This window comes from Theropithecus gelada, chromosome 11 (assembly GCF_003255815.1).
Source record: "Theropithecus gelada isolate Dixy chromosome 11, Tgel_1.0, whole genome shotgun sequence".
Lineage (NCBI taxonomy): Eukaryota > Metazoa > Chordata > Mammalia > Primates > Cercopithecidae > Theropithecus > Theropithecus gelada.
Window position 1 is genome coordinate 92,029,082 of NC_037679.1, and position 72,089 is coordinate 92,101,170.

Below are 72,089 nucleotides of genomic sequence, written 5' to 3' on the forward strand. Positions count from 1 at the left end.
GCCCGGCTAGTTTTTTGTATTTTTTAGTAGAGACAGGGTTTCACCGTGTTCGCCAGGATGGTCTCGATCTCCTGACCTCGTGATCCGCCCGTCTCGGCCTCCCAAAGTGCTGGGATTACAGGCTTGAGCCACCGCGCCCGGCCTCTTTATACACTCTTAACCTGTCTCTTCTCATTCCTTAGTCGCCACCGGACTTTGGGTACCCTACAGGTGATGCTGAGGCTGGTCCCCAACGGCATCTGCAGGGAGCAAGAGGCGGAGACCAGAGTAGCTCGCGCTGGCGTTGGCTCCCGAGTTCTTTACGTCTCCCTGTCATTAAGAGAATCAAGGAAAGACTCAGGCCAGGGAGGGGAGACAGGTCCCAGTGTCAGCAGGGACAGTTAACAACCATAGTCCCTCTTGGAAAGATTGGCTAGACTGTGGATTCTGACCCCAGCCGTGGTTAACGGCAGAGCAAGGACACTGAGGCAGGAGGAATTCCTAGAAAAGGCGGGAAAGGAGAGGCATAGCGCGGGGCTTCGCCCATTCACAGGAAGTGGAGATAAAGGTCAGAGGCTCTGAGGGGACTCTCTCTAGTCCGCAGTGTGAAGGGCTTGTGGCTAGAGCAGATTTCTTGAGAACAAACATCCTGGAAGAGCCCAGAGATTGGCATCCAAGACGCAGCTCCTCCTCAGACGCCCAGGAGCTCCTTCAGGCTCGCGGCACAGAGCTCAGGGGTTCCACCGTCTAGGAGGCCCAGAGAGGAGCCCTGACTATAAAGAGACCCCATAGTTACTGGCACCCAAACCTGAGGTCCCTGAAATCAGGGTCCCCCCGCCCTCCTGGAAGCTTCAAATTAGTTCGAACCCTTTTTGAGTGAATGCGGAGGGACCTCCTCCAGCTGCTTCTCCGGCAAAGGGAATGTCTTGTCCAGAGTCCAAAAGCAGCCACCTGGCCTCCCGCTTCAGAATCCTGAGTACCTAATCCCCCTGCTCTCACATTCACACCAAACCTCTCACTCCACACACATGGATACACAAGTGCACGCACACACAGACATGCGAACACACAGACGCACAGATGCACACATACAGACACGCACACACAGACATGCGCACACACTCACAGACGCACATACAGATGCACACGTACAGACAGGCACACACAGACATGCACACTAAGATATGCGCACACACAGATGCACAGATGCACACGTAGAGGCACACACAGACATGCACAGACGTGCACACACAGACGCACAGATGCACACATACAGACGTGCACACAGACATGCGTGCACACAGACGCACGTGTACACACACACATGCACACAGGTGCACACACAAATGCACACATACACACAGGCATGCACACATACTCAGGCACACTGATACACATGTACATCACACACTCAAGACACACAGATACAGGTACACACAGACACGTACACACAAAGACATGCACAGACACACTGATACACACGTACATCACATACAGACGTACACACAGACACAATGATACGTACATCACACACACAGACACACTGATATGTACATCACACACACAGACATACACACAGACACTGATACACACGTACATCATGCATACTCTCAGACATGTACACACAGACACACTGACAGGTACACACACACACACACAGATGCGCACAGTGATACACACGTATACACAGACACGTACAGTCATGCACACATACACTCAGACACAATGATACACATACATCACACAGACGTACATACAGACGCAATGATATGTACATCACACATACACTCAGACGCACACACAGATACACATGTACAGACACGCAGACATGCACACTCAGACACACTGATACATAAATCACACAGGCATGTACACACAGACACAATGATACACATGTACATCACACATACACTCAGAGGCACACACACAGATACACGTACACACAGACACGCAAACAGATGCACACACACTCGGATGCAGTGATACACATGTACATCACACACAGACATGTACACACAGACATAATGATACACACGTACATCACACACTCAGATGCACACACACGTACACACAGACATGCACACTTAGACACACTGATACGTAAATCACAGACATGTACACACAGACACAATGATATGTACATCACGCATACACTCAGACACACACACACAGATACACACATACACACAGACACACTCAGACGCACTGATACACACGTACATCAGACTCACAGATATGTACACACAGACACACTGATACGTACATCATATATACACACACTCAAGACACGTAGACACGTACATCACACACTAATACGTACATCACAAACGTACATACACACTGACATGTACATCACATACACAGACACGTAAACACACTGATACACGTGTACATCAGACACGCACAGACACTGATACACACGTACATCACACACAAACATGTACACACAGACACACTGATACATACATCACAGACACACAGACACGAGCGCACACACTGATACGTATATCACACACTCACAGACACGTACGCACACACAGATACGTACGTCACACAGACGTACACACACACTGATACACATGTACATCACACATACACAGACATGTACACAGATACACTGACGCACATGTACATCACACGTACACACAGATACACATGTACACACACAGACGTACACACACAGATACGTACATCACATACACACAGATATGCATGCATATCACACATGCATATATGTACACACACCGATATGTACATCACACTCACACACAGACATGTACAGAGATATGTACCTCACACATATACACACTCAGACATGCACACAGACACGTCCATATATCATATATACAGACATGTACACACACACTGATGTACACATACATCACAGATACACTCAGACACGTACACACACTGACACAATGATGCACATGTACATCATACACACAGACGTACACACACACACTCAGACATATCACAGACACACAGACACAGATACACACACTGATGCACACATACATCCCACATAACACAGACATGCACAACTCACTGACATACACATACATCACACATGCACACACACTGATACGTACATGACACACACATACAACACACATGACACATGCACAGAAAAGCACACACACTCACACATTGATACACCACACAGGCACGTACACACACACACTGATACATACATCACACGTGCACACACTCATACACACACTCATACACATACACCACACATACAAATACACACATACATCACACACATATACTCACAAACATCACACACACACATTCATACGTACATCACACAATACACATTCCCACACACAGACCTCACAGTTTCACACACGTACATATACCACATACACACATGTTCACACACACATCACACACACATTCATGCATGCATCACACACAGTCTCATTTACCCGCTAGGAAAGCAGCATTTGCTGAATTCTTATTACACACCAGGCACCGCTCTGCACCCATGGGAAAGACCACTCAACAGGATGTATGGCGTCTTTGCCCTCCAGGGAAACAGCCAAATAAATAAATGATTTCTGACTGTGAGCGCTCAGAAGAAATTTTAACTGTGGGCCGGACGCGGTGGCTCACACCTATAATCCCAGCACTTTGGGAGGCTGAGGCGGTGGGCAGATCACTTGAAGTCAGGAGTTCGAGACCAGCCTGGCCAACATGGTGAAACCCCATCTTTACTAAAAATACAAAAAATTAGCTGGGCGTGGTGGTGGGCGCCTGTAATCCCAAATACTCAGGGGGCTGAGGCAGAAGAATCACTGGAACCCGGGAGATGGAGGTTGCAGTGAGCTGAGATCACGCCACTGCACTCCAGCATGGGCGAAGTAGCGAGACTCTGTCTCAAAAAACAAAAAAAAAAAAGGGAAATTTTAACTGTGACCTAGTGATGGATGGACAGAAGACATTCCTCCCAGACGTCAGAGAGGCTTGTGGGAGGAGGTGGCTTTTAGCTGAGCCTGAAGCAGGAGGAGCCTACCACCGAGGGCTGGGCCGACCATACCACTCCAGGCACCTCAGATGCAAAGGTCTTGGGCGGAGGAGCCAGAGGTCATCAGGAGGGATGGAAGAGGCCCAGGAGGTACAACCAGCAAGGGGAAAATTCTACAAGGAGAAGACCTGAAAGCCAACGGGGTCACTGAGAACTTTTAAAAAGGAAATAATCACGTAAAAAGAGTAGTCACTGATCAACGGTCCCATGCTACAAGAAGAGGGCCAAAGGGCAAAAAGACTTGTCACACACGAGAGGCTTCACAACCATACGCACTCGGATCTGCTTCCAGACCCACCAACATGGCCCTCCCAGGCCCCTGGATTACCAAGTCCCAGAGAGGGCCTCAATCACACACACACACCCCAGACACGAACCACTGAACTCCGCAGCCACAAGCCCATGCCAACCTCCAGCGTCCCAAGTCCCCCAGTCACTCACAGTGACCACCTGAGAATTCTCCAGCTCCACATCCCAAGATGTCCCCAGATCACTGAATCCAACAGGCCTGCTTCACAGACCTCCGGACCACACAACCACGGAACCCCATAAACTCCACTCCCGCTCACCCATGTGCCCCCATCACTTCCACAGAACCACAACGGCCGACTTCACAGGCCACCCAGTCTCTCTCCCTGAGAGGCCGCTCCTCCAGGGCTTTCAGTGACACATGCTATGGGTTCCCTGGTGATCAACAAAGCCCCCAGGTGGTAACTCTAGTGGCCCCACAACAGCCTCCAGAAACACCTAACCACTGACTCCACAGACTGGCACAGTATTGGCTCCCAGACAACTAATCAGATATCCAAAGGCCACTAACTTAATATTATTATTCTTATTATTTATTTATTTATTTATTTTGAGACAGAGTCTCGCTCTATCGCTCAGGCTGGAGTGCAGTGGCCGGATCTCAGCTCACTGCAAGCTCCGCCTCCCAGGTTCACGCCATTCTCCTGCCTCAGCCTCCCCAGTAGCTGGGACTACAGGCGCCTGCCACCTCGCCCGGCTAGTTTTTTTTTTGTATTTCTCAGTAGAGACGGGGTTTCACCGTGTTAGCCAGGATGGTCTCGATCTCCTGACCTCGTGATCCACCCGTCTCGGCCTCCCAAAGTGCTGGGATTACAGGCTTGAGCCACCGCGCCCGGTCTATTATTATTATTTTTTAAGATGGAGTCTTGCTCTGTCACCAGGCTGGAATGCAGTGGCGCAATGTCAGTTCACTGCAACCTCCACCTCCCGGGTTCAAGCAACTCTCCTGCCTCAGCCTCCTGAGTAGCTGGGACTACAAGTGCCCACCACCACTCCCAGCTAATTTTTGTATTTTTAGTAGAGACGGGGTTTCACCGTGTTGGCCAGGATGGTCTGGATCTCTTGACCTCGTGATCTGCCTGCCTTGGCCTCCCAAAGTGTTGGGATTACAGGCGTGAGCCACCGCGCCAAGGCCACTAACTTCGAACTCCACATTCACCGCAAATGGCAAAGAAACCATTATGCTCCCAGGCTTCCCTCTCACTGACACCCACAGGGTCCCCAATTTCTCACCCTCACCCACCCACACATCAATCACAGACACTTGCATGCATGCTTGGCATTCATCCCAAACATCAAACTCCCAAGCCCTCCGATCATTCCTCCTCACAGACTTCACTGCCCACCCCATCAGTCCTTCAGTCATCTCTGGTACCCGGTCACTGATACAAACAAGCTCCTTCTCACCTGGTTCCAACACCCTCAAATAACAAAGCCAATGCACAGGGCACGAGCCAACAAAACAATCCCCATTCAACGATGCACACTGGACCTTTTATTCCTAATCCTCCACAGGCCCCCAGACACTCACCTGGCGTTTACCATTCCTATGTCACACCATAGACCCCATGGGCCAGGCAGAGTCATCCCTACAGGCCCAACTGATGACTGGACCCCAGTGACTCCCACACGGCTTTTAAATACAGATGCCCAGACACCATAATCACCGGCACCCCCAAACCCCACTTAAGAATCACCACAGACTGAAACCCCAAACACTGAGTCCCAAAGGATCCCCACAGAACTCAGACACTCCTGCAGGTGAGCTGGGGAGGGAGGGGAAGAGAAGGGTGGGGAGGGGAGCGGGGAGGGGAAGAGAAGAGTAGGGAAGAGAGGAGAAGGGTAGAAAGGGGAGGAGAAGGGTGTGGGGGGGAGACGGGTGGGGAGGGGAGGAGAAGGGGCTTCAGTCACCCCTGCAGGTGAGGTGGGGAGGAGAGGAGAAGGGGCTTCTGTCCTGGGATGAACACACCGGTCTCCATTCACTCACTTTATCAGGTGCCCAGGTCACGCGCTCACAGAGCCCCTCCCCAATAACTGACATTCTCAGACTTGCGCCACAGACCACCTAAATTGGACCCGTCACTCAATGCCAAGGGATCCCTAATCCCTTATCCCTGGGGCCCCCAAGCATTCGCCCCATGACATCCCATTCTCTAATCCACTCCATGCTGGAGCATTCACTGACACTCCCATAGCCCTTCCCAGACACCACCTGGAAAGGGATTGTGTGGCTGTGCACAAATGCCGACCCCGCAGGCCGCTCCAATGACGCCAAGTACGACCCCGTTGTCCACGCACTCACAACCTGCAACGGGTCCACCATTAACTTACATCCAGACTCCCTTGTCACAAACACACAGCGCCCCCATTCCTAGTGCTTCAATCATAAGATCCCCAAACACAAGCACAGAAACCAACCCCAGCCACTCGCCAGCATAGGCCACCCCACACTCGCCTCCGCTATTGGAGACGCGTTGAAACAGCAACCACCGTTATTCAGCTGTCAAATAAAACATGCAACTGGTCACAGCAAAGACGGCTCCGAAAGGTTGTTGGAAGTGGTGGAAAAAGACGCGGAAGAGGGTTGGGAAGGGGAAGGGGCTTCTGGGAAGAATCCCGAAGCCACGAGACTCACGTGCATCTCTGCAAAGCAAAAAGGGATTTTCTTTCATAGAGAGACGTGAACAGGGGTAGCCAAGACCAGGCCTGCCAAGCGAGGTGGAAGTTCGCGCGACCAGACAGCAAAGCAGAGGAAGCCTGACCCTGAGCCAGCCTGTTCTCTGCCGAGGCTGCGTGTTGGCTCAGGCCGGGGATGGGCCAAAGCTCAAGAAAATGGGGAAAGGAAAGAAGCTTAGCTAAAGTTTGGTTAAGGAACATTTTGCTCCGACCGCTCAGTGGAGTTCAGCCAGTCACTGATGAGGCAAGCGCCAGCAACGTGGCGGGTCTGTGTGAACAAGGGGCATCCTGGAGGCTGACCTAAATCATATAGGGAAGGGGGGTCTTTGCAGCGAGTCATCTCCTGGAACCCAAAAGCGTGGGAAATTCCTCAGCCTTCACTGTTTCCAGGAGCACAAGGCTCTGGCGAAATTCAACACTGTCACAGCCGGCAGGCTTCCGTCAATGGAACCCACACAAGCGAGCCCCTAAACCCTCCCAAGCAGACCCCGCAGAAGCCTCATCATTCACCCCGCTGGCCTCCAGTGCTCACCACAAGGCATCCAAATCATTGATCAGCAGAGTCCCAATCGCTGCAGACACAGCCTCCACACGGCCTCCCAGGGGCCCCTCTCCCCGAGGGCCAAGAGCAGCCTCGCGTCCCCTTGCCCCGCCCGCGCTGCACCCCAAGTCTACAGGGACCTCCATAGGCCGCCAGTGAACCGCCCAGCTGACCCCAAATCTCCCCCGACCCCCACATTCAGCGCCCCGCCGGCGCCCGCCCTACAGCCCCCACCCCGCCCGCTGCCTCCCACCCCCGCGCGCCCCCAGGGCCCCGCCCGAGGCCCGCCGTCCGCGCATGCGCCCAGGCCGCCCAGCAGGCCTTTCTGGCCCCGGCCGGCAGCCAGCTCGGGCGCGCTGGGGTCACCGCTAGCCGGTCCGCAGCGGGGTCACCGCGACCCCCGGCGCAGACACAGAGCCCGCCTCCAGCCCCGCCGCCTAGTCGTCCCGCCCCCGCTGCACCCTCCCTTACCCCTCGGACCTCGCAGTGCCGTGGTGGACACGGCCCCACCGCGGAAGTGAACGCGCAGAGAACTACATTTACCAGAGTGCCGCTCGCGCTGGAACTACACTTCCCGAGGGGCTCCGCGGTGCACCCGCCGGGGTCGCCCTAGGACGTTTCCGGTTGGAGAAGCCGCTTGGCGGGTAACTGGGGAGACTGGAAGAAATCTAGGATGGAGCCAGCAGTGCTGGCCCAACATGTCTGTGAGAGAACCTAAAGGCGCCTCCAGGAGGACGCCTCTGCATCTTTTCCTTGTTTTTTTGTTTGTTTGTTTTTGGAGGCAGGGTTTCGCTCTGTCACCCAGTGGGGAGTGCAGTGGTGCCATCACCACTCATTGCAGCCTCAGGCTGGTTTCCCAACTCCTGGGTTCAAATGATCCTCCTGCCCCAGCCTCCTAAAATGCTGGAATTACAGGCATGAGTCACTGCGTCCGGCTTCTTTTCCATTTTACATCACAGCTGTAAGTAATATAGGTAAATTTTAGTGTTACGCGCGTTGCAGTGAGCCAATATCGTGCCATTGCACTCTAGCCTGGGCGACTGGGCGAGACTCCGTCTCAAAAAAAAAAAAAAAAAAAAAATTAGCTGGGAGTGGTGCTGGGCGCCTGTAATCCCAGTGAGACAGGAGAATCGCTTGAACCTGGGGGGCGGAGGTTGCAGTGAGCCGAGATCCCGCCGCTGCACCCCAGCCTGGGCAACAGAGCAAGACTCTGTCTCAAAAAAAAAAAAAAAAAAAAGGTTTTTGCCAGGCCGGGGGCGGTGACTCACGCCTGTAATCCCAGCACTTTGGGAGGCCGAGGCAGGGGTATCACCTGAGGTCAGGAGTTTGACACCACCCTGACCAACATGGTGAAATCCCGTTTCTACTAAAAATATAAAAATTAGCCAGGTGTGGTGGCTCATGCCTGTAATCCCAGCTACTCAGGAGGCTGAGGCGCGAGAATTGCTTGAACCCGGGAGGCGGAGGTAGCAGTGAGCTGAGATCACACCACTGCAGTCCGCCCTGGGAGACAGTGAGACTCCGTCAAAAAAAACCCATAAAAGCATGTTAATTTTTACATAAAAATGGGGAAAAACAGGAAACACACACAATTGGCAATTTAAAAAATTGGAATGGCCATAAAGACCAAATTCAAGTATTTGTGAAATAATATTTAGCTCAATTCTATATTAGTAAATTTGGAGCCTGTGAGAAATGGGGTTTTGCTCTTGTTGCCCAGGCTGGAGTGCAATGGCGCAATCTCAGCTCACTGCAACCTCCGCCTCCCGTCTCCCGGGTTCAAGCGATTCTCCTGTCTCAGCCTCCTGAGTCACTGGGATTACAGGCGCCCAGCACCACTCCCAGCTAATTTTTTTTTTTTTTTTTTTTTTGAGACGGAGTCTCGCCCAGTCGCCCAGGCTAGAGTGCAATGGCACGATATTGGCTCACTGCAACCTCTGCCTCCTGGGTTCAAGCGATTCTCCTGCCTCAGCCTCTCGAGTAGCTGGGATTACAGGTGCATGCCACCGTGCCCGGCTAATTTTTGTATTTTTAGTAGAGATGGGGTTTCAACATGTTAGCCAGGCTGGTCTCCATCTCTTAACATCGTGATCCACCCACCTTGGCCTCCCAAAGTGCTAGGATTACAGGCGTGAGCCACAGCACCCAGCCACTCCCGGCTAATTTTTTGTATTTTTAGTAGACATGGGTTTCACCATGTTGACCAGGCTGGTCTCAAACTTCTGACCTCAGTTGATCCACCCGCCTCAGCCTGCCAAAGTGCTGGGATTACAGGCCTGAGCCACTGCACCTGGCCCACATTGCCCCGGTTCTAATTGAAATTCAGACTTTATTTAAGCAACCCAATTCCGTGCTCAACAGAGCTAAAATTAAAATTCTGCTTTAAGGTGGTTTTGTTTTTGTTCTCGGAAAATGCTGCTGTTCACAGATTTATGATTTTCACTTTTCTCTGAGGTTGTGTTATTTATTAAATGACTCACTAGAATTTATACGCCCCTCCCTTTTTTTTTTTTTTTTTTTGAGACGGAGTCTCGCTCTGTTGCCCAGGCTGGAGCACAGTGGCATGATCTCGGCTCACTGCAACCTCTGCCTTCTGGGTTCAAGCAATTCTCCCATCTCTGCCTCTTGAGTAGCTGGGATTACAGACACCCACCATCATGCCCGGCTAATTTTTTGTGTTTTTGTAGAGACGGGGTTTCACCATGTTGGCCAAGCTGGTCTCTAACTCATGACCTCAGGTGATCTGCCTGCCTTGGCCTCCCAAAGTGCTAGGATTACAGGCATGAGTCACCAAGAATGGCCATGGCCTTTTCTCCCATTCAAATTTTGGCCAGGAAAGAAAAGTTTCTCTCTCTCAAAAAAATATTGCATGACTTAAGTAAAACTTATAAGTTAAAAAAAAAAAAACTGGCTAAACTCTTAAGTTCAGTTCATTTGACATATCTAAGGTCCCATTTTAAATGACCAAAGCCAATAAAAGAAACTTTCTATAAAGACAGAGATAAGTTTTAAAGATAAGACACTATTTCTCCCAGCCAAAAGATAGCTTAGTGACTAAGGTTTTGTGAAACTATTTAAGCTCATCCTTCATGACATACATTGGACCCATAAGACTCCCCTCAACAAAAAACATACAAAAATATCCTAGTGCCCTAAGTGCCCCAAATTACTGGGTTTCACCAAGACATATAAGAGGAAAAAAGTGACTCATGGGTGACTCTTCAAGAAATAATCCTTATTAAGCAGCATGCCAGATCCAATAACTCTTTCCCTTTCGGTCTTTGACCATTAAAACAAAAACCCCAAATTATGGACAATCGTCCATCTAACACTGAGTCTTTACCCTTCAAAAGAAATACACCTTTAATGGCCGGACGCAGTGGCTCACGCCTGTAATCCCAGCACTATGGGAGGCCAAGGTGGCAGAGCACCAGGTCAGGAATTCGAGACCAGCCTGACCAACGTGGTGAAACCCTGTCACTACTGAAAATACAAAAATTAGCTGGGTGTGTTGGCGGGCACCTGTAATCCCAGCTACTCGGGAGGCTGAGGCAGGAGAATCACTTGAAACAGAAAGGTGGAGGTTGCAGTGAGCTGAGATCGTGCCACTGCATTCCAGTCTGGGCAAAAGAGGAAAACTCCGTCTCCAAAAAAAAAATACACCTTTAAGTAACTCCAGCTAAATTCATATTCATAAATAGTACTTATGATGTGACCTCCCATCAGTATCTTTTAAAATGGTCTTATTTAACCCATAAAGACCCAAACTACGAAGACCAAAATGAAATGCCATTAAAAATACCTAAATTAGTTCATTTATGTACATAATTTTAAAAAACTGAGTCTAAAATTTTTTAAAAATTGAAAGTTACTTTCAATTTTTGGATGCTAAAAAGCATCCAAAGGAGACTCTGAAAATTTCTTTCCCTACAGAAAAAATTAAACTCTCTAGAATTATCGATATATTAAAAAAGGAAACTGCCAAAACTTCTTCTCACCCTTCTGCTTCTCCATCTCTTTATCCTTGCCAAGACTTGGCTTCTTTTTTCCTCCTCCCATCCAATCACTTATCTTTTGTAAATTATTATGTATTAATGTGGAGTCCTAATTAGGGAAAAAGAGTCAGGGTAGTGGGAACAGGGGAAAGCAAAATAAGAAAGAAGAAAAAGCAGATAAGCTGTAAGTCTGCCTTTCCTAATGGTCCAGGACACAGAGTCGTCCTGTGCAAATAACTCACAATCTTCCTATGCCTAGCTATCGCCAGACTCTCAGCTGATACAAAAAATGCAAGTCAGCTTCCTGCAACCTTGGTGTTATCAGAAATGAATGTAACACTCTGCAGCCCAAAAACCACCTATTCTATCTCCAGGAAGTCTGCGTTTCCTTTCAGTCAGTTCCTCCCTTGCTGGCTGCCCATTACCTTCTTGAAAGTATTTTCCTACTTCCTCTAATAAATCTGCCTGTGGGCCGGGCGCGGTGGCTCACGCCTGTAATCCCAGCACTTTGGGAGGCCGAGGCGGGCGGATCACGAGGTCAGGAGATCGAGACCATCCTGGCTAACACGGTGAAACCCCATCTCTACTAAAAATGCAAAAAATTAGCCGGGCGAGGCGGCGGGCGCCTGTAGTCCCAGCTACTCGGGAGGCTGAGGCAGGAGAATGGCATGAACCCGGGAGGCGGAGCTTGCAGTGAGCCGAGATCGCGCCACTGCACTCCAGCCTGGGCGACTAAGCGAGACTCTGTCTCAAAAATAAAAAAAATAAAAAAAATAAATCTGCCTGTGTTAGTGAATTCTTTTTTTTTTTTTTCTTTGAGACAGAATCTTGCTCTGTCACCAGGCTGGAGTGCAGGAGCATGATCTTGGCTCACTGCAACCTCCGCCTCCTGGATTCAAGCTATTCCACTGCCTCAGCCCCCCGAGTAGGTGGGACTACAGGTGTGCACCACCACGCCTGGCTAATTTTTTGCATTTTGGTAGAGACCGGGTTTCACCATGTTGGCCAGGATGGTCTCGATCTCCTGACCTTGTGATCCATCCACCTTGGCCTCTCAAAGTGTTGGGATTACAGACGTGAGCCACCACACCTGGACCTGTCTTGGTAAATTCTTTTACTCCTGTTCCACTTTCCCAGTTCCACTGCTCCCCCATGACAAGTTATATATCTATACAAGTTGTAAATATATATTTATAATTATATATTTAACATATATGCCTTTTTATTGTCCTGTACCTAACCTAACTCAGACCAAATAACACAGAAAACCCGTAACTACTACATCTTCAATATAAAATAGTAAGTATATCTTCCTCCCCAAGAAAACCACCTTAACTAATCAGACCATTATAACGCTACATTAAGCCTTATATATAAAAAAATTAAAGTTCTTTTAAACTTTCCTAAACGTTGTCTATATAAACAATCCCAGACTTCTACACTTCAAAACACGAACTTTCATTCTTTAAGATTTATACTTCGGCCGGGCGCGGTGGCTCAAGCCTGTAATCCCAGCACTTTGGGAGGCCGAGGCGGGTGGATCACGAGGTCAGGAGATCGAGACCATCCTAGCTAACACGGTGAAACCCCGTCTCTACTAAAAATACAAAAAACTAGCCGGGCGTGGTGGCGGGCGCCTGTAGTCCCAGCTACTCGGAGGCTGAGGCAGGAGAATGGCGTGAACCTGGGAGGCGGAGCTTGCAGTGAGCCGAGATCGCGCCACTGCACTCCAGCCTGGGTGACACAGTGCGAGACTCCATCTCAAAAAAAAAAAAAAAAAAAAAAAAAAAAAAAAAATTTAGTCATTTCAACAAAAATATTAAAATAATACTTGGTGGCTATGTTCACTGCTTTTTAATGACTTTTCTATGAAGACATATTAAAATAGATGTTGTTTNAAAAAAAAAAAAAAAAAAAAAAAAAAAAAAAAAAAAAAAAAAAGATTTATACTTCCTAGGTGGCTATCCTCAAATTTTACACTGAAGTAAACTCTATTTAAACTAGATACTGATCCTTTTAGTTATTTTATTTATTTGCTTTGTTTTTTTTTTTTTTTGAGACAGAGTCTAGCTCTGTTGCCCAGGCTGGAGTGAGTAATGCGATCTTGGCTCACTGCAAGCTCCGCCTCCCGGGTTCACACCATTCTCCTGCCTCAGCCTTCGGAGTAGCTGGGACTACAGGCGCTGCCACCTCGCCCGGCTAGATTTTTTAGTATTTTTAGTAGAGACGGGGTTTCACGGTGTTAGCCAGGATGGTCTCGATCTCCTGACCTCGTGATCCGCCCGCCTCGGCCTCCCAAAGTGCTGGGATTACAGGCGTGAGCCACCGCGCCCGGCCTATTTTATTTTATTTTTTTATTTTTGAGACTGAGTTTCGCTCTTGTTGCCCAGGCTGGAGTGCAATGGCGAGATCTTGGCTCACTGCAACCTCTGCCTCCTGCGTTCAAGCGACTCTCGTGCCTTAGCCCCCTGAGTAGCTGGGATTACAGGCGCCCTCCACCTCGCCCGCCACGCCTGGCTAAATTTGTATTTTTAGTGGAGATGGGGTTTCGCCATGTTGGCCAGGCTGGTCTCCAACTCTTGACCTGAGGTGATCCGCTCGCCTTGGCCTCCCAGGGTGCTGGGATTACAGGAATGAGCCACCCACACCCAGTCAGATCCTTTTATTATTATTATTATTATTATTATTATTATTATTAGAGACGGAGTCTTGCTCTGTAGCCCAGGCTGGAGTGCAGTGGCGTGATCCCGGCTCACTGCAACCTCGGCCTCCCAGATTCTGTCTCAGTCTCCCGAGAAGCTGGGATTACAGGCGCGCACCACCACACCCAGCTAATTTTTTGTATTTTTAGTAGAGATGGGGTTGCACCTTGTTAGCCAGGATGGTCTCGATTTGCTGACCTTGTGATCCGCCCGCCTCGGCCTCCCAAACTGTTGGGATTACAGGCGTGAGCCACCCCACCGGGCCTGTTTTATTTTTTTATTATGTTTATTATTATTATTATTTGAGACAGAGCCTCATTCTGTCGCCCAGTATGGGGTGCAGTGGCGCGATCTTGGCTCACTGCAACCTCCGCCCCCTGGGTTCAAGTGATTCTCCTGCCTCAGCCTCGGGAGCAGCTGGGACTAGAGGTGAGCGGCACCACGCCCCCTAACTTTTTATATTTTTAGTTGAGAGGGGGTTTCAACGTATTGGCTAGGCCGGTCTCTAACTCCTCCCACCTCGGCCTCCTAAAGTGCTGGGATTACAGGCATGAGCCAGCACGCCAGGCCCTTTTAGTTGTTTTAGATTAACATATCCTAGTGCTGATTGTAGCCCTGGAGTCAGCTATTCCTGAAGCCTTCAGATCGGCTCCTTCAGTTATAAAGGCTCATAGATATCTTCTGTTAGTCTATGCTAGTTTGAGTTATATTTCTGGCAGAGCCTTATTACAAATTTACTCTTTTTTTTCTTTTCATTTCTTTCTGTTTGAGACAGGATCTTACTTTGTGAACCAGCAGGAGTGCAGTGGTGCAAATACAGTTTGCACCCCACCTCCCAGGCTCAAGTGATCCTGCCATCTCAGCCTCCTGAGTAGTTGGGAGCACAGGTACATGCCACCATGCCTGGCTAATTTCTTTTTTTTTTTTTTTTTTGAGGCAAAGTCTAACTCTGTTGCCCACGCTGGAGTGCAATGGCACGATCTCGGCTCATTGCAGCCTCTGCCTCCTGGGTTCAAGTGATTCTCATGCCCCAGCCTCCCAAGTAGTTGGGATTACAGGCACATACCACCATGCCTGGCTAATTTTTTGTATTTTTAGTAGAGACAGGGTTTCACCATATTGGTCAGGCTGGTCTCGAACTCCTGACCTCAGGTGATCCGCCCACCTTGGCCTCCCATACTGCTGGGATTACAGGCTTGAGCCACTGCATCCAGCCTAATGCCTGGTTAATTTTTGTAAAGACAGGGTTTCACCATGTTGCCCAGGCCGCTCTCGATCTCCTGAGCTCTAGTGATCCACCCACTTTGACCTCCTAAAGTGCTGGGATTACAGGTATGAGCAATTGCACCCAGCCACAAAGTCACCCTTTTACTTCAAAAGAGTCTTAATACAAACTTACTGTAGTAATTAGGTAGGGCATTCCCAGCATCCGTTTCCATGCCAATTAAAATAACCCTAAGCTAAATAATTTTAAAATATAGAAGTAAAAGAAATCTGTGTGCAGCAAACCACCCGGGTGCTGAGGCAAGAGACCGAGGGCACGAGCTGTTCCAGTATAATAAAGAAAATACAGACCATCCTGGCTAACACGGTGAAACCCCGTCTCTACTAAAACATACAAAAAACTAGCCGGGCGAGGTGGCGGGCGCCTGTAGTCCCAGCTACACGGGAGGCTGAGGCAGGAGAATGGCGTGAACCCGGGAGGCGGAGCTTGCAGTGAGCTGAGATCAGGCCACTGCACTCCAGCCTGGGCGACAGAGCGAGACTCCGTCTCAAAAAAAAAAAAAAAGAAAATACATAGAATAGCTATACTAGAAATAGAATATAGGTATGATTATATATGAATATTATTAATCATTAGTTTGTAGCATCACTCTTTATTCCAATATTATAATAGTATTTGTTCTACAATTATAACCTAGGAAAAACCAGGCCATACAGAGATAGGAGCTGAAGGGACACGGTGCGAAGTGAGTGACCAGAAGACGAGTGTGAGCCTCTGTCATGCCCGGACAGGGCCACTAGAGGGCTCCTTGGTCTAGCAGTAGTGCCAGCGCCTGGGAAGGCACCCTACTTAGCTGACCGAGAAAGGGAGTCTCCCTTTGCCCAGGGGAGTTAGAGAAGACTCTGCTCCACCACCTCTTGTGGAAGGCCTGACTCCGGCCCGCCCACAGCCTCCTGAGGCCTAACCGTCTCCCTGTGATGCTGTGCTTCAGCGGTCATGCTCCTGTTTCACTTTCATGTTCCACTCTGTACACCTGGCTCTGCCTTCTAGCTAGCAGTAGCAGAATTAGTGAAAGTACTAAAAGTCTTTGAAATGCAGAGAAGAAATAATGGCATAAGCTGTCCTCTCTCTCCATCTGCCTCAGCTGCCAAGTAGGGAAGGGCCCCCTGTCTGGTGGACACGTGACTCACATGACCTTACCTATCACTGGAGACGACTCACACTCCAGACCCTGCCCTTTTGCCTTGTATCCAATAAATAACAGCGCAGCCAGGCATTCGGGGCCACTACCGGTCTCCGCGTCTTTGTGGTAGTGGTCGCCCGGGCACAGCTGTCTTTTCTTCTCTTTGTCTTGCATCTTTATTTCTGCAATCTCTCGTCTCCGCACACAGGGAGAAAATCCCACAGACCCTGTAGGGCTAGATCCTACAGGCGTGGTGGCACATGTCTGTAGTCTCAGCTACTTGGGAGGCTGACTTGGGAGAGCCCAGGAGTTTGAGGCAGCAGTGAGCCATGATTGTGCTACTGCATTCCAGCCTGGGTGACACTGTCTCAAAAGAAAAAAAAAATTTGAGCAGATCATAAAATAATCATTAAACTAAACGATAGCATTATTGTAACTCTGGTTTATATCTCCACATTTTTTTTTTACATAATTTAAGAGATTAATGCTTTTAAAAGAAGGATTAATGTATGTTTTAGGGCATGCAATGTATAAAAATGTAATTTTGTGACATCAACAAATCAAAGGGGGGGATCAGAGCTTTAAAGGAGCAGAGTTCTCATATGTTATTGAAGTTAAACTGGTAAAAATTCAAATTAGAGCACTATAGTTTCCTATGTTAAATATACTCCTTATGGCAACCACAAACAAATAGCTATAGAATAGACCCAAAAGAACATCAGAAAGGAACTTAAACATTCTTCTATAAAAAATCAACTAGGCCAGGCGCGGTGGCTCATGCCTGTAATCCCAGCACTTTGGGAGGCCGAGGTGGGCGGATCACTTGAGGTCAGGAGTTTGAGACCATCTTGGCCAACATGGTGAAACCCCGTCTCTACTAAAAATACAAAAAATTAGCCGGGCATGGTGGTGTGCACCTGTAATCCCAGCTACTCAGGAGACTGAGGCAGGAGAGTCACTTGAACCTGGGAGGTGGAGGTTGCAGTGAACCAAGATCGCGCCATTGCACTCCAGCTTGAGCAACAAGAAAAACACTCCCTCTCCAAAAAAAAAAAAAAAAAAAAAAAAAAAAATTCAACTAAACACAAAAGAAGACAGCAATGCAGGAAATTAGAGATAAAAAAGCTTATGAGCCTCTTCAAAAACAAAGCAAAATGACAGAAATAATAGCTTCTGGCCGGGCGCAGTGGCTCACGGCTGTAATCCCAGCATTTTGGGAGGCTGAGGCAGGTGGATCACCTGAGTTCAGGAGTTTGAGACCAACCTGACCAATATGGTGAAACCCTGTCTCTACTAAAACTGCAAACATTAGCTGGGCGTGGTGGCGCACAACTGTAGTCCCAGCTACTCAGGAAGCTGAGGCCCAGGAGGCGGAGGTTGCAGTGAGCCAAGACTGCACCACTGCACCCCAGCCTGGGCGACAGAGCGAGACTCTGTCTCAAAAAAAAAAAACAAAAAACAAAAAAAAGAATATCTTTCTCATTAGCAGTGAAATATAAATGATTAAACTTTTCAATCAAAAGACTTACATTTGAAGACTGAATAAAAATATGTAATTCAACTATATGCTGTTATAAGAGACTCACTTTACATCCAAAAACACAAATAGTAGAAAGTGAATGGATTGAAAAAGATATTCCATGTAAACATCCAAAAGAAAGCAGTGATGCTTGCATCAGACAAAATCACCCTTAAACCAAAACAGATTACAAGACAAAGAATAACATTGTAGATTAATAAAATATTCAATATACGACATTATAATTATAAATACTTATCTAATAGCATAAAAATATATAAAGCAAAAACAGCATTCATAAGAGCAATATTCTAGAGTAATTGAAGACTTCTTCACTCTCTATTTGAAATATTTGCATCACTGTTGACAAGTGAAATCGACTTTTGTTTTCATTTTCTGTGATACCTTTTTAGGTTTACATATTATTGTTATAATTGCTCCAGAAATTCAGAAGCTGTTTTGTTTTGTTTTGCTTTTTTTGAAACGGAGTCTTGCTCTGTTGCCAGGCTGGAGTGCAGTGGCACAATCTTGGCTCACTGCAACTTCCAACTCCCGGGTTCAAGTGATTCTCCTGCCTCAGCCTCCTGAGTAGCTGGGATTACAGGCAGGTGCCACCACACCCCGCTAACTTTTATGTTTTTAGTAGAGACAGGGTTTCACTGTGTTAGCCAGGATGGTCTTCATCTCCTGACCTCATGATCCGCCTCGGCCTCCCAAAGTACTGGGGTTACAGGCATGAGCCACCGGGCCCAGCCAGAAGTATTATTTATTCTGGTATAATTTATGAGCATGGGATTATCTGGTCTTTGAAGTTTGGCAGCATTTTCTTATGAAATCACCCAAATCTATTACTTTTTTTGTGGGGTGGTTCTTGACAAGTTTATTTGATGAAAAGAAGACTTGAATTTTCTGAGGTAAATCTTGGAAAATTCAATTTTCCTTAGAATTTAACCATTTCATCTAGGTCTTCAAAATGTTTTTGCCTAGAGTTGGGCAAAAACATCTTTTATGATTAAAAAAAATCTATCTTCTGTTTCAGTAGTCATTTCCTCTTCGTATTTCTTATTTTGTATATTTGTACTTTCTCTCTTTTTGTTGGATTAGAATACCAAGTTGTTTGTCTATTTTGTTAATGTTCTTCAAAAACAAATGTTTTATTTATTAGTTCTACTGTTGTTCTGCTTTCGACCTCATTTATTTCTGCTTTTATCTCTCTCATTTCCAACAGTCAAACTCAGTGGCCTTAAAAAAGTTTTATTGAAATACAATTCACATTCCACAAAATTTATCGATTGTAAGTATTCAATTCAGTGGTATTAGTAAATCCATAGAGTTTTACTACCATCACCACGATGCAGCCTTGGAACATCTTCATTACCTCCCCAAAGTTCTTTATGCCCATTTACATTTAACCCCTGCTCCTACTCCTGTCCTTAGGCAACTACTGATGTGATTTTTCACTCTACAGATTTGCATTTTCTAGACACTATATCCATGAAATCATCCATGTGATGACTTTTGTGTCTGGCTTTTTTTTTTTTTTTTGAGACGGAGTCTCGCTCTGTCGCCCAGGCTGGAGTGCAGCGGCCAGATCTCAGCTCACTGCAAGCTCCGCCGCCTCCTAGGTTAATGCCATTCTACTGCCTCAGCCTCCTGAGTAGCTGGGACTACAGGCGCCCGCCACCACGCCTGGCTAATTTTTTTGTATTTTCAGTAGAGACGGGGTTTCACCGTTTTTGCCAGGATGGTCTCGATCTCCTGCCCTCGTGATCCGCCCACCTCGACCTCCCAAAGTGCTGGGATTACAGGCGTGAGCCACCGCGCCCGGCCTGTGTCTGGCTTCTTGACATTAGCATCATGTTTCTGAGGTTTGTTCACATATCAGGTACCAGCACTTCCCCCTCTTCTAACTGCTGAACAGTATTCCATCGTAGGGCTATACCACACTTATTTATCCAGGCATCATTTGATGGATATTTGAGTTGTTTTCACTTTTGTTTATCCAGTCAGCAGTTGATAGACATTTTGGGTTGTTTCCAGTTTCCGGCTATTATAAATAATATTGCTGGCTGGGTGCGGTGGCTCATGCCTGTAATCCCAGCACTTTGGGAGGCCGAGACGGGCGCATCACGAGGTCAGGAGATCGAGACCATCTTGGCTAACACGGTGAGACCCCATCTCTACTAAAAATGCAAAAAATTAGCTGGGCATGGTGGCGGGCACCTGTAGTCCCACCTACTCAGGAGGCTGAGGCAGGAGAATCACTTGAACCCAGGAGGTGGAGGTTACAGTGGGCTGAGATCGCACCGCCGACTCCAGCCTGGGCGACAGAGGGAGACTCCGTCTCAAAAATACTACTACTAATAATAATATTGCTATAAACATGATCATAAACGACTTTATACAGACATAAGTTTTCATTTTCTCTTAGATACCTAGAAGTAGAATTGCAGGGTCCTGTGGTAAGTTTATGGTTAACTTTTTAAGTAACAGCCAAACTGTTTCCCAAAGTGACTGCCATTTTACATCTCACGAGCAAATCACGAAGGCTCCTTTCTCCACATACTTGCCTACAGTAGGTGTTGTCTGTTTTTATTGAGTTTTTACTGGTATCTCATTGTGGTTAACTTTGCTGTTCCCTAATGAATAATGACCTTGAGCATCTTTGTATGTGCTTATTAGCCATTTATATATCTTCTTTGGTGAAATGTATATATTCAGATCTTTTATTTGCAAAATTGGGTTGCTTGTCTTATTATTGAGTCATAAGTGTTCTGAATACAAGTCTTTTATCAGACAAATGATTTTCAAATATTTTCTTTTAGACCGTGGCTTGTCTCCTCATTTTCTTCATACTGTCTTTTGAAACAGAAAAGTTTTTATATATTGACAAAGTTCAATTTACCAATGCTTTTATTTCATGGATCATGCTTTTGTTGTTATATCTGGAATCTCGTTACCCAACACAAAACTACAACAATTTTCTATTGTATTATAGTTTTAGCTCTTACTTTTAGGTCTATGACCCGTTTTCAGCTAATTTTCTTGTGTAACGTGTAAGGCAAGTCTTCTCCTTCTCCTTCTTTGGCATGTATGCATCCGTTTACCCAGAATCATTTACTAAAGTCTACCTTTTCATCATTGAATTATCTCGGTAACTGTGTCAAAAATTAATTGGCCATAAATGTTATAATGTATTTATAGATCCTTACTTATTTTCCATTGATCTATTTACTTATCCTTGTGCTACTATCACAGTGTCTTCATCACTGTGGCTTTATAGCAAATTTAAAATCAAGTAGTGTAAGTCTTTCAACTTTATTCTTTTTCAAAATTGTTTTGCTATTCTTTTTTTTTTTTTTTTTTTTGAGACGGAGTCTCGCTCTGTCGCCCAGGCTGGAGTACAGTGGCACGATCTCGGCTCACTGCAACCTCTGCCTCCTGGGTTCCAGCGATTCTCCTGCCTCAGGCTCCCAAGTAGCTGGGACTACAGGCACCCACCATCACGCCCGGATAATTTTTTTATATTTTTAGTAGGGACGGGGTTTCACTGTGTTGGCTAGGATGGTCTCAATCTTCTGACCTCACGATCCATCTGCCTCGGCCTCCCAAAGTGCTGGGATTACAGGCATGAGCCAGTGTGCCTGGCCACATTTTTACTTCTTTTATTAAATTTGTTACTATTTTATTCTTTTTGATGGTGCGAAATTGTTAACTTTAAGATTATTCATTGCTAGTACATAGAAGTATAGTGTTTATATATTGATCTTGTAACCTTTGACCATGCTAACATCTTTTATTAGTTTCAGTAGTTTTATTATTATCATTGATTCCTTGAAATTTTCTATATACAGAATCCTGTCATCTGTGAATAAAGGCAGTTTTACTTTTTTCCAATCTGGATGCTTTCTTCTCTTTCTTTTCTTTTGCTTGACTGCACCAACTAGAACATCCAGTAAATGCTGAACAGAACCAACTAGAACACCCAGTACAATGTTGAACACAAGCAACTAGAACATCCAGTACAACGTTGAACAGAAGCAACTAGAACNTGTTGAACACAAGCAACTAGAACATCCAGTACAACGTTGAACAGAAGCAACTAGAACATCCAGTACAACGTTGAACAGAAGCAACTAGAACATCCAGTACAACGTTGAACAGAACCAGTTAGAACATCCTTTACAACGTTGAACAGAACCAACTAGAAGATCCTTTACAACGTTGAACGGAACCAACTAGAACATCCGGTACAATGCTGAACGGAACCAGCTAGGACATCCGGTACAACGTTGAACAGAAGCAACTAGAACATCCGGTACAACGTTGAACACAACCAGCTAGAACATCCGGTACAACGCTGAACGGAACCAGCTGGAACATCCGGTACAAGGTTGAACACAACCAGCTAGAACATCCAATACAACGTTGAACAGAAGTGTTGAAAGCAGACACCCTTGCTTGTTTCCTATTATAGGGGAAAAACATTCAGTCTTTCACGGTTCTGTAGGATGTTAGCTAGGGTTTTTTTAAATGCCCATTATCAAGTTGAGGAAATTCCCTTTTATTCCTAAATGGTTGAGAGTTTTTGCCACGAGTAGATGTTGGTTTTGCTAAATGCCTTTTGCTGCATCTGTTGAAATAGTCATATAGTTTTTGTCTTTTATTATACTGATTTTCAGTGTTGAACCAATCTTACACTCTTGGTATATATTCCATTTGGTCATGTTATAAAATCCTTTTTGTACGTTGCCAGATTCAGTTTACTAACATTTTTTTTAAACAGCTTTATTAAGTTATAATCGATATAGAATAAACTGCACATATTTAAACAATTTGTTAAGTTTTCACACGAGTAAACACCTGCAAAACCAGTTTGAGGAGAAAAAAAGTCCAAGCCTGTTAAGAATTTTTGTGTCTATGTCTATGGTACTACACACCACAGGAATATTGGTGTGTAGTTTTATTTTGTTTTTCCCTTGTAATGTCTTTGTCTAACTCTGGTATGAGAATAATACTGGCTTCATAGAATAAGTTGGGAAGTATTCCCTCTCATCTATTTTCTGAAATAATTTCTGAAGAATTATCCTTTCTTCTTTAAATATTTGATGGAACTCACTAGTGGAGCCATCCACTCCCAGATTTTCTCTGTGGGAAAATTTTTAATTAATTAATTTCTTTTTTTGAGACAGGGTCTCATTCTGTTGCCCAGACTGGAATGCAGTGGTGGGATCATGGCTCACTGCAGCCTCAACCTCTCAGGACCAAGCATTTCTCCTGCCTCAGCCTCCCAAGCAGCTGGGATTACAGGTGTATGCCACCACACCTGGCTAATTTTTAATATTTTTAATTATTAGGAGTATATAGTAGGTGTATACATTTGGATTACATGAGACATTTTGATATAGAATGCATATTATTATGCAATGTATAAAAATCGCATCAGGGAAAATGGGGTATCCTCAAGCATTTATCCTTTGTGTTACAAGCAATCCAATTATACTTTTAGTTATTTTTAAATGTACAATTAAATTATTTTTTAGTATATCCTGTTGTGCTAGAAAATATTAGGTCTTATTCTTACTATTTTTTCTACCAAATGACCATTTCCATCCCCCCCAGTGTCCCACTACTCTCCAGCTGCTGGTAACCATCTTTCTACTCTCCATCATCATGAGTTCAATTGTTTTAATTTTTGGCTCCTACAAATAAGTGAGAATATGTGAAGTTTGTCTTTCTCTGCCTCGCTTATTTCACTTAATATAATGATCTCCAGTTCCATCCATGTTGTTGCAAATGACAGGATCTCATTCTTTTTTATGGCTTCCTAGTACTCCATTGTGTATATGTATCACATTTCCTTTATTAACCTGTTGATTGGCACTTCAGTTACTTCCAAATCTTGGCTATTGTGAATAGTGCTGCAATAAACAAGGGAGTGCAGACAGCGCTTAAATATACTGATTTTCTTTCTTTTGGGTACATACCTAGGAGTAGGATAACTGGATTGTATGGTAGTTCTATTTTTATTTTTTTGAGGAACCTCCAAACTGCTCTCCATAGTGGTTGTACTAATTTACATTCCCACCAAGAGTGTACAGGTGTTCCGTTTTCCCCATAATCTCACCAGCATTTATTATTGCTTGTCTTTTGGATAATAGTCATCTTAACTGGGGTGAGATAATATCTCATTGTAGTTTTGATTTGCATTTCTCTGATGATCAATGATATTGTGTACCTTTTCATATACCTGTTTGCCATTTGTATGTCTTCTTTTGAGAAATGTCTATTCAGATGTTTGGCTTTTTTTTTTTTTTTTTTTTTTTTTTGAGACAAGTTTCACTCCTGTCATCCAGGCTGGAGCACAACGGTGCAATCTCGGCTCACTGCAACCTCTGCCTCACGGGCTCAAGCAATTCTGCTGCCTTAGCCTCCCAAGTAGCTGAGACTACAGATGCATGCCACTGCATCTGGCTGACTTTTGATATGTTTTGTAGAGACGAGGTTTCGTCATGTTGCCCAGGCTAGTCTCCAACTCCTGGGCTCATGCGATCCACCTACCTCAGCCCTCCAAAGTGCTGGGATTACAGACGTGAGCCATCGCCTGGCCATTTTGCACATTTTTAAATCTCGAAAGGTTAATCTACAATAGTGGTGTTATCTGTTATCTGTGGGAGTAATTGGGGAAGCTGCATATCTTGTGACCAATCTACATCTTAGAATTCAGGCTCCTCTCCTCCCCCCAGCTTTGTGGTCTCTCATAGGTTTACAAAGGCAGTTGAGTTTTGGAAAAGGGTTATCATTTAAACTATAACCTAAATGTCTTCCAAAGTTAGCTTGTCCTAAGCCCAGAAGAGCCAAAGGCGCGTAGGGTGGCGGGTTTGGTTAGATTAGACCTCCCCCACGGCAATAATTTTCTCACTGATATAATTTTTGCAAAGGCAGTTTCATTATTGGTGTGGTTCTATTTATTTGTCTTTAACATCTACTATAGTTTCTTCTTTATGAAGTTGGTTACTCTATTATTTGGTGCACTGATTTCCAAACTGTTATTTAACCCTACGAATTGCAGCTTTTAGCTTTACAAAGCGTCCTTTTTTGCTGTGCCTTCTGGTCTGAACCCTATCTTGTTCGCTATCAAGACCTCAGCACGCCTGCGTCTCTGCTGGGGTCAGACTCTGACTCAGTTCTACAGGCCCTGGGAAACTGGGCGTCCGGGCTCCGAGGATGGTACTGAACCTGGCGCAGCCGGGGGAGGGTGAACCAGGTGCCGCTGACGGAGCCCCCTCCCAACCTTCCTTTCCTGTCAGGCTGTGCCCCTCTCCAGATACGCTGCAGCTGGAAGTCAGGCCTGTAACTAGGGAGCCTTCGCCGAGGATTGTGGGAGATGTAGTTTTTCCGGCGCTGTCGCGTCCTGGCGCATCGACGCATGACGCACATCCGCGTGCGCCACACACCCTGTCTTAGTCGGGTGCGCGCGTGCAGGGCTGTTTCCGGCTTCGACTCAGTGGACCGAAATCTGGCCAGTGGGTGAACCTGGCTAGCCTCTGTGACCGCGGAGGCGCGGAGCTAAGCGGCTGGGATTATCCGGGGCAGACCAGGGACTTGACCAGCTAAACAGCTCCGTCGGTTCGAGGCGTGGACGGAGCCAGGCCAGCCGCCTGCTCTCCCGAGTCAGGGCTGCTGAACGGCACAAATCCATCGGTGCGACTCCTGGTACCCAGACCGGGAGGCCGTCTAGTCACGCGCGCTCCGCGTTGGGCGAGAGCTGAGGAGCCGGCGTCCCTGCGAGCGACTCAGCCCCGGGACGGTCAGGTGCCTGGGGCCCAGGACCCGCACCTGTCTTCGTGCGGACGCATCCCTCGCGGTCTCTCCGCAGCCCGCGGGTCCTGCCCCCTCGGCAGCGCACGAACGTGGGCGTGGGGATGGCCACCAGTTTCCGGACAGCTTCGTGCTGGGTAAGTAGAGACTTTCCGTGTTTAAAAGTCGACTGGATACTGAGGGTGGCCACGTTGATCTCTGCGGGGTTACTCCCGGGAACTGAACTCACGTTCACCTGTAATTGTGTCCATAGTTCACTAGACTACCCTCCCCGCCAAACCGAAGCTCCTCTAAAGCTCACCCAAGCTCTGGTCCTGCAGAAACGTGCCTCGTGGTAATCTGTGACGGGCAATTATACTGCACTTCATTGCCAGCTGCGGGCCCTGAAATCTGAGATCCTCCATCTTTTCGTGTTTTCTACAGAAAGTTGTCTTACGCAGGCCGTTGGACCTTCGTTGGAGAAATTACCAGTTCCTCCTTTTTCGTTTGGCCAAATGCTTGTTTATGGAGTGTCTTTTTGTGTGCTGAACTCTAGAGCTGGTGCTGGCAATGCAGAGATAAGTTATGTATGTTCCTGATTTTAGAGGAGCTTTGGTTTGGTGGGGACGGTAGTCTAGTGAACTGTGGACACAATTACAGGTGTATGAGTAGGCAGAAAAGGCTAGGAGCGGAGCTCGAGAGTCCAAGAGGTAAGGGGCGGGCCAGGGGATCATCTGGACTTTATGAATGATTGACGGAGTGAACCAGAGGGGAGATTTTACAAGTGACTTGATTGCCAAATCCATTGCACTCGGTGAGTGGTGGCGACGACGTTGCCGGATGTTGTGCTCTGCCACTGAGCTATACAGCCGGAGACTAGGAAAGCTGTTAGAAGAGGGATCCTGGGAGAGACTTTCGCAGGTGTTGAGTATCCAATGCCTGTATTTCAGCCTGTAACTCACATGGGAGGTCTAAACTGGAAATAGCTAAAGACACCTTACTGTATTCGTGGAAGCTCAGAGTGTGACCAACTAGAACCCTCAAGAGGACCGAGGTGAGGATTCAAGTTAATGAAAGGAAAGGACACAGTGAGGAAGGCTGTGGTGCTAAAGAAATGAGAGAAAGTTAGGAGTGGATATTTCCCCCCTGTGAGTTTGTTCCTTTGTCAGAGATCAGTTGACTATATTTATATGGGTCTATTTCTGGGCTCTTTATTGAGTTCTGTTGGTCTATTTGTTCTTTCACTAATACCACACTACCACACTGTCTTGATTTTTGTAGCTTTAAAATAAGTGTTTTTTGTTGTTGTTGAGACGGAGTCTCGCTCTGTCGCCCAGGCTGGAGTGCAGTGGAACAGTCACAGCTCATTGCAGCCTTGAACTCCTGGGCTCAAGGGATCCTCCCGCCTCAGCTTCCTGAGTAACTGGGATTACAGGCACGTGCCACCACATCTGGCTAATTAATTTTTTTTTCTTTTTTTGGTACAGATAGGGTCTCACTGTGTTACCTTGGCTGGCCTACAACTCTTGGCCTCAAGCACTTCTTCCTCCTTGGCCTCTCAAAGCGTTGGTGGGATAACAGGTGTGAGCCACCATGCCCAGCCTATAAGTCTTGAAGTCAGGTTCATTCTCCCAACTTTATCCTTCTGCTTCAGGATCCTGTTAGCTAATCTAAGTCTTTTGTCTGTCTAAACTTTATTTTTTTTTAATTTTTTTTTTTATTTTTTTTTTTGAGACGGAGTCTCGCGCTGTGTCACCCAGGCTGGAGTGCAGTGGCGCGATCTCGGCTCACTGCAAGCTCCGCCTCCCGGGTTCAGGCCATTCTCCTGCCTCAGCCTCCGAGTAGCTGGGACTACAGGCGCCCGCCACCACGCCCGGCTAGTTTTTTGTATTTTTTTAGTAGAGACGGGGTTTCACCATGTTAGCCTGTCTAAACTTTATAATCGGTTCGTTAACATCTGCAAAATAACTTGCTGGGATTTTAACTGACAGTGCATTGAATCTGTAGATCAAGCTGGGAAGAGCTGAAGTCTTGAATATTGAGTCTTCCTATCCATGAACATGTTATATCTATCTAGTTCTTAGCTTTCGTTCAGCAGTGTTTGGTAGGTTTTCTCATATAGATTTTATATAATATCATTATATATTTTGTTAGACTTAGGCCTAAGTATTTCATTTTTGTGTGTGCTACTGTAAATGGTATTGTGTTTTTTATTTCATATTCAGCTTACACCTGTGTACAAGAAAGGGGTTGACTTTTGTACATTAAGTTTGTATCCTGCTGCAACCTTGGTATAATCACTTAGTTCCAGGAGTTTTTTGGTGATTTTTTTTTTTTTGAGACAGAGTCTCGCTCTGTTGCCCAGGCTGGAGTGCAGTGGCGCGATCTCGGCTCACTGCAACCTCCGCCTCCTAGGTTCAAGTGATTCTCCTGCCTCAGCCTCCCGAATAGCTGGGACTACAGGCTCGTGCCACCACACCCAGCTAATTTTTTTGTATTTTTAATAGAGACGGAGTTTCACCATGTTAGCCAGGATGGTCTTGATCTCCTGACTTCATGATCCGCCCACCTTGGCCTCCCAGAGTACTGGGATTACAGGCGTGAGCCACCGTGCCCAGCCACTATTACTGTTTTGAACAGACTAGGTCAACTAAGAATAAGAAAAATAGCTAGGCATGGCCAGGTATGGTGGCTCAGGCGTGGTAGCTCAGGCCTGTAATCCTAGCACTTTGAGAGGCCAGGGCAGGTGGATCACAAGATCAGATGTTCAAGACCAGCCTGGCAAACATGGCGAAACCCTGTCTCTACTACAAATATAAAAATTAGCCAGGTGTAGTGGTGCATGCTTGTAGTCCTGGCTACTCAGGAGGCTGAGGTATGAGAATCGCTTGAACCCAGAAGGTGAGGGTTGCAGTGAGCCAAGATCGTGCTACTGTACTCCAGTCTGGGTGACAGAGCGAAACTTCATCTCAACAACAACAAAAAAAGAAAAATAGCTAGGCATGGTGGCTGATGCCTGTAATCCCGGCACTTTGGGAGGCTGAGGGCAGGAGGCAACTTGAAGCCAGGAGTTTGAGACCAGCGTGGGCAACGCAGAGACCTTGTCTATACAAAACAACAACAACAACAAAAAACCAAGTGTGCTGGTGTGCACCTGTAGCCGCAGCTACTTGGGAGGTGAGGTGGGAGGATCACTTGAGCCCAGGAGTTTGAGGCCGTCGCACCACTGTACTCCAGCTTAGGCAACAGAGTGAGACCATCTCAAAAAAAAGATAAGAAAAAAGTTTTAATTTTACTTTCACTTATTCTTTCTTTGATGTTCTCAATTTTTAAAATGTATATCTGTGGCCAGGCCTGGTGGCTCCTCATCCCTGTAATCCCAGCACTTCGGGAGGCCGAGGCGGGCAGGTCATTTGAGGTCAGGAATTCAAGACCAGCCTGGCAAACATGGCGAAACCCTGTCTCTACTACAAATATAAAAATTAGCCAGGTGTAGTGGTGCATGCTTGTAGTCCTGGCTACTCAGGAGGCTGAGGTATGAGAATCGCTTGAACCCAGGAGGTGAGGGTTGCAGTGAGCCAAGATCATGCCACTGCACTCCAGCCTGGGCGACAGAGTAAGACCCTGTCTCAAAAAAAAAAAAAAAAATTGTATCTGTTTCTGACCTGTATTTTCCTTTTCTGCCCAGTTAAGGCAAGTTTACTTGTAACAGCAATAAATTATCTTAGTTTTTGAGAAAGTCTTTCTTTACTTTTGAAGGATAATTTTGCAGGGTACAGAATTCTGTTTTGATGGATTTTTTTTTTTTTTTTTTTCTCTAAACAACTTAACTGTTCACTCCATTTTCCTGCTTGTGTGGTTTCTGTAGGTAAGGTATTTTTTTCCCCCTCAGGCTTATCTTTGATTTTTTTTTTTTTTTTTTTTTGAGCGGGAGTCTCGCACTGTCGCCCAGGCTGGAGTGCAGTGGCCGGATCTCAGCTCACTGCAAGCTCCGCCTCCCAGGTCCACGCCATTCTCCTGCCTCAGCCTCCCTATAGCTGGGACTACAGGCGCCCGCCACCTCGCCCGGCTATTTTTTTTTGTATTTTTTAGTAGAGACGGGGTTTCACTGTGTTAGCCAGGATGGTCTCGATCTCCTGACCTCGTGATCCGCCCGTCTCGGCCTCCCAAAGTGCTGGGATTACAGGCTTGAGCCACCGCGCCCGGCCTATCTTTGATTTTTTGTGTTTTAAAAATGATATGCCTACATGCAGGTTTTTTGGCATTTATCTTCTTGGTATTCTCGGATTTTCCTCCATCTGTGATTTGGTGTCTGACATTACTTCAGCAAAATTTTCAATAATTATTGTGTCATATATAGATGGTCCTTGACTTAATGATGTGGTTACATCCTGATAAACTCATCATAAATTGAAAATCTCTTTGTCAGAAGTGCATTTTTGACTTATAATATATTCAACTTGTTTTTTTTTTTTTTTTTTTTTTTTTTTTTTTTTTTTTTTTTTTTTTTTGAGACGGAGTCTCGCTCTGTCACCCAGGCTGGAGTGCAGTGGCCGGATCTCAGCTCACTGCAAGCTCCACCTCCCGGGTTCACGCCATTCTCCTGCCTCAGCCTCCCCAGTAGCTGGGACTACAGGCGCCTGCCACCTCGCCCGGCTAAGTTTTTGTATTTTTAGTAGAGACGGGGTTTCACTGTGTTAGCCAGGATGGTCTCGATCTCCTGACCTCGTGATCCGCCCGTCTCGGCCTCCCAAAGTGCTGGGATTACAGGCTTGAGCCACCGCGCCCGGCTAATATATTCAACTTGTAATAGATTTATCCAGATGGAGTCTCATTGTAAGTTGGGGAATGTACTGAATGTGTATTGCTTTTGTGCTGTTGTAAAATTGAAAAATACTAAGTCAAACCACCATGCGTCAGGCACCGGCTGTCTTTCTTCTGTTCTTTTCCTTTCCTTCGGGTATTTCCATTGTGCATATCTATACCTTTTATGGCTGTCCACAGTTCTTGGATATTCTGTTCTTTTTTTTTTCCCCAGTGTTCTCTTTGCTTGGAGGTTTGATTTTTTCGCTCAATCTCATACTGTCTACATAATACATAGCCCATCAAAGGCATTCTTTACTTCTGTACAGTGTTTTTGATCACTAGTATTTCTTTTTTTTTTTTTCTTTTTTTTTTTTTTTTTTGAGACGGAGTCTTGCTCTGTCTCCCAGGCTGGAGTGCAGTGGCTGGATCTCAGCTCACTGCAAGCTCCGCCTCCCGGGTTTACGCCATTCTCCTGCCTCAGCTTCCCGAGTAACTGGGACTACAGGCGCCCGCCACCTCGCCCGGCTAGTTTTTTTGTATTTTTTAGTAGAGACGGGGTTTCACCGTGTTAGCCAGGATGGTCTCGAGCTCCTGACCCCATGATCCACCCGTCTCGGCCTCCCAAAGTGCTGGGATTACAGGCTTGAGCCACCACGCCTGGCCTTTTTTTTTTTTTGGGATGGAGTCTCACTTTCTTGCCCAGGCTGGAGTGCAGTGGTGCAATCTGGGCTCACTGCAGCCTCCACCTCCCGGGTTCAAGCCAGTCTTGTGCCTCAGCCTCCTGAGTAGCTGGGACTACAAGTGCGCATCACGGTGCCTGGCTAATTTTTGTATTTTTAGTAGAGACAGAGTGTCACTGTGTTGGCTAGGCTGGTTTTGAACTCCTGACCTCAAGTGACTGCCTGCCTCGGCCTCCAAAGTGCTGGGATTACAGGCGTGAGCCACTGCGCCTGGCCTGCCCATCTATTCTTGCATGCTGCCTACTTTATTCACTAGAGCCCATAACATATTAATCATAGTTGTTGTTAAGTTTTCTCTGATACCTTCAACATCCCTATCATGCCTGGTTCTGATGCTTCCCCTGTCTGTGTGTGCTTTTTTTTTTTTTTTTTTTTGAGACGGAGTTCAGGCTGGAGTGCAGTGATGTGATCTCGGCTCACTGCAACCTCCGCCTCCTGGATTCAAGCGATTCTTCTGTCTCAGCCTCCTGAGTAGCTGGGACTACAGGTGCACGCCACCACGCCTGGCTAATTTTTTAATTTTAATTTTAATTTTTTATTTATTTATTTTTTTCTTTGAGATGGAGTCTGCTCTGTTGCCCAGGCTGGAGTGCAGTGGTGCTATCTTGGCTCACTGCAAGCTCCACCTCCCGGGTTCACGCCATTCTCCGGCCTCAGCCTCCCGAGTAGCTGGGACTACAGGCGCCCGCCACCATGCCCAGCTAATTCTTTTTGTATTTTTAGTAGAGACGGAGTTTCACCGTGTTAGCCAGGATGGTCTCGATCTCCTGACCTCGTGATCCACCTGCCTCAGTCTCCCAAAGTGTTGGGATTACAGACGTGAGCCACCGCACCCGGCCATTTTTTTATTTTTAGTAGAGATGGGGTTTCACCATACTGGCCAGGCTGATCTCTAACTCCTGACCTCAGGTGATCTGCCCACCTCGGCCTCCAAAAGTGCCGGGATTACAGGCATAAGCCACTGTGCCTGGTCACCCTGTCTATGTTTATTTGCCTTTTAGTATTGCCTTGTCCCTTTTTGTTCGTAGCTGGACATGATGTACTGAGTAAAAAGATTTACTTTTAATAGTACTTTACTAATATGGTGGTGAGATATCGGGAAAGGGTGAGCATTCTGTAGGCCCCTGATTAGGTCTGTCTCTTTGTGAGCCTGTTCCCCTGGACTCCGAACCTCACAAGTATTTCCCAGGCCACCCAGGCCACCCCTACCCCATCCCTTAGATGGGACAGGATGGAATTTGGTATATTCTTTCCTCAGGTTAGTTAGGCTCTGACAAAACCTTAGTAGATTAGGCTCTGGGAACCTGGTTGAGCTCCTGAAAGTAAAACTCAAAAAAGCTTGGGACCTTGTCTCCCTCCACTCCTACCATAAGTGGGTCCCCCTGGACTTTTTTTTTTTTTTTGAGACGGAGTCTCACTCTGTCACCCAGGCTGGAGTGCGGTGGCGCGATCTCGGCTCACTGCAAGCTCCACCTCCCGGGTTCACGCCATTCTCCTGCCTCAGCCTCCCGAGTAGCTGGGACTGCAGGCGCCGCCACCATGCCCGGATAATTTTTTTGTATTCTTTTAGTAGAGACGGGGTTTCACTGTGTTAGCCAGGATGGTTTCGATCTCCTGACCTCGTGATCCACCCACCTTGGCCTCCCAAAGTGCTGGGATTACAGGCGTGAGCCACCGCTCCCGGCCCCCTTGGACATTTTAACTTCAGACACGTACACACCTAGCCTCTGGCAATTTGTCAGTTGCAGTTCAGGTATTTCTATCCTGACACTTTCTCACAGAGGTTTGTGCTCTGGTAAGTACTGTGTTTCTGCCTGTCTCTAATTTTGGGGACAGTGGTTTGCCCTGTATTTTCACTTCGCTTTCAGATCTAAGAAGAGTTGTTGATTTTTCAGTTTGTTAAGCTTTTTACTTGTTGTTAGGACAGAGTGGCTGCTTCCAGGCTCTTTACATGCAGAACTGGAACTATTAATTTTTGATGATACAGTTGCTATTTTTCTACATTCTCTTAGAACACAATTGTCTCTTATAACCACCCACCCATCCCAATCCCCTTTCTCTCCTCGGAGGTAATCGGTTTGGTAGATATTCTTCTAGGTCTTTCCCTATACATTTTTAATGCAGATGTTTATATCCTTAAAATGTTTGTGTTGGTTTATTTTTGTGAAGTTGTATGATATTCTGTTGTATAAACATTTCATAGTTTGTCTCTTGTAATCATCTATTATCAACATCAGTGTTTAGGTTGTTTTCAGTTACGGGCTATTTTCGATAACACTACTACGAATATTTTTGTACATTTCTTTTGGTAGACATCAGCTGTCATTTCTGTTAGGCACATACCAGGATTTTTCAGCCTCAGCACTATTGACATTTTGGACTGAATAATTCTTTGTTGTGGAGGAACGTCCTGTGCATTGTAGGATGTTGAGCAGCATTCCTGGCCCCAACCCATGTAGGTGCCAGTAGCACTGCCCCACTGTGACAACTGTAAATGGCTCCAGACATTGTCAAATGCCCCCTGGGGGACAAAATCTCCCTCTTACCCATTGAGAACCACTGGGCACATACTTACGAGTGATACCGTTGAGTCACTGTTTACATACATTTACGTTTAGTACATACTCTCGGTTTTCCAAAGTGGCGAAATGACTTCACATTCCCAGTACCAGGAATTGAGAGCTGCATTTGCCCTAAATCCTTTTTTATTTTCATGGAAAAGAGATTTTCCACTTTTCAAAAAATTGCACCACTGTAGTTGATGTGGGTGTGTTGCGTAGGCGTTAGCAGTATTACTCTCACCATGTGCTCACTGGACAGTAGCACAACCCCACGAGAAGGGTGGTTTGCTCTACATCCTTAACAGGCTTGTGTTGGCCATTGTCCCGCTGATGCTCATTTCAGGGATCAGTTGTTCGTTTCTAAATATCTCCTTGTTTTTTTTTTTTTAATTCCAATTCTCTTTTTATTCACTTTATATAACTTCTCTGTATTTTAAATACTTATATAGTTATGTATTATGATAGTTATTTGTAATATTACTTGTCTGCTAACATCGTCTGGATCATGTGTGCGGCTGGATCAATTATCTGCCTATTCCTTTTGTCAGTCATATTTTCCTGCCTCATGTCTCAAAGTTTTTAATTTTTTGCTGACATTGTTTTAAAAGGAATAACCACAGAGGCTAAAGTTTACTGTTGTGGGTTTTTTTTGAGATGAAGTCTTGCGTTGTCGCCCAGGCTGGAGTGCAATGGCGCGATCTCGGCTCATTGCAACCTCCGCCTCCTGGGTTCAAGCAATTCTCCTGCGTCAGCCTCCCCAGTAGCTGAGATTACAGGCGCCCACCGCCATGCCTGGCTGTTTTGTATATTTAGTAGAGATGGGATTTCACCATGTTGGTCAGGCTGGTCTCGACAAACTCCTGACCTCAGGTGATCCACCCACCTTGGCCTCCTGAAATGCTGGGATTACAGGGGTGAGCCACCACGCCTGACCTTACTGTTGTTTTATAACAGAGGATATTTCCCCTTTTCTCTGTCATGCAGTAGGGGAATGGCTGATCACTTCAGTTTAAACAGGAATTGAGCCGTTTAGGGGCTGGACTCTATTACCTGTGGCTTCGGGTTTCTGGATGGTGTATTTATTGCAGGCTTGTCTCTACTGGTACTTTGTTTCTGGAGCACCTTGAGGCTGTGGGAGACTCAGTCTGCCATTCCAGCCCAGCCTGCAGCTTCTTGCACTGACCAGCACTCAACACATGTCCCATGGGGAAAGCTCACTGTCCACTGGGGCGCATCAAAACCTTCACTGGTTTCTCTTTCCCTATCCTAGTCCTCTGTCTGGGCTGAGCCCTTCCTTCACTGCTCTCAAGCTGAGCAAATGACCCAGGTGGGCAACAGCCAGCAATTTTAGCTCACCTAAGAGCAGCTCTTTTCTCTCTGCAATTTTAGTTTATTTAGTCCTCCTTGCTTCCACAGGTCTCTGGTTTTTTAAAAAGATAAGAGTATTTAAAATTTTCTAGTTGTAGCAGCAGTAGTCCAAGCATATGATTTTATTTTACGTTAGCGAGAGTTAGAATTATTAGATGAAATACAATGAAAATTTTTCTTGGTATTTTCATTGAGAATTTATCAAATTTGCAAATTAATTTGTGGAAAATTAATATCTTTAATTAATTAATTTATTTATTTATTTATTTGAGACGGAGTCTCACTTGCTTTATCACCCAGGCTGGAGTGCTGTGGCACGATCTTGGCTCACTGCCAGCTCTGCCTCCGGGGTTCATGCCATTCTCCTGCCTCAGCCTCCTGAGTAGCTGGGACTACAGGCGCCCGCCATCACACCTGGCTAATTTTTTATATTTTTAGTAGAGACGGGGTTTCACTGTGTTAGCCAGGATGGTCTCGATCTCCTGACCTCGTGATTCGCCCGCCTCGGCCTCCCAAAGTGCTGGGATTACAGGGGTGAGCCACTGCGCCCGGCAAAATTAATATCTTTACCATATAAGTCTACTCATCATAAACATGGCATATTGCTTCAATCTCTTCTGTACTTACATATTTTATCATGTGTATTTTTTGTTAGGTTTTCCTGCATTTTAAATATTTTTATTTCTAAGTACTTTCTAGATTTGTTATGATCATATAGGCATTTTTTTATTATATTTTCTAGTTGGTTACTGCTAATGTACCAAAAAGCTGTTCCTTACTGATTTGTTTAAAAGTGCTACCCTGTTGACTTTTCTTACTGGTTCTCATGATTTTTTTGTTTGTTTGTTTGTTTCTTACAAAGAAACATTTGATAGGGACTTATGAACAGAAGCCATGTCTGTGTCTCAGGTGGTAGCAAGACAAGATGGTAGATCCCTGCAACCCCAGACCCAGGACATCTAGACCATAGGGAGGGGTGGTTCAGAAGGGATGTGTGGACAGTTGAAGTGTGGTTACATCAAGGTTGTTTGACCTAAGGGTAGGGTTTATGGTAAGTCCCTGCTCTGACACAAGGAACAACAGATGAACTGGAAATCTTACCGGCCTTCCCAGAACAGGCGTTAATCAGAAGCCCACGTGGTAGATGAGCTTCCAGGATGGCTTTGGCCTTCACACTTCACCTCCCAACCCAGCTTTCCTATCTTAGGCACCCTCCTCTGAACCTTAGGGAGGTGCTTGATATGGCATAGCTTTAGCAGCAGTGCATTGCAGTGGAAAACACATCAGGCCCAGGAGGACTCCAAATTAAGGAGATTCACAGGGTTGTTGAATCATTTCTGGTCTTCAGGATACTATGACTTTGGTTTTCTCAGATGAAGTAAAACGATGAGAGATACGTAATAATTTGAATAGTAGAAATATAATGCCCGCAAGGATTACAAGCGAAAGAGAACTTTTTTTTTTTTTTTTTTTTTTGAGACGGAGTCTCGCTTTGTTGCCCAGGCTGGAGTGCAGTGGCGCAATCTTGGCTCACTGCAAGCTCCGCCTCCTGGGTTCACGCCATTCTCCTGCCTCAGCCTCCTGAGTAGCTGGGACTACAGGCGCCCACCACCGCGCCCGGCTAATTTTTTGTATTTTTAGTAGAGACGGGGTTTCACTGTGGTCTCAATTTCCTGACCTTGTGATCCGCCCGCCTCGGCCTCCCAAAGTGCTGGGATTACAGGCGTGAGCCACCGCGCCCGGCCGAAAGAGAACTTTTGATTGTGCCGGAACAACAGCAGCAAATAACCTATTCCGTTAATGGGCCAACTAAAAGTATCATGAAGAAAACGAAAACCTCATTCCTTTTTCGGGACTTCTTGTAGCCAGGAAATAATTCAGAATTAGCCCAAATTATAGGCAAATAACAAAAACTCAGAACAGCAATCAGAATCTAAAATTTCTGTCTCCAGTTTTCCTGCTTCTACCAAGAATAAATCATAGCAGGACCAATTTATTTGCAAATAAATTTTGGTCTCATCCTTGGCCTGGTTATTTGCATAAGAATGGCAAGAATAGTGACCAGCCACGTAGGCTTCTTTTAAGGTGACTTCACTGGAGCTTCTTTTTTTTTTTTTTTTTTTTGAGATGGGTGTACTCTGTCACCCAGACTAGAGTGCAGTGGTGTGATCTCGGCTCACTTCAATCTTCGCCTCCCGGGTTCAAGCAGTTCTCCTGCCTCAGCCTCCTGAGTAGCTGGGATTACAGGTGCGTGCCAGTTCACCTGGCTAATTTTTGTATTTTTAGTAGACAGAGGGTTTCACCATGTTGGTCAGGCTGGTCTTGAACTCCTGACCTCATGATCTGCCTGCCTTGGTCTCCCAAAGTACTGGGATTACAAGTGTGAGCCACCACTCCCGGCCTTGCTGGAACTTTTATAAGGAATTTTTGATTCGACTTTTTAAAAGCTTAGAAGGCCAGAAGCCAACCCAAGGATTTGCCGCTCGACTGTGCTTGTAACACCTGTATGAATTCCTGTCTTCTCGAGATCCCAAAATACCATGAGGTTCCTGAGCCTGTTAGAAAGTGACATTCTTTACTTGCCACAGGTCAGGAATCTTTAAGGTGGACAAGGTACCAGGCCAGTCTTTCCAAGGGGCTTTTTATCAGCTCTGTAAATCCAACCTAAATTTCTCAAAGCAGCCTGGTTATATCTGAAAATACGCCATTCCATTTGAGGCCTTGATACAATAACCAGTCTTTCCAATTGTGTCCTTTTGCAAAAGAAAACAGATTCTTGCTGCACTTATATAAATAACTGTATTACCATAAGATCAGAATACTCATGAATAGTTTCCAGATTTTGGAGAAATCAGGTAGAGAGAAAGGTAAATTTTGCTCACAAAAACATACTTTACCCAATTGCTCTAAGCTGTAAATAACTCAGAAAGATTCTTGACTCTTCTTTAATCAGAGCAGCAGCCTTCCAAACAGGATGTCATGTGTTCACCTTGGAACTGCCATCCACAAGTCAAGCAGCTCTTTGCCAGTCGGGTGAGAGCTGTTTATCAGGGACTGTAGAATCCAACAGCTGTTTACATAGTTCCAGAGTCAGTGGAACAGAAGCCATATCTGTGTCTCAGGCAGCTGCAAAACAAGATGGTGGATCTCCACCAGTTCTCATTTTATCTCAGCTGATTCTCTTAGTATTTTTTGTTTGTTTGTTTGTTTGTTTGAGATGGAGTTTTGCTCTTTGTTGCCCAGGCTGGAGTGCAGTGACGTGATCTCGGCTTACTGCAAGCTCCGCCTCCCGGGTTCAAGTGATTCTCCTGCCTCAGCCTCCTGAGTAGCTGGGACTATAGGCGCCCACCACCACACCTGGCTGATTTTTTTGTATTTTTAGTAGAAATGGAGTTTCACCGTGTTAGTCAGGATTGTCTCGATCTCTTGACCTTGTGATTTGCCCGCCTCAGCCTCCCAAAGTGCTAGGATTACAGGCGTGAGCCACTGCCCCCAGCCGTCATGTGTTTTTAAAGGAAATGATTTTAATGGTTCATATAAGGTATGATATTTTCTTTTTCTTTCTTTTTTGTTTTTTTTTTTGTTTTTTTTTGAGATGGAGTCTCGCTCTGTCGCCCAGGCTGAAGTGTGGTGGCACAATCTTGGCTCACTCCCAGCTCCGCCTCCCAGGTTCACGCCGTTCTGCTGCCTCAGCCTCCTAAGTAGCTGGGACTACAGGCGCCCGCCACTACACCCGGCTAATTTTTTGTATTTTTAGTAGAGACGGGGTTTCACCACGTTTGCCAGGATGGTCTCGATCTCCTGACCTCATGATCCACCTGCCTTGGCCTCCCAAAGTGCTGGGATTACAGTTGTGAGCCACTGCTCCTAGCCAAAGTATGATATTTTCTATAGGTTTAGGGAAGAAACACTTTATTGTGTCAAGGAAATTCCTTTTACTTTTAGTTTGCTTTAAATTCTGAGTTTTGAAAGTGTTGATTTTTTTTTTTTTTGGAGGGTCAGTCTCGCCCTTGTTGCCCAGGCTGGAGTACAATGGCGTGATCTCAGCTCACTACAACCTCCGCTTCCTGAGCTTAAGCGATTCTCCTGCCTCAGCTTCCCGTCACCACACCTGGTTAATTTTTTTGTATTTAGTAGAGACAGGGTTTCACCATGTTGGTGAGGCTGGTCTCGAACTCCTGACCTCAAATGATCTGCCTGCCTCGGCCTCCCAAAGTGCTGGGATTACAGGCATGAGCCACCGCGCCCGGCCAAAAGCGTTGAGTTTTATCATGTTCCTTTTGTTATGTCTATTGAGATGATTGACAGTTCTCCATGAATGTGCTAATGTGACTTATTTTATTGTTTTTTGTTGTTTAAAAATGTGGACTATCCTTTAATTCATTGGATAAACTCTTGGTGTAGTTTGCTATGTACGTATGTACAAATACATGCTATGTGTGTGTATATATATACACACACACACACAGCATTAGATTTACTTTACTAATATTTTTAAGTATTTTATTTTATTTTATTTTTTTTTGAGACGGAGTCTCGCTCTGTCACCCAGGCTGGAGTGCAGTGGCCGGATCTCAGCTCACTGCAAGCTCCGCCTCCCGGGTTCATGCCATTCTCCTGCCTCAGCCTCCCGAGTAGCTGGGACTACAGGCGCCCGCCACCTCGCCCGGCTAAGTTTTTGTATTTTTAGTAGAGACGGGGTTTCACTGTGTTAGCCAGGTTGGTCTCGATCTCCTGACCTCGTGATCCGCCCGTCTCGGCCTCCCAAAGTGCTGGGATTACAGGCTTGAGCCACCGCGCCCGGCCAAGTATTTTAATCAATGTTAATCATAAATGAGGTTAGATTACAGTTTGTGCTGTCCTTGTTTTGTCTATAGGGTTGTGCACCTTTGTGTGATGCATTATACAGGTGTCCCATCATTTCACAGCTCTATGTCAGATGAAATATACTGGGAATTTTCTGTTCTTTGGATGGTGTTAGAAGTTTTGTTAGTGTGGGACTGTTGCCTTTTTGGGAAGAGTATACTTTTGATCCTTTGACTACTACTTCAGTTTTTTAAAATGATCATCGACTAGTCTGTTTTTCTTTTCTTTTTTTTTTTTTGAGATGGGGTCTCACTCTGTCATCCAGGCTGGAATGCAGTGTCACGATCTCTGCTCACTGCACCCTCCGCATCCCAGGCTCAAGGAGTCCTCCCGCATCAGCCTCTCAAGTAGCTGGGACTACAGATGTGTGCCATACTCAGCTGATTTTTGTATTTTTTTATAGAGATGGGGTTTCACCATGTTGCCTAGGCTGTTCTTTTTTTTTTTGTATTTTTTTTTTTCTTTTTTTTGAGACGGAGTCTTGCTCTGTCACCCAGGCTGGAGTGCTGTGGCCGGATCTCAGCTCACTGCAAGCTCCGCCTCCCGGGTTCCCGCCATTCTCCTGCCTCAGCCTCCGGAGTAGCTGGGACTACAGGCGCCCGCCACCTCGCCCGGCTAGTTTTTTTGTATTTTTTAGTAGAGACAGGGTTTCACCGTGTTAGCCAGGATGGTCTCGATCTCCTGACCTCGTGATCCGCCCGTCTCGGCCTCCCAAAGTGCTGGGATTACAGGCTTGAGCCACCGCGCCCGGCCAACCTAGGCTGTTCTTAATGAACTCCTAGACTCAAGTGGTCCACCCATCTCTGCCTCCCAAAGTAGTGGGATTACAGGTATGAACCACCATGCTCTAGCCTGGTTTTCCTAATTCTTGCTGGGGTAATTTTGGTTACTTTTATTTTCATAGAAAAATCTCCACTTTAAGTTTTCCAGTTTATTGGAACAAATGTATAAATAGTCAGTTCTGCTATTTTGTTTGCTTTGACGACATGAATTTGTTTCCACACCATTGCTATATTAAGGAACAATGTGAGCTTTCCATCTGATTTCAGATAACCCTCTTTCCACCACCATGTAATAACTGGTCATTTTCAAGGTAAAGTGTCATATTTATTGTAGTGTTTATATGTTTGTTAACCATTTAGCATGTATAAAACTGCTACTGTTTTTATCGGGTTCTAGGTTCTCTTTTTGTGTGTCACCGGTATTATGCCTTTACCCCATTTTTCCCATAAGCCCTATGGCTTTTTATGCAACTGAATGGTGTGATGTTTTGCAGCGTGTGCATCCCGTTACAGTAGAACTGTTTATCATAATCTCTTGTGAAATTTTAAGTCTCTTAGAGTTTGTGGACTGCTTCTTGGTCATAAAATTTTCTTTTGATCATGCTAGGTCAATTCAAAATTTTTACCATTATTTTGTATTTTATTTTTATTCTCTTATTTTTTTATCCATTTTGAGATGGAGTCTTGCTCTGTCGCCCAGGCTGGAGTGCAGTGGCGCGATGTCGGCTCACTGCAGCCGCCACCTCCTGGGTTCGGGTGATTCTCCTGCCTCAGCCTCCCGAGTAGCAGGGATTACAGGCGTGCGCCGCCATACCTGGCTAATTTTTGTATTTTTAGCAGGACGGGGTTTTGCCATGTTGGCCAGGCTGGTCTTGAACTCCTGACCATAGGTGATCTACCCACCTCTGCCTCCCAGAGTGCTGGGATTACAGGCAGGAACCACCATGCTCAGCCTATTTTTATTCATATCAAGCTTAAAGAAATAGTAAATGGCTTTAAATAAAATAGATAACAAGCGTCCTGGTCTACTTGCTGCTCCTGGTCTACCCACTCTTTGCTCTGCACCTTTCCTCTTCCATCCTGTGTCCCCAGAAGCAGCTGCTTTGGGCTCCATTTCCTCTTCTGGTGTAGACCTCCAGCTTCTAATATGGTCACATCGACGTGATGTGTTTCATGTTTCTTCTCCCTCAGATTTAAAGTAACCAGCTTGACGAGTGGCCTGAACATAATAAGGGCACAGTAGTGTCTTCATGTTTCTCCTCACAGCCTCAGGCTTGCTCTGTCAGCCCTTTCTTCCCTAGTGGTCGTTGTGAGGAGAGCTGATGATGCTCTGATCACAGTCTTGTTTGTTATTAACTCTCAGTTACTTTCAGGTATGGGAAAGTTCAGGCCACGCTCTCACTCCGAGCTCTTGTACATCCCGTCATTGTAGCCTGCACAGGGAGATGGAGGAGGCTTGTCTGTATTCCCACCCCATTTACTTGTTGCGCTCCGGTGGGGGCTCCTTCTGGGTTGGGATGGGAAGATCGGTGGTTAGAGGAGAAGATACAAAGGCCCGTGTTGTGTGGTGGTCAGTACCCAGTGTTATGACGGGCATCTGTGGGGTTTGTGGGGCTTGGTTAGAGCCTCTGACAGGGCTCTACCCAGCAGTTCCGTGATGTATGTGATTCTTTCTCTCACTGCTTGCAGACTCACCCAGAAGTCTACTCACTGCCTCTTCCCCTGGGGTCTCCCTCCTGCAAGTAGTGCTGCCGAGGAGGGGCCTGCTAATGAGCTCAAGTGTCAAGTTCAGGAATCTTGTGGGTGTTCTTTGGGCCCAGGGAGACAGTGCCCTGCCTGAGGTGAGCTGCAGGGAGACGGTGCCCTTCCTGAGGTGAGCTGCTGAGCCCTCACTCCCCTGCTGCCTTTTAAAAGTCCCCCTGCAGTCTCTGCCTTCAGAATTTTTTGCAGGAAAGCAGTTATCGGATCCTTGTTTACTTAAATTCTTAAGCACATGTCAGTTCCTTCTGAAAAGTCCCCAGATTTAGCCTCATCAGTTCTTGCAGACATCCAGGTTGTGTCTGGGGCGCTTGCTCAGTCCCCTTTTCTTGGAGCCCCTCGTGTTTGAGAGGATGGATACCGGCTTCCCTTTCTTCCCACGTGTTCCTAGCAAGGTCACTTTTCTCCTTCAGTGACTCACTTCTTGGTTGGATCTCCCCCATCTTCAGTCATTCATGGACCAGTTATTCACTATCTTCTTTCCTCCCTTTGTTATCCCCAGGCTTCTCCAGCTCTTTAAAGGGGAAGTTCTGTAGTTTGCTTGGCCAGGCTGCTTGGTGTCCTCCTGGCCCCCCTTCTGTCTCTAAGCGTGCCACGGTGTCTCTATCAGGTTGTGTTCTGGCTCTGTCCCCACAGGATGCCCAGAGTCCAGCCACTGCTTATCATCCCCATCGCTGTCACCTTGGCCCAAGCCGCCGTCTTCCATTGGACTAACACAGTTGCCTCCTAACTGGTCTCCTCAGTATCTCCTCTTACAACGCCCTCCGTCTTCCACAGCAGTCAGGGTGATCTCCTCAAAATACGAGTCAGAGCGAGAAGCCTTTCATTGCCTTCTCACAGCACTTGCATTTCTGCCCAGATATCACCTCATCAGAGAGCTGCCCTGATCCCCCTGTCTGAAACAGCACCTGTGCCTCCCTCTCTCTCATGACCCTGTCCCTTACCTGCTCGGATTTTTCGTTTGTTTGTTTTTTGTTTTGAGACAGAGTCTTGCTGTGTCGCCCAGGCTGGAGTGCAGTGGTGCGATCTCTACTCAACTGCAACCTTCACCTCGTGAGTTCAAGCGATTCTCCTGTCCCAGCCTCCCGAGTAGCTGGGATTGCAGGCGTGCACCACCACATCACGCTAGTTTTTGTATTTTTAGTAGAGACGGAGTTTCACCATGTTGGCCAGGCTGGTCTCGAACTCCTGAGCTCAGGTGATCCGCCCGCCTTGGCCTCCCAAAGTGCTGGGATTACAGGCGTGAGCCACGGTGCCCAGCCTGGATTTTGTTAAGAGTACCTAGCACCACTGGCATGTTAGGTAGTCATGTGTTGGCTGAGTAACACCCACCCTGGAGACCCTAGGTGGGTGGGACCTGGGAGCCTAATTCGTATACTGCTTTTAGCTATTTTCAGTTCACACCTCGTTGTCCTCATGCAGGATGACTGTTCCCAGAGCTTTTAGGGCTTCTGTGGGAGAGATGGTTTGCTGTGCATCAGCTTACCTCTGGAGAGCTTCTGCTCAGGGAAGTCAGTTACCAGATTTTTGGCTTACTGTTTATTAAAAATTTATCAAAATATCTTACTGGCTTCTGTTTACGTAGTTCCCTTTTTTTTTAGAGGTGTGTTTGTGCATGCTATATTCCTGTATGTAATGTAAATGAGTCTCAGATAGAGGAGGATACTGATAGTCATGTTTAAATCTTCTCTCCATTCTCTCTGTTCCTACTTTCAAATCACATTTAGTCTCCACCTCAACCTCCCTAATGGGCATAAATCTTACAGCTTTGTAGGTGTTTTGATTTGTGAAATTATATATTGTAGAAAAGCCATCTAGCATAGAAGAATCATGGCCGAGTATTGATGAGCCAGTAGGGATGGTGACCCACGCTGAGGTGCCTGAGCAAGAGGAGCTGTTGGCTGTAGTGAGACTTTCATGCTACTTGGGATGCATAAGAAATGCCTTTAGTGGCCGGGCGCGGTAGCTCAAGCCTGTAATCCCAGCACTTTGGGAGGCCGAGACGGGCGGATCACGAGGTCAGGAGCTCGAGACCATCCTGGCTAACACGGTGAAACCCTGTCTCTAAAAAATACAAAAAAAAAAAAAAACTAGCCGGGCGAGGTAGTGGGCGCCTGTAGTCCCAGCTACTCGGGAGGCTGAGGCAGGAGAATGGCGTGAACCCGGGAGGTGGAGCTTGCTGAGATCTGGCCACTGCACTCCAGCCTGGGTGACAGAGCGAGACTCTGTCTCAAAAAAAAAAAAAAAGAAATGCCTTTAGTTTAAGCCCCTTGAGTTAAACTGATGTAAAAATGCAATTATTTTGTGCTAATTCTGTGAGTATCAGCTTTCATTGATTTAGCATTTACCTGATATCTTTTTTCATTTATTGTCTAATTTGTATTTTTTTCTTTGGTGTATCTCATGAGTTTCAGACTGTCTTAGTTATGTTTTCAGTATGTTTCTTCTAACATGAATGTGTTCTTTGTCAGTCGGTTTTTTCTCTACTGTTTTGGAAGCTCTACTTCCTCCGCGCTCCCTCCCTACATTTTAGTGCTCGATTGTCTCTTAAGTCATTCGCAGACCCACTGAGCGTTTCCCTTTCAACCAAAGTCTGTACAGTTCCCCAGTGAAAGATGTTTCTTTATACCTTCATTTTCTGTGATTCTCATCTGTTTGCGTCACACACATGCTTAAGTCGTATAGCTGATGATAATTTTAGTTCAGATGTGTTTGAATCAATATTTAGATTTACGTTCTGCTGCTCCACCAATTCTTTCTGTGTCTTAGTGTTGTCTGTATAGGGTGTATTTTTTTTTTTAATTTAAAAAAGTTGTTAAATTTTTTTTTAGAGACAGAGTCTGGTTCTGTTGCCCAGTGTAAAGTGCAGTGGCACAGTCATGGCCAACTATCGCCTCAAACTGCTGTGCTCAAACCATCCTTCCAGCTCAGCCTCCTGAGTAGCTGGGACTACAGGTGTGCACCACCATGCCCACACATTTTTTGTTACTTGTAGAGATGGGGTCTAACTATGTGACCCAGGATAGTCTCAAACTCTTGGCCTCAAGTAATCCTCCTGCCTCAGCCTCCCAAATGCTGGGATTATAGGCATGACTACCACACTTGATGGATATAAATTTTCCAGGTGCTTGTATATTTGAAAATGTCTTTTATTTTCCCTTATTCTTGCCTTTTAGTTTGGCTGGTATAAGATTTCAGCATCAGCGTTTTTTCTCTGTACTTTATTTCTCTCCCACTTTCAGGAAACATTGTTCTTTCCTTTTAGTTGGTTATCAGGTGTTCTCTATTTACTTTATTTTCAGACGTTTCATTACCATCTGCTTAAATTTGGACCTTTTTTTTTTTTTTTGGTTGACTTATCTTGCATTTCAATTGGTAGGTTTTTATCACGTGAACTCCTGTATTTGTCTTCGCTCCGGGAGAATTTTCAGGCCGTATTTCTTCGAACATTGCCCTATTATTTCTCTTATTTATATAAACCTACATTGGCAATTTTTCTATAAACTAGGAAAATCATTCCAGACTTATTTATTTATTTATTTGAGACAGAGTCTCGCTCTGTCGCCCAGGCTGGAGTGCAGTGTCATGATCTTGGTTCACTGTAACCTCTGCCTCCCTGGTTCAAGCGATTCTCCTGCCTCAGCCTCTTGAGTAGCTAGGCTTGCAGGCGCCCGCCACCACGGCTGGCTAATTTTTGTAATTGTAATAGAGATGGGGTTTCACCATGTTGATCAGGCTGGTCTTGAACTCCTGACCTTGTGATCTGCTTCCCTCAGCCTCCCAAAGTGCTGGGCTTACAGGCATGAGCCACTGTACCCGGCCTCCAGGTTTATTTTGTAGTCTAGCTCTTACCTGTTCACCCATTGTAGCCATCGCTATGGTTTGAATGTATCTTTCAAATTTCATATGTTGGAAATTTAATTCCTAAATTTATTCGTTGATGATATTTGGAGGTAGAAGGTATTTAGGATTTGACAAGGTCATCAGGGCAGGGACCCTATGATGGGATTAGTAGCTTTATAAGGATAGGAAGAGAGACCTGAGCTGGCATGCTCCCTGTCTCTCATCATGTAATGCCTTCTACCAAGTTACGACATAGCAAGAAGGCCCTCACCAGATGCCAGCACCATGCTTGCGGGCTTCCCGGCCTCCAGAACCTTGAGCTAAATGAACATTTTTCTTTATAAATCAGCCAGTTTCTGGTATTCTGTTATAAAAATAGAAAACAAAGACAGCAATCTTTTCTGTGTCTGAAATATTTGCAGTTCCTTGAATTGACCAGGCTCTACCGTGTGTTCTGTGTGATGCTTGCTCCTGGTACAGGGACTGCAAATTATGTTCCAATCTATTTTTTTTTCTTTCTTTCATAATAGATTTGCCAGTTTTTCAGTTGGGCATATACAGAAACAGACTCCATTTCTGAATTTCCCTGCTGTTCCCTCCCAGCCCCCACTCTTTGCTGTTGCTTAGAATGCAGATGTGATGACTAGAGCCATCTTAGACTGGGTTGCCCTGGAAGTGGAAGCCGTGTAAGGTGGAGCAGAGATGGAAGCCCCAGACCAATTGCCTTCAGACTCCTGCAAGTAGAAGGATAAACTCTCTTGTTTATCCCCCTGTTCTCAGTTGAACCTCGTCCACACACCTCCTGAATTGCCCTTTCCACCCCAACTTCTTGAGGAACACATCATGAATCTTCTAAGACTACTTGAGTGGCTCTCTTCATTCCTGTGCAAAATGTACCCTGGATGTTTTTACCAAGGACTCAGAACACCTTATTTTGTTTGCATGTATAAATGTTCATTCCTATCTACAAGATAGAAAGCTTCTTGAAGACAGAACTGGATTTTATTCATCCTGAAATCTTCAGGATCCAAGAGAGTACTGGCAAATAGAAGCTCTTTGATTGATTTTTTTTTTCTTTTTTTTCTTTTGAGATGGAGTCTCACTCTGTCGACCAGGCTGGAGTGCAGTGGCGCGATGTCGGCTCGCTGCAACCTCTGCCGCCCGGGTTCAAGTGATTCTCCTGCCTCAGCCACCTGAGTAGCTGGGATTACAGGTAGCCTGCCACTGCGTCTGGCTAATTTTTGTATTTTTAATAGAGACAGGGTTTCACCATGTTGGTCAGGCTGGTCTTAAACTCCTGACCTCGTGATCCTCCTGCCTTGGTCTCTGAATGTGCTGGGATTACAGGCGTGAGCCACCATGCCCGGAACTCCTTGATTGATTTTTAATTCTCTCACAGCGTAAATGCTAAACCAGACACAGGAAATAGTCGGTAGAGGAACATTTTTCCCTTCCCAGTTCCTCTGCATCTTTTCCACATCACCTAATGTAATTGCATCCAATTGAACAGGGTGTGTGTTATTTCAGGGATTATTGTCGTTCAAGGATATATCTATGGAATTCACCTGGGATGAATGGCAGCTACTGGATTCTACACAGAAGTACCTATACAGAGATGTGATATTGGAAAACTATCATAACCTGTTATCAGTGGGTAAGTACTCCGTCTCAACGTCACATCACTCAGATAGTGAGTAATAAATTGCCATCCCTTTTTTTGTTGTTGACCTACTCTGGGATCTCTGAAGTGCTTAATGATTATGAACTTGAACTTTAGGGGTCAAATTTCCTTCGTCCCTATTTGTCCCTCACTTCCTAATTGTAATCTTTCCCCAAGTGAGATGAGCAGTTTTACTCTGTAGCTCTTGATTCCTCGGTCCTGTCCCTAACAGCCTGGTCCCCACCCTTTGTGATTTCCCATCAACAGGGTATCATGGTACCAAGCCTGACTTAATCTTCAAGTTGGAACAAGGAGAAGATCCATGGATAATAAATGCCAAAATTTCCAGGCAGAGCTGTCCAGGTGGGTGAGTGAGAATGAGGAAGGTGGGAGGCATGGGAGTGAGCTGGTGAGTACCTGAGGAGTGGGCACTCGCAGTGTTGTCTTCAGAAATTCTTCTGGAAGTCCTTGAGCTACTGGAGCTGACTCAGGATGAAGCCAGGAGCTCCTCAGATAAGGAAATCGCCGTCACTCTTCATATATTTGGGTTTTCTCCCCCTCACTGTTGAGAGGCAGGCAGGCCCCTCTTCCCTGAACTCTGCTCCAGGCTTGCTTTTGGGTAAGTTTGCCTCCTCCCCACGGTCATGGTCATGGGTTTCATTGGGCATCGAGACCTTTAGGGGATTTCTTTTTCCCCTCACTTGGTGTGGCTCGTGGCCCTCTATTTCCCTTTCTTTTATTTCCTCCTTTGCCTTTCACAGTTAAATCCCCTAGACTTGACTCACAGTCTTAGCCCTGATGTCCCCTGTGTCTTTGAGTGATTTTATACACCTTCCACTTCCCCTTTGCGTTGTCCAGAGGGGTATTTTTTCCAGTTTGGCTCTCCTCTCCTATGTTGTAACTGTCGAAAGACTTCCATTCTGAAGGTTTAAGCTTTCACCCCAGTGTTGTAACATCAAAATTGAGGTCTTTCTCTTTGGCACTTGAGTCCTGGGTTTTACCTGCCTGTAGGAGCGCTACCCCATGCTTTCCCAGACTTTACTCTCAGTTTCAGAAATGGGGATTTCCTTCTAAAATTACCACTCTTCCTCAAAAGAAATAGCCGGAGTCCTTCATTTTCTTCCACAAGTTTCTTTCTTAGTGTTTCCATCTCTAAGGAGCAGTGCCATCTTGCCATTCAAGCTGTTGACTCCTCCCCTTCTATGCTCCCACATCCAGTCCCTCAGCAAATCATCTTAGTTCTCTCCCATATGTTCCAAATTTCCCCAATTCCAGACATGTGTTAGGCCATTCTTTCATTGCTATAAAGAAACACCTTAGACTAGGTAATTTATAAGAAAAGAGGTTTAATTGGCTCAGAGTTCTGCAGGCTGTACGGGAAGCATGGCAGCATTTGCTTCTGGGGAGGTCTCAGGTAGCTCCGGTCATAGTGGAAGTCAAAGCGGGAGCAGGCACATCACATGGTGAAAGCAGGAGCAAGAAGGGGCGGGGAATGTGCCACATAATATCAAATGACCAGATCTCACAAGAACTCACTATCATGAAGACTGCACCAAGCCATGAGGGATCTGCTCCTGTGATCCAGATGTGAACACTTCCCACCAGGCCCCACCTCCAGCATGGGAGATTATAATTCAACTGAGACTTGGGCGGGAATAGGTATCCAAAGTATATCAAGAAGTGTAGTTCAAATTATCTCATTCTGGACTGCTGCAATAACTGTCTAAAGTATTTCTCTGCCTGTTTCTTACTTTTTACAGAACAGTCAAACTGATCTTTTAAATGCAGAAGACTGAGATTTTCTGTAATTAAAAACCTTTAGGCTGGGCACAGTAATCCCAGTACTGTGGGAGGCAAAGGCGGGCGGATCGCTTGAGCTCAGGAGTTTGAGACCAGCCTGGCCAACAAGTGAAACCCCATCTCTACTAAAAATACAAAAATTAGCTGGGTGTGGTGGCGAGTGCGTATAGTCCCAGCTACTCAGGAATCTGACATGGAGGATCACTTGAACCCAGGAGGTCTAGGCTGCAGTGAGCCAAGATTGCGCCACTGTACTCCAGCCTGGATGACAGAGCAAAGACCCTGTCTCAAAAAAAAAAAAAATCTTAGAAATGTAAAGAACTTTTTGCCATGGTTTTGAATAATTTGGTTCTGCTTTCATTCATTCACTCCATGGGTTTTAGCTATCCTGGCCTTTTTCTATTTCTTAAACTCTGTCAGTCAGGCTTCCTCCTCAGGAACTTTGTACTTGGTGCTGTGGCACGATCTCGGCTCACTGCAACCTCTGCTTCCCGGGTTCAAGTGATTCTCCTGCCTCAGCCTCCCTAGTAGCTGGGATTACGGGTGCCCGTCACCATGCCTGGCTAATCCAAGTGCCAGTTTTAAACCTCTATTTTAAAAACTATTTTTGATTACTGGTAATTTGCTGCCAGTTTTCACGAGGGGCCTATTTTGGTCTGTTTTGATTCAGTTCCCTTGCCCCCATGCTTGGCCAGTATTTCTTTTGAACCAATGTGGTGGTAGACTTGTTACCAAAAGAGAAAGGTTGATTACATGACAGTCCTAATACTGTTTAATTCCATATCAGGTTTATGTTATGATTCAAAAAGTTATCTTTTGTTTGTTTTTTGTAGATGGGTGGGACGAATGGTACCAGAACAATCAAGATGAGCTTGAAAGTATTGAAAGAAGCTATGCTTGTAGTGTGTTGGGAAGACTTAATCTGAGCAAAACCCATGATTCTTCAAGACAGAGACTCTATAACACACATGGGAAAAGTTTGACACAAAACTCAGCTTCAAGCAGAAGTTATTTGAGAAGGAATTCTGATAAGTTTCCTGGTTATGAAGAACCATATTTTCTTAAGCATCAGAGAACTCATAGCATAGAAAAAAATTGTGTGTGTAGTGAATGTGGGAAAGCTTTTCGTTGTAAGTCACAGCTCATTGTACATCTCAGAATTCATACGGGAGAGCGGCCTTATGAATGCAGTAAATGTGAAAGAGCCTTCAGTGCCAAGTCAAACCTTAATGCTCATCAGAGAGTTCATACAGGAGAAAAACCCTACTCATGTAGTGAGTGCGAGAAGGTGTTCTCTTTCAGGTCACAGCTCATTGTCCATCAGGAAATTCACACAGGAGGGAAACCCTATGGCTGCAGTGAATGTGGGAAAGCCTACAGTTGGAAATCACAGCTTCTTTTACACCAGAGAAGTCACACAGGAGTGAAACCCTATGAATGCAGTGAATGTGGGAAAGCCTTTAGTTTGAAGTCTCCATTCGTTGTACACCAGAGAACGCACACAGGAGTGAAACCACATAAATGCAGTGAATGTGGGAAAGCTTTTAGGAGTAAGTCCTATCTCCTTGTTCACGTCCGAATGCATACAGGAGAAAAACCCTATCAATGCAGCGACTGTGGGAAAGCCTTCAATATGAAGACACAACTCATCGTACATCAGGGAGTTCACACAGGAAATAATCCTTACCAATGCGGTGAATGTGGGAAAGCCTTTGGTAGGAAGGAACAGCTCACTGCACATCTGAGGGCTCATGCGGGAGAGAAGCCCTATGGATGCAGTGAGTGTGGGAAGGCCTTCAGTAGCAAGTCATACCTTGTTATCCATAGGAGAACACACACCGGAGAGAGACCCTATGAATGTAGTTTGTGTGAACGAGCCTTTTGTGGAAAATCACAGCTGATTATACATCAGAGAACTCATTCAACGGAGAAACCCTATGAGTGCCATGAGTGTGAAAAAGCCTACCCTAGGAAGGCGTCACTTCAAATACACCAGAAAACTCATTCGGGAGAGAAGCCCTTTAAATGCAGTGAATGTGGAAAAGCCTTCACTCAGAAGTCATCTCTCAGTGAGCACCAGAGAGTTCACACTGGAGAGAAGCCGTGGAAGTGCTCTGAATGTGGGAAATCCTTCTGTTGGAATTCAGGGCTTCGCATACATCGCAAGACTCACAAATGAGAAATCGGAATGACGCAATGTGAGAAACTGATGTTCAGGAGACTTCGGATAATGTAGACAGGATTTACAAGCAGGAGGCCCTAAAACTACACTCATGGCAAAAATCAGAGAGGAGAGAGACCAACCATATTTGGGATGAGTGTAAAAGCTTTCAGAAATAAGTTGCAAATCTTTGTAGATGAAAATAGCGGAAGGAATGCAGAGCAATAAGTGTATCAGATGTTGTAGTATCATCATGAAGATTCAGAGAATTTACACGAGGAACACCTTATAAGTTCAATAAATTAGGGAAGCATTTCCCGTTGAAAGTGTGTTCCGTGGAAAGTCACATTCCAGATTGGAAGCTGTTTTTGTAAAATAAAATCTCATTATGAACAGTTGACTTTTCATGGTGGAGTATAAAGTTGTTTTTTAAAAACTATATAAATAAAGTAATGTTCAGGAAAAACAGGGAACAGATTCTTAAAGTTAAGGGATATTTCATGTGACTTCCCTAAGTTAACACTGAAAAGGATTTCTAAAATTTTTAGTATTTTATATTTTAATGTAACTTGTTCTGTCTAACTATATATATATATATATTTGATAGTTTGTGGAATCATATCCCCCAGTATTTTCCATATTAAATGCTAATTGTCTTTTCTTTTTCATAAGCAGATCTGGTGTTTATTGCAGGGCGGCCGCTTAAGAGAACTCATTGTAATGGACGTTTATTATATTTTGCAGTTCCGTGCCTGTTGTCCATTGATTGACATGAGCACCCTTGTTTTCTCTGGAGAAATACCTCCCTCTCTGGGGTGCTTCCTGTGGTAGTGTCTTTCAGGTATCCGTTCCACTAGCTACAGGTGAGCATTTTACCCATTGTTGGATAATGGTAATCTCTTTTTCAGAATTTTGAGTCTGTAATTCATTCACACGTGAACCAGAAAATGTGGGAACTCATTCAATCTTGTCCCAGAATTCTGTTGAGAACATCCATTCATTCTGGCTAATTGATTACAAGAATAACTGTGGATACTATCCCTTTAGAACCTGCTTCTCTGATCTTCTGTTGTTTCCTCACTTCTCAATAAAAATGTCTTTTACTTTTTGTTGTTTGGGTTTTTGTTTTTTTTTCTTAAGAAGAATGACTTTCTATTTCTTTTTTATTTTTTTGAGACTAAGTTTTGCTCTTGTCCCCCAGGCTGGAGTGCAATGGCGTGATCTCAGCTCACTGCAACCTCCGCCTCCCAGGTTCAAGCAATTCCCTTGCCTCATCCTCCCGAGTAGCTGGGATTACAGCTGCCTGCCGCCATGCCTGGCTAATTTTTGTATTTTTAGTAGAGACGGGGTTTCACCATGTTGGCCAGGCTGGTCTTGAACTCCTGACCTCAGGTGATCCGCCCACTTCAGCCTCCCAAAGTCTTGGGATTACAGGTGTGAGCCACCATGCCCGGCTGGCTTTCTATTTCTTGTAACCTAAGGGCTTTAACTGATAAGTTGTTGCCTTAGTAACATGTAGTTGACAAAGTGGGGTATATGATTTAGGTTTGTCTGTTTTTCCTGAGACAAGAAAATCCCATTCTTGTTTATATTTGAAGATAGCAACTTTTAGCCCATCATGTGAACTAGTGTTATTGTTTCTGTACACCTGGGATGTTGTAGTCCCTGATGCTGAAATTTTGGAAACACCGAAGAACTATAGCCTTTGAAGAATTTTAAATTTATGAGAAAATCTGAGATGGGACGGAGATGGCTGATTTTGATCGTACTAGATCTTAGATCATAAGAATGCCAGGCCTGAAGCCCTGAAATCTCATCTCAGGTTGGAGTGTCAGACTCAGCAATTTTGACATTGCTGTAAAAGTTTCTTACAGCTGTGGGAGTGAGATGGTGGGAATCAAATAGTATATTTGGCTTGGTGAATTAAAGTCAGTTCACCTCAAATGTTTACTAAATCCCTTAATGTAAACATGCATTGAAAAAGTTATCCATAGTCTCCCCTTCCCCCCCGCCAAAAAAAAGTTATCCCTTGATAATTTGAATAGGAATATCTGGGAAGAACCTGAGGACTTGGCCTAGCAAACTCTTCTGATGTACTTTGCACTGCAGGTGCTTCATTTAAGGATATAGACTAGATGTTGGCAATATATAAAATTCAAACTTGAGTGTCCATAAATAACTGTTGTTAGAACATGGCTAAATATATTTGTGTATTATTTGACTGCTTTTGCACAGCAATGGCACAGTTGAGTAGCTGAGGTATAAAAAACCTGCCACCTCCTGATATAAATAGAACCCCTTCCCTTTTCTGGGAAAATGTGGAATTTGCCTTGCAGGAGGAAACTTATTCTACCAATTCCCCATGGCTTATTTTTACCAGTTTAGTAACAAGAATCTACACTGAACATGCCCTGGGATGGGATTGCTCATTTAGGGAATAGGTAGAATTCATAGAGCATTGCAGGAATGAGCAATATATCCAAACTTCTCAACATGACAAAATCCAAGGCAACGTGACAAAACCCTGTCTACAAAAGTTTTTTAAAAGCTGGGTACAGTGGTGCACACCTGCAATCCCGGCTCCTCAGGAGGTTGAGGCAGGAGGATTGCTTGAGGTCAAGGGTGCAGTGAGCTGCACTGCACTCCAGTCTGGGCAACAGTGAGACCCTGTCTCAGAAAAAAAGTCGGGGGAGCGGGTAGATACTTGTGAAATCCTTTGAGGGTGTTCAGTGAGGGCAGTTACTTACAGCATATACTTGGTGCGCTGACACCCAGCAGTGATGATGGTTTTGTTTTTTGGTTTTTTTTTTTTTTGAGACGGAGTCTCACTCAGTCGCCCAGGCTGGAATGAATGGCGCCATCTTGGCTCACTGCAAGCTCCGCCTCCTGGGTTCAAGTGATTCTCCTGCCTCAGCCTCTCGAGTAACTGGAATTACAAGGCTCATGCCACCATGCCCGGCTAATTTTTGTATTTTTAGTAGAGATGGGGTTTTACCATGTTGGCCAGGCTGGTCTTGAATTCCTGACCTCAGGTGATCCACCTGTCTTGGCCTCCCAAAGTTCTGGAATTACAGGCGTGAGCCACCACACCTGGCCATGATGATGGTTTTAAAAGTTAGCTGCAGCAGCTAGGGCAAGACCAGATCCAACACTGGCTCATGGCAAGGGGAAGAACAAATGTCAGGAACTTTGCCATAATCTAGAAGAAAGAATGGTAATGCTTTGTGACATGCTGGGATTGAATCCATTATGTGTTCCTAAGACCCTAAGCCTTCTCCCTCCACCAAGACCCAACACAAATGTGTTATTGAAAGTAGTAGCTGCTGGCTGGGCGTGGTGGATCACCCCTGTAATCCCAGCACTTTGGGAGGCCGAGGCGGGTGGGTCATGAGGTCAGGAGATCAAGACCAGCCTGGCTAGCACAGTGAAACCCTGTCTCTACTAAAAATACAAAAAATTAGCCAGGTGTGGTGGTGGGCACTTGTGCCAGCTACTTGGGAGGCTGAGGCAGCAGAATGGTGTGAACCCGGGAGGCGGAGCTTGCAGTGAGCTGAGATCGTGCCACTGCACTCCAGCCTGGGTGACAGAGCGAGACTCCGTCTCAAAAAGAAGAAAGCAGTAGCTGCTCTCCCTAGGCCGGGAATGTGGGTGAGAGCATCTGTTAATCAAATCCATCATCTCTTGGAGGATACTGTTCTTTCAGAAGACTGGTAATGGCCCTTAACAACTAAACTAGGTTGGTTTGATTAGCGTAGGGTGGTAGGGTGGGCATGGTAATGAGGTCTCCAGTTGATTGTTAATTGTGAACTCTAAGAATGGAATTCAACCCATTTAAGGATTTGTCTGTAAAATCGAAGCATCTGGCTGGGCGCGGTGGCTCAAGCCTGTAATCCCAGCACTTTGGGAGGCCGAGACGGGCGGATCACGAGTTCAGGAGATCGAGACCATCCTGGCTAACACGGTGAAACCCCGTCTCTACTAAAATACAAAAAAAAAAAATTAGCCGGGCGAGGTGGCGGGCGCCTGTACTCCCAGCTACTCGGGAGGCTGAGGCAGGAGAATGGCGGGAACCCGGGAGGCGGAGCTTGCAGTGAGCTGAGATCCGGCCACTGCACTCCAGCCTGGGCAACAGAGCCAGACTCCGTCTCAAAAAAAAAAAAAAAAAAAATCGAAGCATCTGATGTAACAGGCAACATGAGTGCCATGGCCCCCAGCCCAACTTGCATACTTGCTTCAAAGAGCCCATGTTCCTTGAATTAGCCATAGGCCATATACTGTTGAAGAAAGAATATAATGTGAACCTGTTTCCTGTCATTTTTAGGGTGCTATACTCATAACCCAAGTAGCTTCAGAGGCTGTTGAATACTAGCTCCGACCTCACATATCAGATCATAATACTGTGATCTGATGAGCCAAGTCGGAGTTCTGATCCAAGGAATGTGGACCATTGACTCTTCTCCAGTGGTTGTTTCCCAGGACATCATAGTCCAGTGCTGCTCTGGTAGGCAGTTTGTGCCCATGTAACTCACCACACAAATACAACAATTCCTTAACGGGTCTGTACTCTCACAAGGCGAAGAGCCCACTCTGCCTCTGATGCCATGACCATGTCACGTGCCTGTTTGTAGTTGGTAAATTCATACAGACTGCTACTAGCTTGCAGACCAGGCCACATTTTAGCAGTGTGTGCGAGATTTCAACTTTAAGACTTGTGGACTGCAAATTCTGCATTAGCGGCAGAGCATCAGTGGACAGCACCCATAGCAAAAGGACAAAGTAGGGAAAGTCTACCCGTCAACAGAAGGAAGGGATGCGGAAGCTTGTACTGGGGACTGCGTGCGAAGTGTTTTTTGTGTTTGCAACATGCTCAGTTTTAAGGTCCCAAATCCCATCTGCAAGTTCAGCAACATTCAAACTACCAAATTCACGTAAAAACTAGTTCTGCGCTGGGGATAATTTGGTGCTGGCGTGGGCAAAGCCAGACGGTATCAGGGTGAACACTTCCATTCGCCTGTACAGGACTCCCTCAGGGAAAGCTTCGCTGAATAGTGGCTCAGAAAAGCAGAGGAGTGGACAGTTACTAACCATGTTCTGTGGTAATCATTGGCTACCAGAGTATCTCTGCCTTGGTAAGAAATCCACATTTATTTGGTATCAAGGTAGTACTGTCCACAGGGAGGGTGGAAACCTCATTTCCCTCTGCTACTGATTAGTTTAGGAGTCCTGTCTCTGAGGCCCTGCCAATAACATATAACGAAAGTCTGCTGGTTATTTTCCAGGAATGGTATTCCTTGATTGCATGCAAACTCGCTTTCCCATTTGTTTTACATTGGTGTGTGATGATGTGATTGGTTTGTGATCAAAATAGGAAACATCTCACTAGGAATAGCACTAGAGGTGGCAAAATCCTGGCTTTTTGAAAATAATTGAATTGCGATCCAACCCTGGAACTACTTTCTTCCAAATTTAGTATTAAAAAAAGTCCTTAGTCTTTTTTGAGAGAGAGTCTTGCTGTGTCACCCAGGCTGGATTGCAGTGGTGCGATCATAGCTCCCTGCATCCTCTGCCTCCCAGGCTTGAGCGATTCTCATGCCTCACCCTTCCGAGTAGCTGGGACTACAGGTGTGCGTCACTATACCCAGCTAAGTTTTGTTTTTTCAGTAGAGGTGGGTTTTCACCATGTTGGCCAGGCTGGTCTCGAACTCCTGACCTTAAGTGATCTCCCCACCTCAGCCTCTTAAAGTGCTGGTATTACAGGCGTGAACCACCACCTGTAATATATAAGAATGCTTTTAAATGCAAGTAAAAGAACCTGTAACTTAAAGTGGTATAAGGACTAGGGACTTGCAAGTATTATTTGAAATACTGAAGGGCATTGTTGAAAGCCAGAGGTTCCCCATTGCTGTGGGATAACGGACTGTTGTGGAATGCTGTCCCGTTCTCCTGGGGCCACTGCTTTTACATCATGTACATGGTGTTTATGAAAATCACAGACACGTGTACTGTGTATGTGGCACAATCCTAGTTGTGGTATGTATCTGTATCTGCACTTGCTTGGGCCTCAATGATCGACTTGTGGCAAAAGAACAAGAAAGAAGAACTGAAACACTTAGAACCAAGGATTTGCAAGTCAGTCTTTATGCCACTTTCAGTTGGGAGTTCTTTTGCATTTAAAAGCATTCTTATATAAAAGTGGAATTAAGAAACAGAAGGATTTTAACTTTTCAGAAAATCAGAAAACATAGCAGTTTGAGTTGTTTATTACAGATAAGATAACAGAACCATAAAGAATAGGGCAACATTAGGAAACAACAGGTGCATTGGCAAGACAGTCCAGCCTTCCACGGAAAGGTGTAGCCAGTGCAAACTGGGTAATACTTGAGTTCAGGATTCCTTTACCCTTCCTGCGATCACTAATGAAGGGTGACATCACTTTGGCTTTTGTGTCTATGTAGTATTTTTTAGATTTGCATTTGGTTGGCCAACCTCTGTTGTATTTGAAATACTGAAGGGCACTGCTGAAAGCCAGAGGTTCCCCATTGCTGTGGGATAACGGACTGTTGTGGAATGCTGTCCCGTTCTCCTGGGGCCACTGCTTTTACGTCATGTAAATGGTGTTTATGAAAATCACGGCCAGGAGCGATGGCTCACGCCTGTAATCCCAGCACTTTGAGAGGCCGAGGTGGGGAGATCACAAGGTCGGGAGTTCGAGACCAGCCTGGCCAATATGGTGAAATCCCGTTTCAACTAAAAATACAAAAATTAGCCAGGCATGGTGGCGAGCGCCTGTAATCCCAGCTACTCGGGAGGCTGAGGCAGGAGAATCGCTTGAACCCGGGAGGCGGAGGTTTCAGTGAGCAGAAATCACGCCCCACTATACTCCACCTTGGGTGACAGAGTGAGACTCCGTCTCAAAAAAAGGAAAAAAACAAATCAAAGACACATGTACTGTGTATATGGCGCAGTCTTAACTGTGGCAGGTGTCTATATCTTCACTTGCACGGGCCTCAATGATCAACTTGTGGCAAAAGAATAAGAAAGAAGAACTAAAAAAAGATACTTGCCTATAGTCCCAGCTACTTGGGAGGCTGAGGCAGGAGGATTGCTTCAGCCCAGGAGGTGGAGAACGCAGTCAGCCATGATTGTATTCCAGCCTGGATGACAGGGCAAGACCTCGTCTCTGTAAAAAGTAAAAATAAAGACATAAACAAACTATATAATAATAGTAAAGAAGACAAATGTCAATGATGCTGAAAAGCCAAAAGCAGCCGAGAGGACAGTCTTGAGTAGAGGGCAGAGGAGTTCCCAAAGAGGAAAGTCCAGTCTGAGATCAGGCTGGAGGCCAAAAGGAACTCTTGACCTGAGACAGTTGAATATATTACTTCTACTGGCAAATAGAAGTGCTTCAAGCAGACATTTATTTAGAAATTCATGCTGGATGTTTATTGATGGAATTTTTAACTCTTTAATAGAAGTCTGAACTAAGTCTGCCATGTATTTTGGGGGTAAGTGTTGGGAGAAGGAAGTGACTTTTGGTTTTGTGAGTGTCTTGAAGATTTAAGGTTTATTGTGAAAAAGTGTAGGGGTAATTTTTTTTTTTTTTTTTTGAGACAGAGTCTCACTCTGTCGCCCATGCTGGAGTACAGTGGCGTGATCTTGGCCCACTGCAACTTCCGCCTCTGGGGTTCAGGTGATTCTCCTGCCTCAGCCTCCTGAGTAGCTGAGATTACAGGCACGCGCCACCATGCCCGGCTAATTTTTGTATTTTTAGTAGAGATGGGGTTTCACCATTTTGGCCAGGCTGGTCATGAACTCCTGACCTCAGGTGATCCACCCGCCTCGGCCTCCCAAAGTGCTGGGATTACTGGCGTGAGCCACCGTACCTGGCCAGAGCAACCTTAATTTTTAAAAACAATTTAGCTGCCCTTTTTTTTTTTTTTTTTTAGAGCATTACAGTAAAAGGAAAATAACAGCTCACTTTGGGGCCCAAGTATGAAATTTAAAATCAGCCCTACTCTGACTGGGTGCAGTGGCTTATCCCTATAATCCCAACACTTTGGGAGGCAGGAGGATCACTTGAACTCAAGAATTTGAGACCCGTCTGGACAACAAAGCAAGACCCTAGCTCTAAAAAAAAAAAAAAAAAAAAAAAAATACCCAGGCATGGTGGATTATGGCTGTGGTCCCAGCTACTCTGGAGACTGAGGTCAGAGGATTGCTTGAGCCCAGGAGGTGAGGCTGCAGTAAGCCATATTTGTGCCACTGCCCTCCAGCCTGGGTGACACAGGAAGACTTGTCTCAGAAAAGAAAAAAAAAATTCTGTTTGTATTTATAATATGTTATCAGATATCATCATGGAAGTTGTAAGGATGGGAATATTAGTTGAAAGTCTGATATTTTATCATTGAGTTGCCCTTTTCTAATTTTACATGCTTAGGTTGATTTCTCAATAGCAGCAGTAAACATCAGAAGACAGTAAAAGAATGTCTTCAATGTGCTGAAAGAAAACATCTACTTAGAATAGAAGGGTTATTCACAAACCACGGTGAAATAATGTCATTTTAAACAAAATATTTAATACTAAGAAAGTTGGAAACATAAGTCAAAAAAATAAAAAGTCATGCTTGGCCAAATCTAAACAGACTTAAAAATTATAAGATGTAATTTGGTGGTACAAAAATATGGAAATAAACCCCAGAAAATAATAGTATGTAACAATGGAAGAAGTCTATTTAATAATTTTTAGGAGAGTAGAGATTCTGATTATCCCACATGACAGGGCATTAGACAAGGAGACCCACTTCACCACAGATAAGGTGCAGTGGTGGTCCCATAACCAAGGGATCTATTGGTCACACCTTATGCTTACCTCACCACCTAGAAGCTGCTGGTGTGACAGAGCATCGGATGACCTGCTGAAGGTGGGTTGAAGTACCAGCTTAGTGACAGTACTTGACAAGCATAGGGCACCGTCCTCCAAGATGCAGTCCTGGAATCTGACTTTTATCTGGTAGTGATTACTCAATAGGGAGTACACACACGTCCAAGAGCCAAGGAGTGGGAACGGGATCAGCCCCACTTAACATCATTTCCAGTGATCAGTTTGGAGACTGAAGAGCAACAGTCTGAGGAATGACCCCAGGTAGTAATTTGTTTCCACAGAAAAAAAGCACCAGTAAAGGGTAGTTACGTAATAATAAAAGATAGTACAAGTGCAGATTTTTTATTTTATTAATAACAGATTAACAGTTATTATAGATCAGGCGTGGTGGCTCACGCCTGTAATCTCAGCACTTTGGGAGGCCGAGGCAGGCAAAACACGAGGTCAGAAGATCAAGACCATCCTGGCCAACACGGTGAAACCCCGTCTCTGCTAAAAATACAAAAATTAGCCAGGCGTGGTGGCGGGCACCTGTAGTCCCAGCTACTAGGGAGGCTGAGGCAGGAGAATGGCACGAACCTGGGAGGCAGAGCTTGCAGTGAGCCAAGATCGCGCCACTGCCCTCCAGCCTGGGCGACAGTGAGACTCTGTCTCAAAAAAAAAAAAAAAAAAAAAAAAGCAATTATATAAAACAATATGCAATACTGTTTGGATTATAACATACAGAAGTGTAATATGTCTGCCAATAACACCACAAAGGAGGAGGGTGGGAGAAAAGTCATGTTGGGGTAAGGAAATGGCTCTAGAGGCAAAGCCACAAGAATAAGCTGAGAGAACCAGAAATAGGAACTAAATAGGCTACTGTAACAAAAGCTATCAATATATACTTTCTCTTCATTCTTCTCTCAGCTTCTTTAAATAAAATATATAAAGCAATATTTATAGCAATGTGTTGTTGCGTTTGTAACAGATGTATATAACAATACCAGCACAAAAGTGGGGGTGGGAGCTAGAGCTATATAGGAATAATGGGTTTATAAAAATCTTATTGGAATTAAGGTAGTATAAATCTGAAGTAGACTCTGATAAGTTAGTGTGTATTTAACACGCCCTAGAACGAACACTAAGGAAATTACTGCAAAAATATTGTAAGGAATAATTAAAGAAATAAAATATTACATTAGAAAATATGCACTTAAGGCAAAGACAAAAGTGAAGGAGAAATAGATGAATAAAAAATAAGTGAGACATAAAATACAAAAGGGAAAGCAGCTTATGTAAATCTAACTGTATCAATAATAACTTTTTTTAAAGAGGGTCTTGCTCTGTTGCCCAGGCTGGAGTGCAGTCGCATGATCACAGCTCATTGCAGCCTTGAACTCTTGGCTTCAAGCAATTCTCCCACCTCAGCCTCCATAGTAGGTGGGACTACAGGTGCATACAACCATGCCTGGCTATTTTATTTTATTGATAGAGATAGGGTCTCAAGCTCCAGGGCTCAAGCAATCCTCCCATTCTGGCCTCTCAAAGCACCAAGATTATAGGCATGAGCCAGTGCACCTGGCCAGTAATAACATTAAGTGTGAATGGATTAAACTGTCAAAAGACACAGATTGTCAAAGTGATGATAAAAAAATCCGTGTGTAGGAGACATACGTACATACGCAAAGATACAATTGGATTAGAAGTAAAGGATTGAAAAAGATATAAAATGCAAACAGCAACCATAGTAAATCTCCAGTGGCTTTCTAATATCCAACATAATAAAGTTAAAAGTTTTACTAGAGATAAAGAGAGGTATTTTATAAAGATAAGTCGGCCGGGCGCGGTGGCTCAAGCCTGTAATCCCAGCACTTTGGGAGGCCGAGACGGGCGGATCACGAGGCCAGGAGATCGAGACCATCCTGGCGAACACGGTGAAACCCCGTCTCTACTAAAAAATACAAAAAACTAGCCGGGCGCGGTGGCGGGCGCTTGTAGTCCCAGCTACTCGGGAAGGCTGAGGCAGGAGAATGGCGTAAACCCGGGAGGCGGAGCTTGCAGTGAGCTGAGATCCGGCCACTGCACTCCAGCCTGGGCTACAGAGCGAGACTCCGTCTCAAAAAAAAAAAAAAAAAAAAAAAAGATAAGTCATCAAGAAGATGTAACAATTGTAAATAGACAATTGGGATTACATCAAGGGAGGAATCTTCCATACTGCTGAGGAAACGACAAAATGAAGAGACAACCCACAGATTGGGAGAAAATATTTGCACACTATCCATTTGACAAGGAGCTAATTACTAGAATATACAAGGAGCTCAAACAACTCTATAGCAAAAACAAAAATAACAAAAAAATCCCCCAAACTCCAAATCCAATTTTAAAGTAGGCAAAAGATCTGAACAGACGTTTCTCAGAGAAGACATGCAAATGTCTAACAGGTATATGAAAAAATGCTCAGTATCACTAATTATCAGAGAAATGCAGATTAAAACCACAATCAGATATCATCCCTCTTCAGTTAAAATGGCTTGTATCAGAAAGACAGGAAAGAACAGATGCTGGTGAGGATATGGAAGAGGGCAGCCCTTGTACACTGTTCGTGGGAGTGTAAATTAGCACAGCCACTATGGAGAACAGTATGGAGGCTCCTCAGAAAAACTGAAAATAGAACTGTCATATGATCCAGCAACCCCACTACTGGGTAGATATCCAAAAGAGAGGAAATCAGTACATCAAAGGGACACCTGCACTCCCACATTTCCTGCGGCACTATCCACAAGAGCCAAAAATACGAAGTCAGGCCGGGCGCAGTGTCTCGCCTGTAATTCCAGCACTTTGGAAGGCCGAGGCAGGTGGATCACTTGAGGTCAGGAGTTCAAGACCAGCTTGGCCAGCATGGTGAAACCCTGTCTCTACTAAAAATACAAAAAGTACTGGGTGTAGTGGCGGACACCTGTAGTCCCAGCTACTCAGGAGGCTGAGGCAGGAGAATCACTTGAACCTGGGAGGCGGAGCTTGCAGTGAGTTGAGATTGCATCACGGCAGTCAAGCCTGGGCAACAGAGTGAAGCTCCGTCTCAAAAAAAAAAAAGAAAAGAAAAGAAATCAACGTAAGAGCGCATCAACAGATGAATAAAGAAAATGTGATATATAAAAATACAGTCAATATGACTATTCAGTCATTAAAAAAATAATAAAATCCTATCATTTGCACCAACTGGGATGGAACTGAAAGCCATTATATTAAGTGAAATAAGCCAAGCACAGAAAGACAAATATTGCATGTTGTCACTCATATTTGGAAGCTAAAAAAGTGGACCTCATGAAGATAAGGGTTACCAGAAGAGAGGGAGGGATGAAAGGGAAAAATATGAATGTATTTATTATTGCTGAACTGTACACTTAAAAATGGTAATGATGATGTATATTTACATTTTATTTATATATTTATATTTTGCCTCAATAAAAAAGGCAAAAATGATATAGCAATTGTAAACATATATGTACCTAATAACAGAGCACCAAAATACATCAAGCAAAATCTGACAGAAATGAAGAGAGAAATGGACAACTCAACAATACTAGTGGGAGACTTAATATCTCAGTATAACAACAATTGTATAAGTTGTCTAGGAGTGTCGTAACAACCACAAACTGGATGGCTTAAACAACACAGATAGTTGTCTTACTGTTCTGGAGGCTACATGTTTGAAATCAAGGCATTGACAGGTTTGGTTCCTTCTGAGGGCTCTGAGGGAAGGATCTGTTCCAGGCTCCTCTCGGCTCGTAGATGGCTGTCTTCTCACTATGTCTCATCATGTAATCTCCCCTCTATATGTGCATATCTCTGTCCAAACTTCCCCTTTTTATAGGGACATCAGTCATAATGACTCTGAAGTCCTCATTTTAACATTATTACCTCAGCCAGGTGCGGTGGCTCACACCTGTAATCCCAGCACTTTGGGAGGCCGAGGCGGGTGGATCACAAGATCAGGAGATCAAGACCATCCTGGCTAACACGGTGAAATCCCGTCTCTACTAAAAATACAAAAACTTAGCCGGGCGAGGTGGCGGGCGCCTGTAGTCCCAGCTACTCGGGAGGCTGAGGCAGGAGAATGGCGTGAACCTGGGAGGCGGAGCTTGCAGTGAGCCGAGATAGCGCCACTGCATTCCAGCCTGGGCGACAGAGCGAGACTCCGTCTCAAAAAAAACAAACAAACAAAAAAAAAAACATTACCTCTGTAAAGACACTCCAAATAAGGCGTCACTCTGAGGTATGGAAATTAGGACCCCAACATATCTCTTTGAGTTGGGGAGGGACACTGTTTCACCACTGAGGTGTTTAGGGATGTCGAGAAATTATGCCTCCAACCCATGCTCATACATTTCTTTTTTTTTTTTTTTGAGACAGAGTCTCACTCTCACTGAGACTGAAGTGCAGTGGCACCCTGTTGGCTCACTGCAACCTCTGCCTCCCGGGTTCAAGTGATTCTCCTGCCTCAGCCTCCTGAGTAGCTGGGATTACAGGCACCCACCACCACGCCCGGCTAGTTTTTATATTTTTAGTAGAGATGGGTTTTCACCATGTTGACCAGGCAGGTCTTGAACTCCTGACCTCAGGTGATCCACCTGCCTCGGCCTCCCAAAGTGCTGGGATTATAGATGTGAGCCACTGCCCTGCCAATGCTCATACATTTCAAGAAAAACATTTATTTGGCTGGGCGCGGTGGCTCACGTCTGTAATCCCAGCATTTTGGGAGGCTGAGGCAAGCGGATCACCTGAGGTTGGGAGTTTGAGACCAGGCTGGCCAACATGGTGAAACCCCCATCTCTACTAAAAATAAAAAAATTACCCGGGCGTGGTGGCGGGCACCTGTAGTCCCAGATACTTGGGAGGCTGAGGCAGGAGAATGGGGTGAACCCGGGAGGCAGAGGTTGCAGTGAGCCGGGATCACACCACTGCACTCCAGCCTGGGTGACAGAGTGAAACTCTGTCTAAAAAAAAAAAAAAAAAGAAAAAGAAAAACGTTTGTTTATAGAGAAAGCTAACATGGTAAAAATTTGAGGAATTTTGGTAAAGAATATTTACAAATTCATTATCATTGTGTAAATTCTGTATTACTCTTTAAAATTTCATGTTGTATGGAGTCATTTCTAAATTTTAAAAAATTTTAGGAGGATACTAAGGATAACTATAAGTCAATCAATATAAAAACAGATAACAAAATTTTCAATTTTCTAGAATATTGCACATTATCAAAACTGACCAAGCAGAAAAAGCAAGACTGAATAAAATCAACAATAAATAAGAAAATTGGAGTATCAAAAGCTTCCCTCAATGAAATATAGCAAGCCCAGATGAATGTCCAATAAAATGTTCACAAACATTGAGGACTTGATTATCATTAGGTTATGTAAGCGGTATTAGAAATTTTTAAAAATATTGATTACTTCCGCCGGGCACGGGGGCTAACACCTGTAATCCCAGCACTTTGGGAGGCCGAGGCAGGTGGATCATGAGGTCAGGAGATTGAGACCATCCTGGCTAACACGGTGAAACCCCGTCTCTACTAAAAATACAAAAAATTACCTGGGCGTGGTGGCGGGTGCCCGTAGTCCCAGCTACTCGAGAGGCTGAGGCAGGGGAATGGCGTGAACCCAGGTGGCGGAGCTTGCAGTGAGCCGAGATCGCCCCATTGCACTCCAGCGTGGGCGACAGAGTGAGCCTCCGTCTCAAAAAAACAAAACCAAAAACAAAAATTTTTATGTATAATATATATTATATATAATATATATAAATTTACATATTTTATATAATATATAAATTTGGAAGAGAGATATATATATGTCTCTTCCAAATTCACATAGAAATTCTTTTATAACCTTTACACCAAATCAGGATAGAGACAGTAGAAGAAAGAAATACAGGTCAATCTAATACATGAAAATTTTCTGAGTAAATGAAATCCAGGTGTCTTTCTCCATACATTTGTATATAAGGTTGACCCATAGGAAATTACAGTAATCAACCATGTTTTACATATGTGGCAGGTTTTGTTTTCTGAGGCAGGCTATGACAGTAGCTGCCATCTCATCTCCTCTCCTACAGTGTGATCTTGCCGCTCCTCCCACTGATAGTCTTGCCCCATCCTTTGAGTTTTGTTGGCTTGTGACTCACTTGTAGCCAAAAGAGTGTGGAGGAAGTGATCATGTAAGACTTTGCAGGATATAAAAAGGAATACGACTTCTGCCTTGATTTCAGAGATCCTTCATTTGCCATGTAAGCAGTCCTTGAAGCTGCAGTACTAGGAGGAAATCTCAAATAGTCCATATAGAGAAACCACACAGAGAGGCTCTGAGATGACAAAAAAAGAAAGAGATGCTTGTCCAGCCCCTTATGCTCCCGTTCCATGCCTTTCCGGCTCCATGAGAGATCCTGACCCAGAAGTGCTCAGTCAAACCTCTCCTGAATCCCTGACAGACACCATCAGAGATAATAACGTCTGTGTTGCCATTTGTGCTATAATGTTTTGAGGTGATGTTTAGACCACAGTAGTGATTGGAATGTAGTGTTGGAAGTGGGGTGCTACTCACATGCATCACTGGCCTTGGCACTGGATTATGAGCAGAATCTGAAAGGCCCTCGAGTAAAATGTCAGTAAAACTCAGTGAGCTTTGGGGATGGTATTAGCAGAGTCTAAAAATCATCAAGGAGGTTGCTGGTGAGGGCTTGAAGGAACACAGGAAAGCATTATTGAAACATGGAGAAAATGAGACTTTTTTTTTTTTTGAGACGGAGTCTCGCGCTGTGTCACCCAGGCTGGAGTGCAGTGGCGCGATCTTGGCTCACTGCAAGCTCCGCCTCCCAGGTTCACGCCATTCTCCTGCCTCAGCCTCCGAGTAGCTGGGACTACAGGCGCCCGCCACCTCGCCCGGCTATTTTTTTGTAGAAAATGAGACTTTTTAATGTAGTGACAGGATGTTTATCAACACTGCCACTGAATGTAAATTGAAAATAGAAAGTGTACCTCATCACTTCAGTGATAGAGCTAAGTGTTCTCTAGACCCAGGGTTCAGGATGCTACCTGGTTTCTCATTGCTTATAATAAAATGAGAGAGGAAAGAGAACTAAGAAATGAACCATTCCATGGGGGAAATAAATGGCCCAGAACAGTCTTTTCAGCTTGTAAAGCATTCTCAAAGTAAGAAAGCTCCTCAGGGAAAAGACGAAATCCAAGACTGGCTATAGTACCCTTGTGTAAGATTCCAGAAATGTCCAATGTGGTATCTCCTGACCCCCTTCAATGAATAAACAAAAGGAACTTCTAAGGACTCGAGGGAATGCTGCTGTGAACCCTCTCTCATAAGCAACAGAACTGCCAAGAATTTTAAAGGTGAGGTCCCACACAAGGCCCACAGAGAGCCCGTAGTAGAGAAAGTCTTATTAAGAGATTTTTGGGGTATGGCTTTTGTCTAATGGGATGGATTGTACACAGATAGTAAAATCCCACATGTTTTTAAAAACAGTGATGCTAACTTGACAGATATGGACAAACTACAAAAAAGGTATTTGAACTCTCAACCTGTTTGCTCAGGAAGGAGGTTGAGAAGGATACTCAGTTGCAAACATGGTCACATTTTATGAAGAACCATGGATGACTCAAGACAGCAGAACTAAGATCCAGAGGGTAGAGCAAAGAGCCATGGAGGAGAAGTCCAAGAAAGCAGAACCAAACCCTAACCACTGAACTGGCAATGGGTGCCCAGTAGGATTTAAGAATTTCTATGGAGGCCGGGCGCGGTGGCTCAAGCCTGTAATCCCAGCACTTTGGGAGGCCGAGACGGGTGGATCACAAGGTCAGGAGATCGAGACCATTCTGGCCGACACGGTGAAACCCCGTCTCTACTAAAAAATACAGAAAACTAGCCGAGCGAGGTGTCGGGCGCCTGTAGTCCCAGCTACTCGGGAGGCTGAGGCAGGAGAATGGCGTGAACCCGGGAGGCGGAGCTTGCAGTGAGCTGAGATCCGGCCACTGCACTCCAGCCTGGGCCACAGAGCGAGAGTCCGTCTCAAAAAAAAAAAAAAAAAAGAATTTCTATGGAACAGTGACTACTGTGTGCCTCCTCTTGTCCCCACTTTTTTTGTTTTGTTTTGTTTGTTTTTTGAGACGGAAGTCTGGCTCTGTGGCCCAGGCTGGAGTGCAGTGGCCGGATCTCAGCTCACTGCAAGCTCCGCCTCCCGGGTTCACGCCATTCTCCTGCCTCAGCCTCCCGAGTAGCTGGGATTACAGGCGCCGCCACCACACCCGGCTAATTTTTTGTGTTTTTAGTAGAGATGAGGTTTCACCGTGTTAGCCAGGATGGTCTCGATCTCCTGACGCCGTGATCCACCCGCCTCGGCCTCCCAAAGTGCTGGGATTACAGGCGTGAGCCACCGCGCCCGGCCTTGTCCCCACTTTTGAATAGAAGTATTGATAACTTTTCTATGTCTGCCCCACTGTTATGTCCTGGGTGTGTAAGATGAAAATAACTTGTCTCATATTTCACAGGCATTCAGATTGGGAGAAATAGCACCTCAGGAACTGCATCCTCAAGAGCCCCGTCTGCACCTGTAGCAGAGTCTGACGATGAGATCCTGGTCTTCAATCTGATATTATAGTGGGATGAGACATTGGGATCTTGGGGAGGAGATGGCTATACTTTGCCGGGGGGCGGGGGGATGCGAATTATTACAGCGAGAGGGCCGACCATGGTAATTCCAAACATGGCAAAAACAGTATCTCTTATCGCACATTCTCTTCTACACTGTGACTGCTGTTTCTCCCATGAGAGTTGAGGTCGACACCAGCTCCTTGAACCTGGGTTGACTTGTAATTTGCCTGTAGCCGAGAGAATGCAGCAGCAATAGGCCAGGTGCAGTGGCACACACCCGTAATCCTAGAGCTTCAGGATGCCAGGGCGGGAAAATTGATTGAGCCCAGGAGTTTGAGACCAGCCTGGGAAACACCGTGAAACCCCGTTTCTATTTTAAAAAGCAAAAAAGAATGCAGCAGAGGTGAAGCTGTGTAACTTCCAGAGCTAGGTCGTAAAAGGTGATGCAGCTTCCACCTTGTCACTGGAATTCACACTCTTGCACCCCTTGGCAGCCAATGACCCTGAGCTGCCCTGTGGTAAGAAAGCCCAAACTAGGTCACACACAGACTACATCAAGAGTGAGGGTTGCTTAAAGCACCCCCAGGCATTCCAGCCCCTTCTCTCCTAGATCTAGCCTTAGAAAAAGCTGCCTAGCTGAGCCTGTCTTGAATTCCTGACCCAGGAAACTATTAGATATCATAAGTCACTATTTTTTTTTTTGTTTTTTGAGATGGAGTCTCACTCTGTTGCCCAGGCTGGAGTGCAGTGGCACGATTCTGGCTCACTGCAACCTCCTCCCAGGTTCAAGCAGTTCTCAGCCTCCTGAGTAGCTGGGATTACAGGTGCCTGCCACCATACTTGGCTAATTTTTGTACTTTTAGTAGACATGGGGTTTCACCATCTTGGGCAGGCTGGTCTTGAACTCCTGACCTCATGATCCACCTGCCTTGGCCTCCCAAAGTGCTGGGATTAGAGGCGTGAGCCACTGCGCCCGGCCAATAAGTCACTCTTTTTTTAGGTAATCAAGTTAAAATAATAAGTCACTAAATTTTGAGGTGTTCTGTTATGTAGAGCCACAAAAAGGACAACTTCATATAGTTCAACTTTTTTTTTTTTTTGGTACAGAGTCTCACTCTGCCACCCCAGCTGGAGTGCAGTGGCATAATTTCAGCTCACAGCAACCTCCGCCTTCAAGGTTCAAGTGATTATTGTGCCTCAGCCTCCCAAGTAGCTGAGATTACAGGCACCTGCCACCAGCCTGGCTAATTTTTGTATTTTTAGTAGAGACGGGGTTTCACTCTGTTGACCAGGCTGGTCTCGAACTCTTGACCTCAAGTGATTGCCCGCCTTGGCCTCCCAAAGTGCTGGGATTACAGGTGTGAGCCACTGCACCTGGCTAGTTCAACTTTATAAATAAATGTCAAAGATAATTCAATATTAAAGTTTATTTACCATTTTAACCAGATAATGTAGAAATAGGGTGATATGAAACATAAGTACTTATATAGTTTAATAAACTATATAAGTAAATTGTTTATGTTCAATAAATTGGAGCAATTCTTTGTTATAAAATTCTTAAGAAACTCAGAATAAAATGCAACACCCTTTTCTCATGATAAACCTCTCAGCAAACATACGTCAAGCAGAACCTTACAAACAGTGTAATTAAAATGAGGAACCACTGAGATCATCGCTCTTTCTCGTTATTTCTCCCTGGCATTGAGCTGGAGTCCTAACCAACGTGTACAGCAGGACGAGCCACAGACAAAACTTCTCAGACACCAGATTAAAGAAGGAAGAGGTTTTTTATTCGGCTGGGAGCGCTGGCAGACTCACGTCTTAAGAGCTGAGCTCCCCGAAAAAGAAATTTCTAGCCCTTTTAAGAGCTGACAACTTTAAGGGGTCTACGTGAAAGGGTCGTGATAAATCAAGTGTGAGGAACGTGACTGGGGGCTAAATGCATCAGCTAACAGAACAAAAAGTTTTACGGTGCTTTCTCCTACAATATCTGGAATTTACAGATAAGTAGTTTTTATTTTAACCACCAGGGCCAGGTGGTGGTGCCAAGGTTGTCTAGCTATTTATCTTCTGTTTCTTTCCAACTTTCTGCTTTCCCCCTTCTCTCTTGTCATAAACTAGGGAAAAGGGGAGGTGGGGGAGAAGCTGGGAAGGACAACAGAAGTGGTGGTCTCATGTTAGTGGTAAGACAAGGAATGAAGATTAAGAGGTATATTAGGCTGGAAAGAAAGAGAAATATTTTTGGTTGTTTGCAAGCAAGATCTTGTG

The 72,089-nt window shown here is 45.2% G+C and overlaps 1 protein-coding gene across 5 annotated transcripts; it reads left to right on the forward strand.

Moving 5' to 3' along the window:
- The first annotated feature begins 25,593 nt into the window (after window positions 1–25,593).
- On the forward strand, window positions 25,594–53,413 carry ZNF26 (zinc finger protein 26). Of its 5 annotated transcripts, none has more exons than XM_025402241.1 (5): window positions 25,594–26,121; window positions 42,829–42,923; window positions 48,211–48,337; window positions 48,611–48,706; window positions 50,977–53,413. In XM_025402241.1, the coding sequence occupies exons 1-5, from the start codon at window positions 26,085–26,087 to the stop codon at window positions 52,320–52,322; spliced, it is 1,701 nt and encodes a 566-aa protein (XP_025258026.1). In that variant the 5' UTR covers window positions 25,594–26,084; the 3' UTR covers window positions 52,323–53,413. The 5 variants fall into 5 exon arrangements, with proteins under 5 accessions (XP_025258026.1, XP_025258029.1, XP_025258030.1 ...); XM_025402244.1 differs by lacking the exon at window positions 42,829–42,923 and adding an exon at window positions 26,910–27,013 and having other exon boundaries at window positions 25,594–26,117; XM_025402245.1 differs by lacking the exon at window positions 42,829–42,923 and adding an exon at window positions 47,214–47,419 and having other exon boundaries at window positions 25,594–26,117.
- Window positions 53,414–72,089: the final 18,676 nt, after the last annotated feature.

Bases quoted from the DNA above. Each gene is read 5' to 3' on its own strand.
- ZNF26 (XM_025402241.1), top strand. From the start codon at position 26,085: ATGGCCACCAGTTTCCGGACAGCTTCGTGCTGGGTAA. The intron at 42,924-48,210 runs GTGAGCTGCAGG...GTGTTATTTCAG, and splicing joins GAGACAGTGCCCTGCCTGAG to GGATTATTGTCGTTCAAGGA. The intron at 48,338-48,610 runs GTAAGTACTCCG...TCCCATCAACAG, and splicing joins TCATAACCTGTTATCAGTGG to GGTATCATGGTACCAAGCCT.